This window comes from Arachis hypogaea, chromosome 14 (assembly GCF_003086295.3).
Source record: "Arachis hypogaea cultivar Tifrunner chromosome 14, arahy.Tifrunner.gnm2.J5K5, whole genome shotgun sequence".
NCBI classification, from domain to species: Eukaryota; Viridiplantae; Streptophyta; class Magnoliopsida; order Fabales; family Fabaceae; genus Arachis; species Arachis hypogaea.
This window is the reverse complement of record NC_092049.1, coordinates 45,889,767-45,961,855: the sequence shown is the minus strand read 5'-3', so window position 1 is coordinate 45,961,855 and position 72,089 is coordinate 45,889,767. Positions and strand designations below refer to the sequence as shown.

Genomic DNA, 72,089 nt, shown 5'->3' with positions numbered 1-72,089 from the left:
AGGAGGGTCAGAATCCAACAGCATCTGCAGTCCTTTCTCAGCCTTTGAATTAGATTTTTGCTCAGGTCCCTCAATTTCAGCCAAAAAATACCTGAAATTACAGAAAAAAACACAAACTCATAGTAAAGTCCAAAAATGTGATTTTTGCATAAAACTAATAAAAATATAATAAAAAGTAACTAAAACATATTAAAAACTACCTAAAAATAATGCCAAAAAGGGTATAAATTATCCGCTCATCGATTACCTTAACATCTCCTTTCATAGATGTCTCAGCAGATGAGTACAAATGTTGATTAGTGGCAACTATCTCCTTTCAATGGTCTTTCTCATGTGTATGGAACCACCAGCAGAGTGGTCCAAAGACATTATAGCCATGTCTAATAGTCCATAGTAGAAGATGTCTAACTGTACCCATTCTGAAAATATTTCAATGGGACATTTTCTTAGCATCCTCCTATACCTGCCCCAGGCATCATAAAGAGGTTCACTATCTCCTTGTTTGAAGCCTTGGATGTCCAGTCTCAACTAGGTTAGCTTCCTTGGAAGGAAGTATTGGTTTAAAAACTTGTCTACTAACTGTTTCTAAGTTTTCAAGCTAGATTTGGGCTGGTTATCTAACCACCTCTTTGCTTAGTCCTTTACAGCAAAGGAAAAGAGCAATAGTCTGTAGACATCTTGGTCTACTCCCTCATTGTGTACTATGTCAACAATCTTTAAGAAATCTGCCAGGAACTCAGTATGTTCTTCTTGTGGAAGTCTAGAGTACTGACAGTTTTGCTGCACTAGGAAAATGAGTTGAGGGTTTAGTTCAAAGCTACTTGCTCTGATGTGAGGTATGCTAATACTTGTTCCATAGAAATAAGCAGTGAGGTTTGTATAGGACCCCAGAGTTCTTCTGAACTCCTCATTTTCATTTGGGTTCTTGATGAAGAAAGGTAGAAGAAGAGAAAGAAGAATGAAGATAGAAGAAGTAAAAGAAGAAATAGAGGTAGAAAAGATAAACAAGAATTAAAATATTTTTTTGATTTTATTTTATTTATTTATTAATTTCAAAAATTAAGGTTAATTAATTACATAGAGTTAAAAATTTAACTATGAATTTCGAAAAAGAAGAGAGAGAAATGGAAAAAGGGTTTTTGAAAATTAGGAAAGAGAAGAATTAGTTAGGAAGTTTTGAAAAACAAGAGAGAGAAGATAAGTAACTAATTAGGAAAGATTTGAAAATAAGATAAGATAAAAGATTAGAAAAGTTTTGAATTTAAAATTTGAAATTTGAAAATTAAAATTTAAATTTTGAGTTTTGAAATTGAAATTTAAATTTTGAAATTTGAATTTTAAATTTTAAATTTTGAATTTTGAAAAAGTTAACAAGATAAGATAAAGAATTGAAAAAGATTTGAATTTTGAAAAGGTTTGAGTTTGAAATTTGAAATTTGAAATGTTGAATTTTGAAATTGAATTTAAAAATTTGAAATTGAAATAAGATAAGATAAGATTTTTGAATTTTGAATTTTGAACTTTTGAATTTTAAAGAAAGATAAAAAGATAAGATAAGATTTTGAAAAAGATAAGATTTTTGAAAAGATTTGAATTTTGAAATTTAAAACTAAGATAAGATAAGATAAAAATTTTGAAATTAAAATCTGAATTTTTTTTAATGAAATTTTCGAAAATTAACTAAAATAAACATAGAAAAGATATTTTTTATTTTTGAATTTAATGAAGAAAGAGAAAAACAACAGAAAGACACCAAACTTAAAATTTTTAGATCTAAAGGGACCTACTGCACGAAAATTAATAAGAAAAACACAAAGAGACACCAAACTTACAAATTTTAAGATCAAAACAAAAAGAAAAGCAAGAACACTTTGAAAATCAAGAAGAACACCAAGAACAAAACTCAAAGAATTCAAAGAACACAAGAACATGCAAAAGACACCAAACTTAAAATTTTTGAAAACTAAACACACAATTTTCAAAAAGTTAAAGAAAACACACAAGAAGACACCTGATGACATGTCATCATGTCGTATTTTTCTATGCTTTTTCATACAAGAAATTGATGATTAGTGCTTAAATATTGAATGCTTTTGTGCTTAAATGGTATATTTCTTTGATCTTTTGATTTTATAAATCTTGTAGGAAATAAGTGGAAAAAGAAGCAAAAAAAAGCACAAATTAAGCTCAAAAAGAGAAAAGAAGAATTTTGGGACACACTTTGAAGTTTGAGCATGCTTTGGAACCTTAGGCCACGCTTTTAAAAGCGTGGCCCATGACCATGAAGCCTTGGCATTAGTAACATGATACATTAGTATTAATATCTTATGCATGCATTACCATGAATTGATAATTAAAGCATGCATGCATGAAACATTTATTACTAATGCCAATTGGCAAATCAAGCTTTACGTTAATGCATTGGCATGACTAAGTAATATAATAAACTAAATTAAAGCATGCATGCATTTAATTATTAATGCCATCATGAACCATGCATTATTAACGCATTGGCATTATTAATTGAGAATGAATGAAATGAATGAACGAGTAATTGGCATTACTAATAAAGCCAATGAAAGCAAATTTAAAGCAAGGAAGCAACATTCATTAAGAAAGAGAGCGCTAGCGTTCATTAAACAATGAGCGTTCACTTTGGAAGTGAGCGCCAAGTTCACTTTCTAAACTTTTGCGTGAATTCAAGCTTGGGAGGCAAGCTCGGGAGGCAAGCTTGGGCCATCCCACGCACTAAGGGTGCTCAAGGTTTGAGCGTAGCGTTCACTAAGGGAACGCCCATGAGGAAGCGCTCAACTAAAGGAAGCGCTCAACCAAAGGAAGCCAAGCGCTCAAATTTGGAGCGCACGCTCAATAAGCGAGCACCAAGAGAGGAAGGATGCACCAAAGGAAGTACACCAAGAGAGAAGTGAACGCAACGTTTACTAAGTGCACTGAGCGCACCACTAGAAGTTGCAACTCTGGCCCAATTAATCCAAATTCAAGCCCATTGAAGCTCCAAAGCAAGCAAAGCCCATTGACATCACTCAAAGGCATAAGAAACAGTTAGATTAGGAATTTCATTTAAAATTGTAATTTGTTTCAATTTCATTTTTCATTTTGTAAGGCCTATATAAAGGGAGCAGTTTCATTTTCAAAGGAGAGCTCTGTTAGGCTGCTAGGCAGCAGTAGGAGTAGGAGTAGGAGTAGAATAGAAGGCTCTCTTTGATACACTTTTATTTTTCTGCACTCTCTACATTTCAATTACATTGAACTCAATTTATGCCATTTAAATTTCTGCAATCTTCTACTCCAATTTCCTTTTCTGCAACTTTTCAATTCTGTTCATGATCTAAGCCTGATTTACTCTTCCTGCAATTTAAATTTCCAGTGACTTGTTCTCAAGATCTCTTCGATTACTTGATTTACTGTTTTCTTTAAATTCCCTGCATCCAATTCCCTTTACATTTCATGCAATTTACTTTTCTTGCTCTTTAAGCTTCAGCTAACTTACATTCTGTACTTTACTTTCACTGCAATTTACTTTCAACACTTTATCTTCTCTGCAATTTACATCCAGCTGATTAATTCTCATTCAATTCAATACTGTTAGCTTGACTAAACTAATCACCTCACTAAAGTTTCTTGATCCATCAATTCCTGTGGGATCGACCTTACTCTTGTGAGTTATTACTACTTGATGCGACCCGGTATACTTGCTGGTGAGTTTGTGTGGAATCAAATTTTCACCCATCAAGTTTTTGGTGCCATTCCCGGGGATTGATATATATCAACAATGATTAAGTGTGCGAAAAGTCTAGATTAAGCATTTTCTTTATTTTTGTTCTTTTAATTTTCTATTTTAAGTTGAAACCAAGGTGTTTGTGTTTTTGCCTCACTAAGAAATTCTTCTCTATGACATGAATTTCAATTTTCATTGGTGATGTGTTTTACAAAATTCAAATGGAGTTCAACTCATCTTGTGATCAAACAAATTTTATGGGATATTACCCACCATCACCAATTGACTATTCTAATGGTGGCTGGGGATATCACCAAGAAATTACATGGGATATCAAGATGAGCCAGACAATCACATGGGATATTTCTCACCACCATAAAATGATTCAAGTCATTATTCTAATGGTGGCTGGGAGTATCAACAAGGAATAAAAGAGTATGAACACCTCCCAGAGCCACAAGATGACTCGTACTGCTTTAACAACCACTCATATTGTGACTGGGATGGGCAAAATAAAAGGGATCTTGATGATCCATACTTTGTTCATCAAGAAACATCATCACTGGAGTGTGCTTTCAATAAATTCATGCAAAATTGTCCCCCAATGCCATAAGATGATCCACACTGTGATGAATTCAACAATTCTTCAAGTTGTGCTTGGGAGGATCAAAACCAGAAAGCATTTGACAGTTCATACTCCACTTATCAAGAGCCATCATCACTTGAGCAAACCTTCAATTCATTCATGCGAAATTGCCCAACCTCACCTCACAGTTCCTCATTTGAAAATTCTTCATCACTTGATGATGCCTCAACACAAAGTTTCCTCCACGATCCATACCAACCACAAAATTCATTCCACAATTCACAAAATTCATTCCATGCCCCTCAAAAATCACCACAACACATCCATGCCCACAAAATTACTCTCAACCTTCATCCCTTGAGCTAGCATTTGAACAATACCTACAAACATCCATAGACTCTTGGAAAGAGCAAGAAACCCTCTGCAATAAGATGGATGGATATTTGGAGCAAGCAAGAAGAAATAAAGAATTGCTAAGCAAGGAAGATGAAGATCAATTAGTGGATGAAAAGGGAGAAGTGGAGAAGAAAGATGAAGAGGCCCCTGTGTCAAGCAAAATTTCAATGAGGAATGAGGTTGTCGAGATATATGAGCCTAGGATTTCATATCCACAAAGGCTAATGGAGGTGATAGAAAACCATGAGGACTCACTCCCAGAGAACTTAATGGAAGATCATGCAGAGGAAAGGGAGGAATTCTATCAGGGAAGTCCACACTCAATGGAAGCAAAGAAGTGCATAAAGGAAGGGCTCATAGAACCAGCAATTCAAAAGGCTCTTGATGAAGATGAAACTCCAATAATCACACAGCAACCACATATTGATATCCAAGAAGTGAAGCCAACTAACAAGAGTACCAATCATACCCCTGATCCAGCAAGCAAGCTCAAACAAGCCATTAATGAAAGGAAGCTTGCTGAGGAGAGACCAAGACACGGGACAATAGCTGAACCTTTTCCCCCCTTGAGGTCATTCCTCTTAACAAACTGGAAGAAGAGGAAGAAAGTGAAGAACAACATGTCAAGCTAATGACACTAAAAGAGTGCTTGTTGGGAGGCAACCCAACCTTAGGTAACATTTCATTTCTCTGCTTAGTTTATTTTCTTTCTTTGCTTTGTTTAAATTTCAATAAATTGGCATATGATTACATTCTAATTTTGGTGTTGCCCTGCAACAATTTGTTTTCAATCTTTCTGGATGATTGCATCAAACCAAAAATGAAAGTGTCACACTAAGATTCTACGTTTGGTGTGCCACTTATTTTCTATGCAATTTATTCAGCAACACCACTTGTCTGCATAATCATAATGCCTTTGTAGTGTTATCTTTCTTTTAGTTAGACAATTTTAGTTTTCTCTTTATTTTAGTCATTTCCTTGTTTTTAATGCTTTCTTTTATTAACTGTTTTTGTTAATACATCACCAAGAAATCCTTATTCATGACAGATTCTTCCCTTGGTAATTGTATTTAACATATAACAGTTGCCTTTGTTTTAGTTAAAATAAATTGACATATGGTTGCATTCTAAGTTTGGTGTTGCTATGCAACAAAAATTTGCTTCCAATCTTTACTGGTAACTTGCATCAATTCTAAGTGAAAGTGTCACACTAAGTTTGGTGTGCCACTTATCTTTTATGCCATGAATCATGCACACCCCACTTGTTTTTGCAATCACAATGTCTCTGTTTCCTATGTCTTCATGGTTATTTTTCAGTTTGCTTGCTTAAACACATGTGCTACGAACATTTCATTGTGTAAGACATTCATGGTCCATCTTAGATCCCATCACCATTGTTCTAATTGTTGCTTGAGGATGAGCAAGCATTCTGAGTTTGGCATGGGAAGAGGAAGAATAGAGAAAAAAGGACAACAACAATGAAGATGAACTACAAGGTGGTAAAGTTTCTTTTTCTCTTATTTGCTTCTAGTACTTTAAAGAGCATGATTGTATTTATCTTCTCTGTATGCATGTTGGTATGAATAAGCATAGCTTGAATTTTGATTTGTAACATCATGCTGCGGCATTATGACTACCAACTTGAATTCTGTGAGTTCAAAAGTAATAAAGTATCATGATCATAAACAAACAAGGCATTAAAGAAGAACTTAGCATGAGCTTATGAGTATTGGGAGGCTAGTATGGTTAATTGTTGCTCAATTGCATTAGATTTTATTTAATTAAAGCTTTCATATAGGACATTTTATAAAATTTTTAAAATCATGAAAACCTTGAAGGAAGCAAATGCAAATAAGGCAAGAAAGAAAAAGGGAAAGGATGAGAAAGCTGAAGGCTCTGAGTACCAATGACAATTCATTTGTTAAGTACTTGTGGTGTTTATGTATCAAGAAAAAAGCTTAAAAACAAAACACTTAGAGTCAAGGCTAGGCACAAGTGCAAAAGCACTCCCTCAAAGCTTAAGGCTCTGAGCATCAATGATTAGAGAAAGTAAAGAAAAGAAACAAATGAGCTTAAAGAAGTCCTCTAATTAAATGCTTGTGGTGCTTGTGTATCAAGTGGTAATACTTGAAAACAAAGCATTTAGAGTCGTAGCTTTGTTATCAACTCATGGGGCAAAGCACCCAAAAGGAGAAGCTAATAAGAGAATCAAAAGCTTGTTTCAAGGAAGAAATATAAGGAAAAGATTTCATAAATTGAGCTAGATAGAAGCATCAATCATTTACATTTCTTTTGTGATTGTGGCATGCATAAAAAAAACTAGCCAACCATGAACATTGAGTTGCTATTCTTCTTATCTTGTATTGTCAATCTTTATTGCATGATTCTTTTCTTGCTTGGGGACAAGCAAGGTTTGAGTTTGGTGTTGTGATGACATGTCATCATGTCGTATTTTTCTATGTTTTTTCATATAAGAAATTGATGTTTAGTGCTTAAATATTGAATGTTTTTGCGCTTAAATGGTATATTTCTTTGATCTTTTGATTTTATAAATCTTGTAGGAAATAAGTGAAAAAAGAAGCAAAAAAAGCACAAATTAAGCTCAAAAAGAGAAAAGAAGAATTTTGGGACACACTTTGAAGTTTGAGTACGCTTTGGAACCTTAGGCCACGCTTTTAAAAGCATGGCCCATGACCATGAAGCCTTGGCATTAGTAACATGATACATTAGTATTATTATCTTATGCATGCATTACCATGAATTGATAATTAAAGCATGCATGCATGAACCATTTATTACTAATGCCAATTGGCAAATCAAGCATTACGTTAATGCATTGGCATGACTAAGTAATATAATAAAGTAAATTAAAGCATGCATGCATTTCATTATTAATGCCATCATGAACCATGCATTATTAACGCATTGGCATTATTAATTGAGAATGAATGAAATGAATGAACGAGTAATTGGCATTACTAATAAAGCCAATGAAAGCAAAGTTAAAGCAAGGAAGCAACGTTCATTAAGCAAAAGAGTGCTAGCGTTCATTAAACAATGAGCGTTCACTTTGGAAGTGAGTGCCACGTTCACTTTCTGAACTTTTGCGTGAATTCAAGCTTGGGAGGCAAGCTCGGGCCATCCCACGCACTAAGGGCGCTCAAGGTTTGAGTGTAGCGTTCACTAAGGGAATGCCCATGAGGAAGCGCTCAACCAAAGGAAGCCAAGTGCTCAAATTTGGAGCGCAGCGCTCAATAAGCGAGCACCAAGAGAGGAAGGACGCACCAAAGGAAGCACACCAAGGGAGAAGTGAACGCAACGTTTACTAAGTGCATTGAGCACTCCACTGGAAGTTGTAACTCTGGCCCAATTAATCCCAACTCAAGCCCATTGAAGCTCCAAAGCAAGCAAAGCCCATTAACATCACTCAAAGGCACAAGAAATAGTTAGATTAGGAATTTCATTTAAAATTGTAATTTGTTTCAATTTCATTTTTCATTTTGTAAGGCCTATATAAAGGCAGCAATTTCATTTTCAAAGGAGAGCTCTGTTAGGCTGCTTGGCAGCAGTAAGAGTAGGTGTAGTAGTAGAATAGAAGACTCTCTTAGATACAGTTTTATTTTTCTGCACTCTCTACATTTCAATTACATTGAACTCAGTTTATGCCATTTAAATTTCTACAATCTTTTACTCCAATTTCCTTTTCTGCAACTTTTCAATTCTGTTCATGATCTAAGCCTGATTTACTCTTCCTGCAATTTAAATTTCCAGTCACTTGTTCTCAAGATCTCTTCGATTGCTTAATTTACTGCTTTCTTTAAATTCCCTGCACACAATTCCCTTTACATTTCATGCAATTTACTTTTCTTGCTCTTTAAGCTTCAACTAACTTACATTCTGCACTTTACTTTCACTGCAATTTACTTTCTGCACTTTATCTTCTCTGCAATTTACATTCAGCTGATTAATTCTCATTCAATTCAATACTATTAGCTTGATTAAACTAATCACCTCACTAAAGTTGCTTGATCCATCAATCCCTGTGGGATCGAGCTCACTCTTGTGAGTTATTACTACTTGATGCGACCCGGTACCCTTGCTGGTGAGTTTGTGTGGAATCAAATTTTCACCCATCATGTTTTTGGCGCCATTGTCGGGGATTGGTATAGATCGACAATGATTAAGTGGGTGAGAAGTCTAGATTAAGCTTTTTCTTTGTTTTTTGAACATTTTGAACGCAATCAAAAGATACTAATTTTGAACATTTTTTTTTGAAAAATGACTTAAAGATTTCGAAAATTTTGACAAGAACAAAAACAAAAGACTCAAACTAAGAACAAAGATTGAACAAAGAAAATAAATTTTTTTTTTTGAAAAAGGTTTTTGATTTTTGAAAAAAAAAAGAAAAAAATAAAAGACCCTTAAAAAAATTAAAGATAATACCTGATCTAAGGAACAAGATAATCCGTCAGTTGTCCAAACTCGAACAATCCCCAGCAACGATGCCAAAAATATGGTACACGAATCCACACGCTTCGTACAGCTTAACCAGCAAGTGCACTGGGTCATCCAAGTAATACTTGAGCGAGTCAGGGTCGATCCCACGAGGATTGTGGCTTGAAAAAAGCTATGGTTATCTTGCAGGTCTTAGTCAGGCAGATAGAAGAGTGATTGGTTTGAATTTGGTTAAAATCATAAACAGAATGAAAAATCGTAATCAGAACTCAGAAGTCGTGTAAACTATGATAAAAAGGTGGTTAAGGCTTGGAGATGCTTTGTCCTTCTGGATTAACTCTGGTATTACTGTCTTCTTGTATTGTGAATGATTTCTTCTATGGCAGGCTGTATGTGATCAATGCCGTCTGGCCGCAGTCGTCAATCTCCTCCAGATCTGAACCTCAGGGTTAGTGCGGATCCATTATGATTGAGGGTGAAGCTCCTGCAGTCCATTCTCCTTAATGATCCTACTCAAAACGCTACAGACAAGGTTGAATCTTCCGGATCAGAGAATTCTGTGCCTTTGGATTCTAGCCTCTACCACAGAGACCCTAATCTCCCCATACCTCGACTAAACTGGTGTCTCGAGAAGTCTAATAAACTACTATTTTATGGTTTATCTTGCATTTTATTGAGTGGTTTCATCAAGTCTTCACCCACTTATTCATACTAATTGCATGATATTATAATTCCTTCCTAGTTTTGTTCTATGGTTGAAAACTTGCTTCCCAGAGATCTTTAATTTATGCATTTTAATTCTCCTTTATACCATTCGATGTCGTGATCCGTGTGTTAAGTGTTTCAGGCTTTATAGGGTAGAAATGGCTTAGAAAATGGAGAGGAAGCTTGCAAAAATGGAAGGAACACAAGAAACTAAGGAGATGACCAGCGAATACTGGAGTGCGCAGAAGGGTGACGCGAGCGCGCGGAATAGAGAAAATTGTATCGACGCGTGCGCGTGCTTGATGCGTACGTGTGGGTTGGAGTCTGCACGAATGACGCGATCGTGTGGACGACGCGTACGCATGACAAGAAAAATTGCTGAATGACGCGAACGCGTGACTGACGCGTACGCGTGACCTGCGCAAACTGCAGAATTAACAGAAAATGCTGGGGGCAATTTTGGGCCGTGTTTTAACCCAATTTTCGGCCCAGAAACATAGAATAAGGCCAGGGAACATGCAGAGACTCAACACAGATTAGATTCACATTGATACACATTCACATATTCACATTAGGATAGTTTTTAGGTTTTTAGATCTGAATTTAGAGATGATTACTCTTCCTCTAGGCTCTCTTTACATTCCCAGTTTATTGCTTTTGCTTTTGGATATTGAAGAGTCATTACCTCCGTCGAAAATAGTATTCTAGTTTGTTTCCTTACTTACTCTTTTCTTTATTCTATATTCTTAATTCTTGTTTAAGTAGTAATTGGATTATTTTCATGGATCGTTAATGCAAAGGATTACTTTTACTTTTAATTAATTTAATTTAATTTATCATGTCTTCTTATATTTTTATGAGCGTTATATTCATGTCAATGGAGTAGATTCCATACTTGACATGGAGGTTGATTAAAAGGAGACACTTGAGTTGGAAGGCTTAAGTGCTGATTAAATTGGAAGTTGTTGGCTAGTTCTGTATTTACTAGCGCTAGACCTTCCCAGGGGTGAGGACTAAGATTTGCAAATAAGAGTTAGCTCAATCACTTGACTTTTCTTTATTTAGTAAGGGTTAAGTAAGTGAAAAGAACAACCTTTTTAATACTACACTTATGAGATCCCAACAAGGATAGAACTTCCAATTAATCATTCCCCCAGTCAAGGCTTTTTATTTAGAATATTAATAATAATTCTTAGTTTTTATTGCTTTAATTTATAATTATTTAATTGCTCATTATTCAACTCTCAAAACTCTCTTGGAAATTCCTAATTAATAAAATAGCATCCTTTCTTGCAACTCATTGGGAAACGACCTGGGACTCATACTCCCAGTATTTTTATTCTAAATTTTTGTGACACCTTTCTAAATTGGTGAGGTAGATTTTAGCTGGTTAAGAGCTATACTTGCATTGCTGCTCTCTTATTTAAAATCTCTTAATTGGCCAAACTTCTTCCACGCACCAGTTTTTGGCACCATTGCCAGGGAATTGCAATTGTGTGCTAAATTATTAATTAGTGTACATATTTTTATTTTCATTTTTTTTTGTTTTATTACCATGAGCTATATGTTTCTTTCATCGAATGATGCGTTCACTGCCTGATCCGAGCATAGCCGCATTTGATCCTGAAATTGAAAGAACTATTTCACGTATTAGGCGAGCTCGACGTCGGTTAGCCTTTGAGGGTGGTGAAGTGATTGTTATCGATTCACCAGTCTCATCTGAGGGCGAATCTGAGCCGCCATCCGAGAGCGAAACAAGCTCCTTTACTACTGATTCAGTTAATTCATGTGCAGATAGAATGGCAGCACCTAGGAGGATTACTCTCCAGGAAGCTGGAGCCCCAGATTTTACAATGCAGCCGCATCAAGTTCATCATCCAACTCTGGCTGCAGATTTTGAACTGAAGACTGTACTAATCAACTTGATGCCCAAGTTTCATGGCTTACCTGCTCAGAAGCCCATTAAGCACCTTAGGGATTTTAAGACAGCCTGTTCTACTATTAGGCGTCAGGGTGCGGATGAAACTTCTATTCTGTTAACTGCCTTCCCGTTTTCTCTTGAGGGAAAGGCAAGGGAGTGGTACTACTCCCAACCTGAAGTGACTGTTACCAATTGGGATACGCTCAGGAGAGAATTTTTGGAAAAATACTTTCCAGCTGAAGTTACAGACAGACTAAGGAAATAAATTTCATGCATTGTTCAAGGTGAATCAGAAACTCTCTATGAGTACTGGGAGCGTTTTAAGAACTTTCTAGATGCATGCCCCCATCACATGATTGACAGGCTAGTGTTGATCAGCTATTTCACTCAAGGGAAGAAGCCTCGGGATAAAACTACACTGGACGGTGCTAGTAATGGTTCTTTGAAGAAGTACAAGACCGCATATAAAGCATGGCAACGAATCAGCGACTTAGCTGAGTCCATGATAAACCCATATTTCATGAGTTCTTTTGTGCTTAATTTGAGTGATTTATACAATCCTTCACCTACTTATTCACATTAATTGCATGGTTTTACTTTCCCTTCCTTATTATGTCATATTGTGAAAAACATGTTTCCTAAGCTTTAAAATCAATTAATTTAATTACCTTTATTTCCATTCGATGCCGTGATTAGTGTGTTGAGTAGTTTCAGATTTTCTAAGGCAGAATGACTTAAAGGACGGAAAAGGAAACATACAAAAATGGATGGAGAAAGCAAAACGGAGCTTTAAGGAAATTGGTATCCACGCGATCGCATGGATGACGCGATCGCATGGATGACGCGATCGCGTGCCAAGCACGAATCAGCAGCGACGCGGCCGCATGACTGACGCGACCGCGCGCCTTAAGCAGAACGCACATGACGCGGTCGCATGACTGGCGCGACCGCGTGGAAAGGAAAAGCTCCAGATGACGCGACCGCGTGACCCACGCGGACGCGTGACAGAGGCCACGTATCAGAATTTACAGAATACGCCCCCAGCAAATTCTGAAGCCCTTTTTGGCCCAGATCCAAGTACAGATAGCATAGACCAGAGGTTATAAAGTGTGAGAATGCACCCATTCAAGGGAGCTCGCATATTTTTACTTTTCAATGATTTAGATTTAGTTGAGAGGGAGATCTTCTCTCTCTCTCTTTTAGGATTTAGGATTTCTTCTTGTTTTAAGAGTAACTCTGGATCCCAGGTTTAATGTTCTTTTATTTTTAGTTTTATTTATTCCAACATTTGAATTGATTATTATACTTTGATTTACGAATTATTCCATGTTACAGACAGTTATTTGAATTAATGATAATTGAGGTATTTTCAGTTTATGATTGTTCTCTTTGATTTAAGTCACCATTGCTTCCTATCTAAGGATATTTTTATTATTCTATCAATTTTACTTTTTCCCCTTTTGGTTCTGGTTAAGGATTCAGTAACTCAATAGTTATTAAACTCAACATAATTGATAATCGTTATCTTGCTAATTGAGCTGAACTTAAATAATCCCAACCTTTTCTTAGGAAATAAATAGGATTCAAAGGCCAGATTAATTAGTCCATTGACTTTCCTTTGCCCTAGTAAAGGTTGACCAAGTGGAGTTTAGATTCAACTTTCATTCTAGTAGAGAGAGATAACTACGTTGGACCTCCAACTTCTCTTACCTTGCCAAAAGTCTGCTTTACAGTATTTATTTATTTTAATTGCCACTTGCTTTACTTGTCATTTAAATTACTTGTTTCTCATCTTCTAAACCCCGATTACAACCTTTATAGCCAATAATAAGAACATACTTCCTCGCAGTTCCTTGAGAAGACGACCCAAGGCTTGAATACTCGGTTAACAATTTTTAAAGGGGTTTGTTACTTGTGACACCCAAAACGTTTGTACGAAGGGATTTTTGTCGGTTTAGAGACTATATCTACAACGCGACTGTTTTTATGACATTCTTTACTGGCAAAAGTCCTCTCGTCAAAATGGCGCCGTTGCCGGAGAACTGCTAACGTGTGCCTTATTATTGGTTATTGTAAATATTTTTTTTTGCTTGTTTATTTATTTTTGTTTTTCCTTTTTATCTTTTTTTGCTACTATGAACTCTCACCCTTCTCGCTTTGAGTTTGGTTCTAATATTGTTAAAGGAAATAGAAGTTACAGCAGGAATGTGCATCAAGGTTAGACCAATCAAGGATGGATGGAACTAAGAGGATCTAATAAACCCTTTTGGCAGCAACACTCTCCGAGATATCCTGGACAAAGACCATTCTACCATGCATACCCAGTTGAAAGACATAGTGGACAACCTTGTAACTACCAACAAGCCCCACCCCGTGCATATGAACCATCCTTTCAACATAACCTCGAACCACCACACTCACAAGCTTTTCTTCACCATTCGCCATCATATGATCCTTCCTTACCCCAATACCAATCCAATCATTCCCAATCATCACCACTTTCCTTTGTATCATGTCCAAGTCCGGCAAACCGCGAAGCAGAGGATCGCCTAAAAGAAACAGTAATTAAATTTCAAACAACCATTCAACAACTGGAGCAAGCACTAATTCAATGGGCCACTAGGCGCTCAAATATACAAGGATCAACCACAGCTCCATGTGGACAACCCGATGAAGAGCGTAGCATGAAAGAAATACTAGAAACTCCAGTGGACAAGACAAAGAATGAATTCGTACTAGAACAAGTGGAAGAAGCTGTCATTGTTCAAGAAGAAGAGTTGGTTGAAGATCTAGGAGATGCTGAACTTCCTTGGGAATCCAAAATTGAGGAAAACTCCGTCCAAGATGCTACAGTTAATGCTAAGGAGGCTACCGTACAATCTCCAAGGCAAGTCGTTTACGAAGAATCAGACGGAATAACCCAAGAAGCAATTTTCCTTGATGATGATAGTCACAAGTCTAGTTCTCCTAGTGATGAATTTGCGTCCGCAAGTGAATTCTCTGAAATCGAAGAATCTTCCCCAAGTGATTATGAGGATGATGCGGAGGTAGATTTCTCTCAACCTCCAATCTATGACTCAAGTGATGAGGAAGACACCAAAGACTTTGACCAGGACACAGATACAATTGAAGATCTTTGCAAAGAAGTGGAAGAATTCACAGAAGAGCACAAGGAAACGAAACTTGCAGAACCACCAAAAACACCTATCCCAAGGCCATTACCACCTAATACAAGCTTCAAGTGGGTACAATCCTTAACTTATAATTTTACTTATTCACTTGAATATGGTTTGCTCAAAACAGATGGCCAACATAGAGCTCTCTGCGGCTTTAAGAGTAAGAGGGAATTGGCTCGTACTCAGAGCTGGTGCACCAGGTTCAATAAGGTTCCACGCTTCACCTCGAAGTACACGGATTGGTATCATGCTCAATTGCATGAATCACAGAGAACGTTTGGTCGCCACGGTGAGATTCTACTTTTTAACCCGCCCGAATGGAAACTTACAAATCAAAACGGAGGCGGATCTAAAAACACAGCTTCGGATCATGGATTATATTCTGACATTCGTCATCCCGGGAGGCTAAATATCGGTCTGAAGTTGCTCAGAAGCTTTACATGCCTAGTTTGGGACCCCGGAGGCTATTGGCATTCCAAGCACTGGTGGAAATTTTTGGACGAATTTAAACATAAGCCACCATAACAGGATACTCTTCCAATGTCCAACTTAAGGACTTTAACTAAAAGTGCTAGGTGGGAGACAACCCACCATGGTATGGTCGCTTCTTTCTCAATCTATTTCTTGTTTATTGTTTTCAATTTACCTTTTTTTTTATTTTAACATTAACCTAGAATCATGCATAGCATTCATGTTAATCACTGCATCCTGCATTTTTCAGTAAAAAAAAAAGGAGCACGACGCGACCGCATGCCCCATGCGATCGCGTCATATTGCGAAAAACACCACCCATGCGACCGCGTGACCCACGCGGCCGCGTGATATATATATATCGGCGTAAGGATCCAACGAACAGAAAGTTGGGCTGAAATCGTGCGGCTCTTGTGTGTTTCACACAAATTAGCCCACGCGATCGCATGCCCCATGCGATCGCGTCACTTACCCAATACTAATCCCACGCGACCGCGTGAGCGACGCGATCGCGTCGCATGGATTGCATATCACCCCAAAAGGAGACAGAGAGTTCCGCTGAAACGGCGTTGGAGTCGTGTGTTTAGCACGAATTCCAGCGACGCGATCGCGCGACCCACGCGATCGCGTCACCCCGCCACCTTCTTCCCTGTTCCACCCTTTCCGCTTACCAGGTTCCGCAACACACAACCCTTTTTATCCGTTCATCACTTTTCTGTATTTTTTTCCGTTTATGTTCATGATTAGGATAGCTAGACTTGCATGTTGTAGTGGATTTTTAGGTTGTTAGGTAGCTTAGGCTATGGTTAGTGGATCTAGGTCTGTTTACTTGCACTGTTCTTGCTTCTGTTTTATCCTATGTGCAAATCTGTTGCTGCTATAATCATGATTCATATGCTGCTTTCTTGTATGTTGCTACTGTTTACATTGAATTTTTATGTTTATTTTATATCTATGTACATGCAGCTTGATTTTTTAATTCATATGAACTGATATGATTGCTGTTCATTTTCCGGGACAATCCAATTTTAGCCGGAATACTGCCCAAATTTTTTGAAAATTGTTTTCATTCTTTCTTTGGTTTGGCAACTCTGTTTTACTCTGCTTCCCCCAAACTATTTCATGAATGCTAGGGCCACTTTCTTATCCTCCTTGATTTCCTGGTTCATAACCTGCCTTTGTGATTCACTGATTCCAATTTCTGATTTCTTTATTTCTATTCGAATCAACATCACCCTGTTTTCTTTATTCGACTATGAGTACTTCTATTCTTACCTGTGAATCCTTGTTATATGGAATTTTTTCTATGCCACTTACTTTTCTAACTCACTAATTTTAATTTACTAATTTCTTTTTACCATACTAACCCTCTTGATCTCTTTTCTGATTACTCTTACTTCTTCTAACTTTCTCACTATGGCATATTGATTTTTTTCTCTTTCCATTTAACATTAATTCAATCACATTTTAATTACTCATTTTCCTTTTTCTATTTCTCCCTTACCATGTTGAGTTTCCTTTGTTTAAATTTCCTATTTGCTTTCCTATTTTATCCATTTCCTGGTTTTCTGTTTTTCAGGATGTCTGCCTCACAAAGGAAAGGTAAAGGCAAGGCTACTGGCAAGCGCAAGAGAGGAGCTTCCTCCCAGTCCATCATTGCTCTAATGCACGATTCCTCATGGCGGGAGAAGAACTTCACACAGCAGGAAAAAGCTGACCAGCTGCTCCCTTCGATTGATCCTATAAAATTTGCAAACCGGTACTGTGAGCTGAAGTACCCAACTTTTGCAAACTCCAGAAATCTATACCTGGAACGTACCTTGAATATTCCAGAAGCCCTCCAGCAATACATCACTGAGCAAATCAAGCAAAAGGGCTGGTTTTTTCTGGAGAGACCACTGACAGAGGTCAATGCATCTTGGGTACGAGAATTTTATTGCAACTACTACCTTACTACCCTAGATGCAGTGAACCTGAGGGAAAGCAAATTCTGGTCACTGAGGAGGCCATAAAGACCATTCTCCAGCTCCCAGCCAAGTCCGATCAGCCAGATGGTTATGCACAGGCTGAGGAGGACATGGGCCAGATGCGGTTTGATTGGGATGCTGTGAAGGCACGGATAGCTCTCGACCCTGCTGTTCCTTGGGAGATGGGTCAGGACACCACTATGCCTAGTGGGATCAAGAGAGTGTACCTGAATGATGAGGCTCGACTATGGCATCAGATCTTGAGCAACTATGTGATGCCGAGTACTCATGAGACTGAGATCCCGGCTGCCATGATCACCCTCCTCTGGTGTGTGCTGGAGGGTAAGGACCTGTACTTGCCTCGTTTTATCCGGCATTTTATGGCCAGGGTCCATGTCCGAGGCACCCTCCCCTTTCCTTATCTGGTTACACGGCTAGGCCGTCAGGCTGATATGCCTTGGGAGGATGCCGATGAGTGACCACCAACAGCGGACTGCAGGAAGATCATCCCTCACAGCAGGAACTTCCTTGCTTTGGGCTACAGACCACCATCTGTCACTGCTACTGATGAGACAGCCCCTCCGTCTGCTGGACCCTCTTCATCCACAGCTGCCCCAGCTGCCCCTGCTGCCACCACTGCACCTCCACCCGCCTCTGAGCCGGTTTATCGCCTCGTGCACCGTCTATTCCGCCAGCTTGATCAGATAGAGCGCCGTAACAGGCGCTGGTATGAGACATTGGAGCGCCGCAGCAGGCGACGCTATTCCCATCTGAAGCTGATGATCAGACAGGGCGCCGACATTCCCTCCGAGCCCGACACACCATCAGAGCCATCAGAGGAGGAGGAGGATGAGCACGAAGAGGAGCCTCATTCCCAGGCGGAGACTCATCAGCAAGCAGGCACAGAGCACGCTACACCAGAGTAGGAGGCCCCACATCAGCTTGAGGCTGCAGATCTGGAGATCCCGATCCAGTCAGTCCCCCCTCTATAGCAGCCAGACTCTCAGCCCACCACTGCCACAGAGACCCCAGCTACCATCCCTACCAGTGATGACACTCCTTCACACCCGGCTTGATTGAGCATCGGGGACGATGCTTCATTTTAAGTGTGGGGAGGTCGCCATCTCTAGCGTTTATTTTGGTGAACTACTACATACTTTTTCTTTTATTTTGGATATTTTTCTGTATTTTTTTCTTTTTCTTTTATTGTTATTTTCTGAGTACTTATACATTTCTACTTGTGTATTTTACTCTATTTTTTGCATTTTGCATTTTTTGTTCATATTTTAGTTATTTAGTTTAGTTTGCAATTCTGATTTATTAGTGGATTAATTAGTATAGTTTACCCTTTTTAGCATAAGATAGTATAGTTTAAATTAAAAAAAAATAAAAAGGAGGTAAGCTAGGAAATTGAACATATCAGATTTAAATCCACAAAACTTATATATAGCATTACATGATGTAGTTAAACTGACAACATTTCATCAAGGAGGAACATTAAAACTTTAAAAGCTACCCTAAATAATTTTTTTTATGAGAATAATGGGAATTTTTAACTAAACCTGCATACAATATATAAATGATATATGATGCTTGAGTTAGAGAACACACAGCCTGTGAGTATGGTTGCATTCAAACCATAATTTCATTTCTGTGTGTTACATTTCTTTTTATTCTGATGTTCTTTCCTTTGCTTTAATCTATATGTCTAATTATAGAATATAGAATAAATACATACCAAGAGAATGATTGAGGCCATCATTTGATTTTAGCTCACTCACCCCAAATTAGCCTACCATTTACATCACCCTTGTTAGCCCCCTTGAGCCTTTTAAAACCCCTTTATTCTATTTAGCCAAATTACTAGCCTTAAGCAGAAAAACAAAAGAAAATCCCAAGTGAATCCTTGGTTAGCTTAAGATAGAAAATCATGAATAGAGTTAAATGTGGGAAACTGATGAGCGGATATTTTATACGCTTTTTGGGGTTAATTTCATATAGTTTTTAGTATATTCTAGTTAGTTTTTAGTTTATTTCCATTAGATTTTAGGAAAAATTCATATTTCTAGACTTTACTATGAGTTGTGTGTTTTTCTGTAATTTCAGGTATTTTTCTGGCTGAAATTGAGGGAGCTGAGCAAAAATCTGATTCAGGCAGAAAAAGGACTGCTGATGCTGTTGGATTCTGACCTCCCTGCACTCAAAGTGGATTTTCTGGAGCTACAGAACTCGAATTGGCGCGCTTCCAATTGCGTTGGAAAGTAGACATCTAGGGCTTTCCAGCAATATATAATAGTCCATACTTTGCTCAAGGATAGATGACGTAAACTGGTGTTCAACGCCAGTTCTCTGCCCAATTCTGGCGTCCAGCGCCAGAAAAGGATTAAAAGTTGGAGTTCAACGCCAGAAATGGGTCCAAACCTGGCGTTGAACGCGCAAAATGGCCTTATGCACGTGAATTGCTTAAGTCTCAGCCCCAGCACACACCAAGTGGGCCCCAGAAGTGGATCTCTGCACCATCTATCATAGTTTACTCATCTTTTGTAAACATAGGTTACTAGTTTAGTATTTAAACAACTTTTAAAGACTTATTTTTGTATTTCATGACATTTTAGACCTAAACTTTGTACTCTTTGACGGCATGAGTCTCTAAACTCCATTGTTGGGGGTGAGGAGCTCTGCTGTGTCTCAATGAATTAATGCAAGTATTTCTGTTTTCTATTCAAACATGCGTGTTCCTATCTAAGATATCCATTCGTGCCTAACTATGGAGAAGGTGATGATCAGTGACACTCATCACCTTTCTCAATCCACGAACGTGTGTCTGACAATCACCTCCGTTCTACATCAGATTGAATGAATATCTCTTAAATTCCTTAATCAGAATCTCCGTGGTATAAGCTAGATTGATGGCGGCATTCATGAGAATCTGAAAAGTCTAAACCTTGTCTGTGGTATTCCGAGTAGGATTCAGGGATTCAATGACTGTGACGAGCTTCAAACTCGCGAGTGCTGGGCGTAGTGACAGACGTAAAAGGAGGGTGAATCCTATTCCAGCATGATCGGGAACCTCAGATGATTAGCCATGGTGTGACAGAGCATTTGGACCATTTTCACAAGAGGAGGGGATGTAACCATTGACAACGGTGATGCCCCAACACACAGCTTGCCATAGAAGGATGTGCGTGCGTGAATCAGAGGACAAAGGAAAGCAGAGATTCAGAAGACAAAGCATCTCCAAAACCCCAACATATTCTCCATTACTGCATAACAAGTAACCTTTAACCCATGCTCTCTTGTTTATTCGCAATTCAACTGATAAATACAATTGACTTCCTGACTAAGAATTGCAAGATAACCATAGATTGCTTCAAACCAACAATCTCCGTGGGATTCGATCCTTACTCACGTAAGGTATTACTTGGATGACCCAGTGCACTTGCTGGTTAGTGGTACGAGTGGTGAAAAGTGTGATTCACAATTCGTGCACCAGAAACCTTTTGGGAACATGGATGATAGAACCAAAAAGGTAGAGAAATTAAAAGAAATAAAATAAAATTTGGGAAGCATGCTCATGAGAAAATCTAAGTGATTCAACTACCATGTGCATTAAAAAAAAAGAGAATTATTTTTCAGCATCTAAATAAAAGGGGACACAAAAGAAATTCCCCAATGAAAAGAATGCACATGGGATAAAAAATTTAAAAAGTGAAACATGAGCATGTAACAATAAGTGGGAAATATGGGAAAATAGGTAAAGAAATTTTTTACTAAATATGTATGTTAGGTGAGATCTTAGTCTAATTAAGGATTCAGTTATTTGCTCACTTGACCTTATACACAGATCCTTACCTTTACCTTGACCCCATTACAACCTCAATTAAGACCTCATGACTTTTTGGTATGACTATATTCTATAATTGTTGATTGGTTAGATGAAGAACAAAGCTATAGAAATTAAGAATAAAAAGAAAAATAGAGTGAATAAACCCAATAAACACTGAGTGACTAGAGAGTAAACACAAAATCCAGTGAGGGTTCAATAACTCATCAACATATATCTGTACTTAATTTACTAATTGTTTTGCAAGTTTGTACAATGTTTTCTTTCCCATCACCTTTGCTAAAATGCTTTATTATTTAAGGGTTGGCTATATATATACATGACTCCTTGAGAATGTGAATTAACTTGGCTACATGTAGGCTTTATATATGAGTGGAGGAATTAGAATTGCATGACTCATTAGGTAGATGCATTTAGCATAGGTTGCATTTCATAACATTCCATCACTTTAACCTTAATTATTTACCTTGGATTTAGCATGAGGACATGCTAGTGTTTAAGTGTGGGGAGGTTGATAAACCCATATTTCATGAGTTCTTTTGTGCTTAATTTGAGTGATTTATACAATCCTTCACCTACTTATTCACATTAATTGCATGATTTTACTTTCCCTTCCTTATTATGTCATATTGTGAAAAACATGTTTCCTAAGCTTTAAAATCAATTAATTTAATTACCTTTATTTCCATTCGATGTCGTGATTAGTATGTTGAGTAGTTTCAGATTTTCTAAGGTAGAATGACTTAAAGGATGGAAAAGGAAACATACAAAAATGGAAGGAGAAAGCAAAACGGAGCTTTAAGGAAATTGGTATCCACGCGATCGCATGGATGATGCGATCGCGTGCCGAGCACGAATCAGCAGCGACGCGGCCGCATGACTGATGCAACCGCGCGCCTTAAGCAGAATGCACATGACGCGGTCGCATGACTGACGCGACCGCGTGAAAAGGAAAAGCTCCAGATGACGCGACTGCGTGACCCACGCGGACGCGCGACAGAGGCCACGTATCAGAATTTACAGAATACGCCCCCAGCGAATTCTGAAGCCCTTTTTGGCCCAGATCCAAGTACAGACAGCATAGACCAGAGGTTATAAAGTGTGGGAATGCACCCATTCAAGGGAGCTCACATATTTTTACTTTTCAATGATTTAGATTTAGTTGAGAGGGAGATCTTCTCTCTCTCTCTTTTAGGATTTAGGATTTCTTCTTGTTTTAAGAGTAACTCTGGATCTCAGGTTTAATGTTCTTTTATTTTTAGTTTTATTTATTCCAACATTTGAATTGATTATTATACTTTGATTTACGAATTATTCCATGTTACAGACAGTTATTTGAATTAATGATAATTGAGGTATTTTCAGTTTATGATTGTTCTCTCTGATTTAAGTCACCATTGCTTCCTATCTAAGGATATTTTTATTATTCTATCAATTTTACTTTTTCCCCTTTTGGTTCTGGTTAAGGATTCAGTAACTCAACAGTTATTAAACCCAACATAATTGATAATCGTTATCTTGCTAATTGAGCTGAACTTAAATAATCCCAACCTTTTCTTAGGAAATAAATAGGATTCAAAGGCCAGATTAATTAGTCCATTGACTTTTCTTTGCCCTAGTAAAGGTTGACCAAGTGGAGTTTAGATTCAACTTTCATTCTAGTAGAGAGAGATAACTACGTTGGACCTCCAACTTCTCTTACCTTGCTAAAAGTCTGCTTTACAGTATTTATTTATTTTAATTGCCACTTGCTTTACTTGTCATTTAAATTACTTGTTTCTCATCTTCTAAACCCTGATTACAACCTTTATAGCCAATAATAAGAACATACTTCCTCGCAGTTCCTTGAGAAGACGACCCGAGGTTTGAATACTCGGTTAACAATTTTTAAAGGGGTTTGTTACTTGTGACACCCAAAACATTTGTACGAAGGGATTTTTGTCGGTTTAGAGACTATATCTACAACGCGACTGTTTTTATGACATTCTTTACTGGCAAAAGTCCTCTCGTCAGTCCACCAGGAATCACAGGCACAGGAGTAGCCACTCGAAATCTGTTACAGAGGTTTCCTCTAGCACTGAGACTACTGCTCTTACACAGAGTATATGTGAAATGACCAACCTACTGAAGAAATTACAGTTGAATCAACAATAACAAGCTCAGCCTTCCCCACCACAGCAAAGCCAACAGTTAGTCCCCCAAAGAGTATGTGGCATATGTGCTGATTATAGTCATCATACTGATGAATGCCCGTAGCTCCAACAAGAAGACAATACTGTGGCAGCCACTTGTAACTTCTGTGACCGCCCAAATCAAGGATACAATCAACAAGGCAGCAACAACAACCAAGGTGGGAACTATAATCAAGGATGGCAGGACAACTCCAACCAAAGTTGGAGAGATAATTCCAACCTTGGCTGGAGAGACAACTATAACAGAGGAAGCAAAGGCAACCAAGGAAACCACAGGTTGAATAACAACAACAGACAGCATAATCAGAACCAACCTTACAGAGCTCCTCACTTAAGACAATCACAAGGACCCCAGCAAAACCAACAACAAGTACCACAGATCACTTATCCTACTTCCTCATCAAATGACTAGATGCTTCATTCTCTTGTACAAGGACAACAAGACATGCAGACTACACTGAACTCTACTTTAAATGGTCTGAATGCCACTTTACAAGCTCTCGCCGCCCAGATAGATTCATTACCTACTTCCACTAACCAACTTTTAAACTCCAGTGGAATTCCTTCTCAATCCTTACCTAACCCCAAGGGTGGCATCAACGCCATCACTTTGAGGTCCGGAACTAAATTACAGGAGAGGAACCAAGAGGAGCCAAGACCACAGGTACATGCCCCAGCTGAGGATGTAATAGAAGTGGAAGATGCTGAAGAGGAAGAGGAAGTACAAGACATTGTTGAAGAAGAACTAGCCCAGCAAAGGAATGAAGCACCAAAGGATGCAGAAGCTGCAAGTGGCGCCATTCTTATCCCATTTCCGCATCTTACAAGGAAATCCAGAAAGCAGATGGAACTTGATCCCAAAATGGTAGAAATTTTCAAAAAGGTTGAGGTAACCGTTCCCCTTTTTGATGTTATTCAGCAAGTACTTAAATATGCAAAGTTTCTGAAAGATTTATGCATACATAAAGATAAAATTAATGAATTAGAAACTATTCCTTTAGGTAGTTCTATATCCGCTTTAATGGGAGGTATACCTGAAAAATGTAGTGATCTAGGTCCATGCATGGTTAACTGTACCATTGGAGGTGTAATATTTTCTGACTGCATGTGTGACTTAGGAGCGTGTGTTAGTATAATGCCATTGTCTATATATGATACTTTAAGGCTCCCTTCTTTAAAAAGGTCGGCAGCTCGATTTGTGTTAGCAGATAAAAGCATTATTACAATAGTTGGAATTGCTGAAGATGTATTAGTGATCATTAAGGGGCTCACATTTTCCATTGGCTTCTATATCCTGGAAATGCCCCCTAATGACTCAAGAAGACCATCATCAATCCTGCTTGGAAGACCATTCCTAAAAACCTCGAAGTTCAAGCTGGACGCATTCTCAGGAACTTACTCCTTTGAGATAGATGGCAGAACAGTGAGTTTCAGTTTAAATGAAGCTATGAAGCACCCTCCGAAAGATCATTCTATCTTCCAGTGCGACATCATTGATGAAACTGTAGCTGAAGTTCACCAAGATGAAATAGAAGAGAAGCACATAGAGCAAGGTCCAAGCGTGGGGACACCCTCTGAACATGATGAAGACACCTTACCATTACCACTAGCCCCGGATGATCCAGAACCTAGCCAAGAGCAGAAATTGGAATTGAAGCCCCTTCCTCCACACCTCAAGTATGCTTACCTTGAGGATAATCAGAAATTCCCAGTCATCATTGCAAGGGAACTCACTTCACAGCAGGAGGAGCAACTGCTTAGTATGCTGAAAAAGCACAAGAAAGCAATTGGGTGGAGCTTGGCAGATATAGTAGGCATCAGCCCTCAAGTTTGTGAGCACAGAATATATTTAGAAGAGGAATCAAAACCCGTCCGTTAACCCCAAAGAAGAATGAATTCCACCATCTTAGAAGTTGTCAAGAAAGAAGTGACCAGGCTACTTGAAGCAGATATCATTTACCCCATCTCAGACAGTGAATGGGTCAGTCCAGTACAGGTGGTGCCCAAGAAGTCTAGAGTCACAACAATAAAGAATGAGCATGGAGAGCTCCTGACAACTGGAGTGCAAAATTCATGGAGGGTTTGCATTGACTATAGGAGTCTCAAACGAGCTACTCGCAAGGATCATTACCCCTTGCTATTTACTGATCAGATTCTTGATCGCCTGTCAGGTAAATCCCATTATTGCTTTTTAGATGGTTATACATGATATTTTTAAATTCATATAGCTCCTGAAGATTAGGAGAAGGCCACTTTTACATGTCCCTTTGGAACGTATGCATACAAAATGATGCCTTTTGGCTTATGTAATGCACCGGCTAGTTTCCAAAGATGCATGATGAGTATCATTTCAGATCTTATTGAGAACTGTATGGAAGTATTTATGGATGATTTTAGCGTATATAGTGATTCATTTGACCTTTGCTTGGATAGTTTAACTAGAGTATTAGATAGATGTGTTAGTTCAAATCTTGTATTGAATTTTAAAAAGTGTCACTTTATGGTAAAACAAGGGATTGTTCTAGGACATGTTATCTCTAAAACTGGTATTTCAGTAGATCCAGCAAAGGTAGATGTCATTTCTAGTTTACCATATCTCTCCTCCGTAAGGGAAGTTCGTTCGTTCCTAGGCCATGCAGGTTTTTACAGGAGATTCATTAAGAACTTCAGTAAGGTAGCATTACCTTTATATACTGTTAGCCGTAGATTATGTTTTTAAATGGGTGGAAGCAATTTCTACCCGTACTGATGATGCTAACACTATTGTTTCCTTTGTTAGAAACCATATTATCTGTCGCTTTGGATCACCACGAGCAATCGTGAGCGATCAAGGCACTCACTTTTGTAACAGAAGACTAACAGGATCACTGAAGAAGCATGGGATAGTTCACAAGGTAGCAACCGCTTATCATCCCCAGACCAATGAACAAGCAGAAGTGTCTAACAGAGAAATTAAACACATTTTGGAGAAGATAGTAAAGCCCCATAGGAAAAACTGGAGTGCCAGGCTACAAGATGCACTATGGGCATATAGAACAGCGTATAAGACACCCATTGGGATGAGCCCAATCTGCTTGGTATACGGAAAGGCTTGCCACCTTCCAGTAGATGTAGAACACAAGGCTTTCTGGGCTGTAAGGGAATGCAATATGAATTTTGAAGAATCTGGTGCTGAAAGAAAGCTGCAACTAGCAGAATTGGAGAATCTTTGCCTAGAAGCATATGACAACTCCAAACGATACAAATAGAAGATGAAGGTTGTCCATGACAAGCACATAAAAAGGAGAGAATTCAGACCAGGGGAGTTAGTTCTTCTTTATAACTCCAGACTGAGACTTATGCCAGGCAAATTGAGATCAAGATGGGAAGGTCCCTATAGAGTAGAGAAGACAGAGTCATGCAGAGTTTTTCACCTGCGTCATCCTTCTAGCTCCAAATTCATGAAGGTCAATGGACATCGCCTGAAGATTTATCATGGTGAGAAGATGAAGAATCACAAAGAACAAGAAGGTTTTCCTCTTGGAATACCCACCAACAGAAGCAGAATGAGCCTGAAGACGTCCAACTTAAGGACGTAAAAGCAAAGTGCTAGGTGGGAGACAACCCACCATGGTATGATCGTTCAGTTTCAGTATTAGTTTTATTTTACTTTATTCTATTTTTATTTTTATTAATGACTCTTCTCAAAAACTCTGCATATAGCTGCATATAGCCTGCATTTGTATTTGCATACTGCATAAAAAAAATAAATAAAAAATGCATGCGACGCGCAAGTGTCGCTGACGAGTCCACGTCATTGGTGTATTCGCACAAGGAAGAAAAGAAGCAAAGAGTCATGCGGAAGCGTGGCTGGAGGCGTGCCTTAGGCACAACCATGCCCACGCGAACGCGTCGCTGACGCGTCCCCGTCATTTTGAAAAATAGCCTCCCACGCGTGCGCATCACCCATACGCACACGTGACCCTGCAAAATCAACGTAAAAAGGTGTATGGCAGAGAGTTATGATGAAGTGGGGCTGGAATGGTGCTGGAAGCACAAGCCCTATCACGCGAACGCGTGCCCCACGCGGCCGCGTCATTTTACAAAATCAGGCCATTCACGCGTGCGCGTCACCCACGCGCACGCATCTCCCAGAATTTTGGCAAAATACGTAGAAAACAGAGAGTTGTGCGTACGTGAGGCTGCACTCGTGCCAATAGCACAAATCAGGTCACGCGATCGCGTGACCCACGTATCCAAGTCACCTGAACTTATCACACACCACGCGATCGCGTGCCCCACGCGTCCGCGTCAACTGCGACGCACAGCTTATCTAGATCAGCGCCTGTTATCTTATCTTTTCTTCCCCAAATCCAAATCTTTTCTTTCCCTTCTTATTTCTTTCTTATCTCTCCTTCCTTCTTTATTCTTTCTCACTTTTTACCTTCTCCTCCCTTATTTTTCACTTTCATTGTTAAGGTTCTTTTCTTTTTTCTTTACTTTTTACTTTTCCTTTATTATTTTTTATGTTTTCTTCTTCTTTTTCTTTTCACTTTCATTATCTATATTTTCTTTTTCTTTATTTTTCTTTTATTTTATTCCTTTAATTGGTGTTAGAAATTTAATTGGGTGATTATTTTCTTTTACATTTTGCTTGTGGATTATTGTGGAATTGTTTGAAAATTAATATTACTTCTTAAAGGGTTGCTTGCATGTTCAATTTAATACTTTTAATAACATATTTACCATGCATGCTATGTGTTTGTGAAAAAGCCCATATGGTATTGTGCATTATTTTAAAATTATTCTATTCTACTATTCTAATGCCTATTTTCACAAAACCCCTTTTATATTTTATTGATTAAATATAATTGTCAATACAAACAGATTGTTAGTTTGAAAGAGTAGATAATCTAACTTGGACATTTAATGCTTGATTTATGCTACGCATGCCCTTGCCGGCATGCCAATAAACATCTTGCATTTAATTGCCATCACATGCACTTGCTATATTTCCATTGATGAACTTTTCACATATAGTCATGACCATGTGTTAACGACATCCCTCTTTACCATGCATTGATTATCACCTATACTATCCTCCTCCTTGCTCGAACCCTTAGCTTTACATGTACTTACTTTTTCCCTTTTTCAGGATGGCCACCAAAAAGGGTAAAGAGAAAGCTACTCCAAAACCACCAGCAAAGAAAGGAACAAAAAGAGCACTAGTGTCAGAGCTATCTTCAACAACAGTAAAGCCATCAACAAAGCGAATCAAGAGGATCAGTAAGGTCGATGAAAAAGAGAAAGCCTTTCCAGTAAAGGACACTGCGTTGTTCACTAACTGCTACTGTGAGCAGATGTTCCCCATCCTGGCTGAGAGAAACTATAACAATGAGTATCTACTCATCCTCCCGACCAACATTGTTGAATTTGTTGAGCCGCGAATTGAATGAAGACATTGTGGATTCCTACGGAGACAGTCACGGCAGGTTAATCTTTCATGGGTAGTTGAATTCTACTCCAATTTTCACATGCCAACCATGTAGTCTGTCTATGTCCGTCAGAAGCAAATTCCCATAACAGAAGAGGCCATTCAACGAGCTTTAGATCTTCCCCCTGCTCCAGAAAGATTGGACGCATTCCAAGAAGCCTAATTCAAATGCCAGACATACCAATTTGACTGGGACGCCGTTCTCAGAATTATAGCACAACGTGGCAGCGGATGGATCTATTGATACCATTGTACTCGACCAAAAAGCATATTTGCTTCCGCACTCACCTTGGAGGCTCGAGTATGGGCACAGATTATGTCACATTACGTCTTTCTGAGCACTCATGAGTCCTCCTTCACCGTAGACATGGTTGTTCTACTCTGGTGTATCCTTACAGACCAGCACCTCAATTTACCAAGACACATTCGGCATGCTATGGGACATGTACAGATCGCAGGCAACCTACCTTTTCTCGCCTTGGTTTCAGATCTAGTCTCAACAGCCAGATTATCCTACAGAGCTGGGGACACCAATGCCATAATTCCAAGGGATGATCAGATAGTCCCTAACGAGAAATATATCAGACCTCCAGCAACCACTGCTAGCCGGCCTACAGAACCGGCCAAAGATATTCCTTCTCTTTCCATATCACAAGCACCTTCAACAAACCAACTGCTCCATCAGATACTTAAGAGGCTAGACCAGCACGACCGGAAATGAAAGCAAAGGGAGCACCGTAACAAGCGCCGATTTACATACCTCAAGGAGCTGCTTATTGGTAACCGCCCACCTGAAGAAGAACCAGACACCCCGGACTCCACTTCATTTACCAATACAGGGAGCTATGACGGTCCCGATTGTGGAGATATTGCTACCAGTCCCCCGTTGTTCCTGACTGATGGCACCGAGGACGGTGCCAAGCTTTAAGTGTGGGGAGGTCGGTCAGTACCTGACCTCCGGAGGTAATTTCTCTTTTCTTAACAACAATAGACTAGGATATTTATTTAACTTTTCTTTTGTTTAGGATAGGATATACTGCATAGTAATAGGTTATTTGCATGCATGTTCTATTTGGTTAGAAAATAATAAGTTTCTTTATAAAACCCTATTTTTAAAAATTTTTACTAATTTAAATCAAAACTTTTGTGTTAAACTTGTTTGGAAGTTGTAATTAGAACATAATTAAAAGCTAGAACACACAACCTGTGAGACTTGAGCTTAATGACATGGTTACATTATTTAACCATAAAATTTTATTCTTGTGTGTTTGTTTCTCTATGATTGTAATCTATATTTTGTTCCATCCTATATGTCCAATATTTAATGTGTTATATGCATGCATATGATTGAGGCCATTATTTTATTAACTCACTTATCCCAAATAGCTTACCCTTTCAATCACCTTTGTTAGCCAATTTGAGCCTTTTAATCCCATTTATTCTATATTTTACCACATCATTAGCCTTAAGCGGAAAAACAAGTAATACCCCAAATTGAATCTTTAGTTAGCTTAAGATAGAGATTTGTGTGTCAATCAAGTGTGGGAAAACTGTGGGAACATGGGTTAATAAGGAAATGTGTTATGTTTTTGATTTGATAAAACATTGGAAATTTGGGTACCTACTCATGTGAAACTAGAAGAATTATAAATCCATGTGCATTGATAAGCTATGTTTATGTTTCTATTTTATTTTTAAAAAAAAAATCCAAAAATATTTAAGCAATTAAGTAATTAAATAAATCAATAAGGGGACAAAATTACCCCAATACTAAGTTAAGTTTAATGAAAAATCAATGCATGTGTGATACAAGTTAAGAGAAAAGTTGATGCATGAGTATGTAATACAAAAGTGGGAAAATTTTGGGTAGCTAGACATGATTTAAGAAGAATATAGAGTATGTATGTTAGGTGATAGCTTAGGTTGATCAAGGATTCAATTTATAGCTCACTTAGCCATATATATACCCTCAGCTTTACCTTGGTCCCATTACAACCTTGAAAAGACCTCATGATGTTTGCATTGGTACATTAAATACTTGTTGATTGGTTAGGTGAAGAACATGGTTTAGAAAGCATGATTAGAGAAGAATAGAGTGAATTACCCTATACACTAGAGTGACCAGAGTGCATATACATCATCAGTAAGGGTTCAATGCTTAATTCTATGTTCCCTGCTTTAATGAGCTGTCTTTCTACAAGTTTACTTGTTTTTACTGTATAATTTGAATTAGTGGAATTTGATTTATTTTTGTCTTGAAGAACTTATTTATTTTTAACCAAGTAGGCAAAATCATTTAAGCATATAGTTGCATACATAGGTTGCATTGCATTGCACGAGTCTTGCTTTTCTCTACTCATTTATTTTATCTCCTTAAGCTAAGCATGAGGACATGCTAATGTTTAAGTGTGGGGAGGTTGATAAACCACTATTTTATGCTTCATTTTGTGTTTTATTGAGTGGTTTCATCAAGTCTTCACCCACTTATTCATACTAATTGCATGATATTATAATTCCTTCCTAGTTTTGTTCTATGGTTGAAAACTTGCTTTCCAGAGATCCTTAATTTATGTATTTTAATTCTTCTTTATACCATTCGATGCCGTGATCTGTGTGTTAAGTGTCTCAGGCTTTATAGGGCAGGAATAGCTTAGAAAATGGAGAGGAAGCTTGCAAAAATGGAAGGAACACAAGAAACTAAGGAGATGACCAGCAAACACTGACGCGCGCGCATGGGTGACGCGAGCGCGCGGAATGGAGAAAATTGCATCGACGCGTGTGCGTGCCTGACGCGTACGCGTGGGTTGGAGTTTGCACAAATGACGCGAACGCATGGACGACGCGTACGCGTGACAAGGAAAATCGCTGAATGACACGAACGCATGACTGACGTGTACGCATGACCTGCGCGATCTGCAGAATTAACAAAAATGCTGGGGGGATTTTAGGCTGCATTTTAACCCAGTTTTTGGCCCAAAAACACAGAATAAAGCCAGGGAACATGCAGAGACTCGACACAGATTAGATTCACATCGATACACATTCACATATTCACATTAGGATAGTTTTTAGGTTTTTAGATCTGAATTTAGAGAGGATTACTCTTCCTTTAGGCTCTCTTTACATTCCTAGTTTATTGCTTTTGCTTTTGGATATTGAAGAGTCATTATGTATTTATTCCATATTCTTAATTCTTGTTTAAGTAGCAATTGGATTATTTTCATGGATTGTTAATGCAAAGGATTACTTTTACTTTTAATTAATTTAATTTAATTTATCATGTCTTCTTATATTTTTATGAGCGTTATATTCATGTCAATGGAGTAGATTCCATACTTGACATGAGGGTTGATTAAAAGGAGACACTTGAGTTGGAAGGCTTAAGTGCTGATTAAATTGGAAGTTGTTGGCTAGTTCTGTATTTACTAACGCTAGACCTTCCCAAGGGAGAGGACTAGGATTTGCGAATAAGAGTTAGCTCAATCACTTGACATTCCTTTATTTAGTAAGGGTTAACTAAGTGAAAACAACAACCTTTTTAATACTACACTTAGAGACCGCAACAAGGATAGAACTTCCAATTAATCATTCCCCCAGTCAAGGCTTTTTATTTAGAATATTAATAATCATTCTTAGTTTTTTATTGCTTTAATTTACAATTATTTAATTGCTCATTATTCAACTCTCAAAACTCTCTTGGAAATTCCTAATTAATAAAATAGCATCCTTTCTTGCAACTCGTTGGGAGACGACCCCGGACTCATACTCCCAGTATTTTTATTCTAAATTTTTGTGAGACCTTTCTAAATTGGTGAGGCGGATTTTAGCTGGTTAAGAGCTATACTTGCAACGCTGCTCTCTTATTTAAAATCTCTTAATTGGCCTAACTTCTGTCACGCACCAAAGTCTCTAATGAAGTCGTGGATTAGTCATCTAAGAGATGTATAATCAAGCTGGCGGTTCGATGTTTTCCAATCATGTATTCACACGAACCCAAGAAGAACACGGGTGGTTGTCAGGCACGCGGTCTTAGTATGAAGAATGGAGCTGATTGTCATAGATCATCCCGTTCATCAAGTTGAAGAAAGAATATACATCTTAGAATTGAATCAAACACGGATTGAAGAGAAATAGTAATATTTTTATTAATTCATAGAACTTAGCAGGGCTCTTCCCCTCAACCTAGGAGGTTTAGAAACTCATACTGATATGAAAACACAATGATACACGAAATTATGGCATTAAAGTCTGTAAGATTATGTAAAATATCCCTTAAATACTAAACTAATGACTAAGGATTACATAAGAAAGGATAAAACAATCTTTTAGTGCTAAGATCCACTTTTGGGGCCCACTTGGTGAGTGTTTGGGCTGAGCTCTGATGAGATCCACGTGCTAGGAGGCCTCTAGGGTGTTGAACACTGGCTAGGGGGTCCTCTTTAGGCGTTTGGGTACTGGTCTCCTCCTTTGGGCGTTCGACGCTTGGAATGGGTAGGAGGCTGCGTTGGACGCCAGTTTTGGGCCTTCTAGTATGAAGCAAAGTATAAATTATTATACATTACTGGAAAGCTCTAAAAGCCAGCTTTTCATAGCTGTTGATAATGCTCCATTTGGACTTCTGTACCTCAAAAAAAGTTCTTCCGAGTGCAAGAAGGTCAGATTTGGACAGTATCTGCAGTGCTTTCCCTATCTCTGAATTAGACTTTTGCTCCAGCTCCTCAATTTTAGCCAGAAAATACCTAAAATTGCTCAAAAATACACAAACTCAAAGTAGAATCCAAAAATGTGAATTTAACACTAAAACCTATAAAAACTTAATAAAAATTAAATAAAACATGCTAAAAATTATATGAAAATGATGCCAAAAAGCATATAAAATATCCGCTCATCAGTTAGCAAAGATAAATAACGCAATTGGTGCAAGCAATAGGAAGTACATTATAAGCAAGCTGATTGTGGCGTCTCCAACTCCACATGACTGTAGTCTCCAACGCCAAGGATTGCTAGCTTACAAGACCTTCATTTTGGTGCAATAAATGGCATCTTCAATGCCTAAGAAAGTGGAGTCTCCATTGCCATATTTAGCATATTCTAAGGCCTCCAAATTGAGGTTGAAAATGGTGCCTCCAATGCCTAAGATAGTGGAGTCTCCAATGCCAATATTCACCACACCCAGGAAGATCCATTGTGGTGTCTCCAATGCCTTCTCCATCATCAAATTGGTGGCGTCTCCAATGCCCCCTTCATCATTATTTTGTGGTGCCTCCAACGCCAATCTTGCACCTCTAAGTATGGCATCTCCAATGCCCAATCCTACTCCCAAGTATGGCATCTCCAACGCCACTCCTTCCTCCCCAAGTATGGCATCTCAAAGACCACTTCTCCCTTCTTGAAATGGGTGTCTCCAACGCCAAAGAGAAGCACCTCTAGGGACTTGAAAATTTGGCATCAATCTTGGAAGGAGGTGGTGTCTCCAATGCCATAAGGAGGAGAAAAATAAGATGCGTTGCTCATGGGAGACGCCTTTGAAATTATGTCCTTTAAGCAATGTATGAAGCCTCATCTACCAACCTTAAGCCACACTTTTTGGGACCACGGTTTTAGCTTCAATTTGGTCCTTGGTTAAGCTTATGGCACACTATATATTAATACTTGAAGTGACATACCATTGACTACTTCTAATGCTCATCAAGCCCAACTGATGAAGCCCACAACAATCATAATAATTCATAAGACTCAAGATCCAATTGAAGCAATGAAGAGCAAAGAGGAAGCAAGTTAGGAAGTTGGATTTTGTTGTAATTTGAATTTAATTTTTGAATTTGAATTTAGGATAGTGAGACTAGAGTATAAAAGCTCCAATTATTTCTTTGTTTGGCGGATCCGTCACATTTCAATTTCATTAGCTCACTTTCTTCTTTTCTTACTTTTTATATCCATTGAAGAATTCTCTAAGCTATGAATAGCTAAATCCTTCTTTGTGAATGAAAGGAGTTCTATCATCTCTAATGGAATGATTTCCCTTCTTGTCTACCTTTTATTCATGTTATATTGATTCTTTGGGAAGAATTTTTGGTTCTTCATAACAAAGATGCAAATCTATCGCAAGATAGTTTGGATCTAATTTGTATTTCATGATTGCTTGGAAGAGTGAATCGTAGAAATCAAAGCTTGAAAATCCTTCCTCTCAATTCTTAGAATCTTAGATTTGAATTTGATATGTGTCATTGAATCAAATCTTATCTAAATCTTGAGAATTGTGTGGCTTTAAATCAGAGAATATGCTTCATCTCTTCTAATGAACAATTGATCAAGGAATTGGTAATTGCTTAGGTTAAGAAAAATTAAATTACCAAGGAATTGGGATTAAATTACCTAAGATTACCTGAGATCTATAATTACATGAATGAGGTAGAGGTGAGTTTCATTAATTCTAACGATTTGATATCTCTGGTCCTTCACAATATTTTTCATCTTAGTCTCTCACTTTACTTATCATCTCTTAACTTTAATTCATCATTTAATTTCTAATTCCTTTATGGTAGTTCAAGTGAGATAACTCTCCCGAGAATCACAAGAACGCATGTAGAATAAGGGTCATACTCCCGTTCCACCCAAATTCATAAGATTAAGAATGAAAATAATCCTTAGAATTGAAATAAAATATTAATTAAAATAGAAGAATAATAGTTCTAATCCATAGAAATAAAGAAAGCCCCTAACCTTAACCAAGAGGTTTAGTTGCTCATGACTTACAGAGAAAATAGGGTTCTGAAAACGTGCGGGAGGGAAAAGATCTGAATCACAAGTGATCTTTTCCATTTTATACTAACCTAATTTGAAATAGAAATAAAATAAAATAATAAATCCTAAGACTATAAGATATTGTTTGTAAATAAAAATTACAAAAAGAAAATAAAATAAAACTAATAAATGCTAAATCCATTTGAGAAGCCCAAAGAGAGGTGATTCAGACTATTGCTAGCATTAAACGCTAGTAATGGGCGTTTAACACCCTAAGGGGAGTAGTGGCGTGGATTTTTGCATTCCTTGCGGGCGCTAAAAGCCAGTTGGGCATTTAGCGCCCAGGGGGGTGTTGCCAGCTTTCTTCCTTTTTCTTCCATTCACCTGAAATCATAAAAATACTAAAACAACTCAAAGTAGCATCCAAATGGGATTTTTGCATTAAAATGAAGTAAAACTAAATAAAATCTAACTAAAAACAATTATAAAATGCTAAAAAAAAGGGTACAAGATGCTCACACATCACAACACCAAACTTAAACTGTTGCTTGTTCTCAAGCAACCAAAAAAATATAGGACCAAAAAGTGAAAATGTCTGAGACTTGAGTTGTCATTTAAGCTCAAGTCTAGTTACTGAATAGGGCTTATGGCACTCTAACTCTGAATAGGTTTGGCATCTCGCTATCCTTTGAAGCCCAGAAATATTAGTATCTTTCAGAACTAGAACTCAGATGATATTATAGATTCTCTTCTTTAGGCTCTAATTGATTCTTGAACACAGCTCCTTTTCTTTGGTGCTTTGCACCTTGAGCCTAGCTGTGACTCTAAGTCTTTTGTTTTCAAGCTTAATTTGAAACAAGAACACCACAAGTACTTAACTGGGAACTCCTTGAGTTCGAATTTCTCTTTCTTTTTCTCCCAGATAGTGGCGCTCAGAGCCTTAGGCATACTCTATAACAGTAATGGGTCACGACTTTAAGTGTTCAGTCTCAAGGGTTACTTGACACCTTCACACCACAAGCATATAGTTAGGAAAAACTACTCTTTTGAGCTTTAGATGAGTTTTTTGACCTTCCTAACCATTGATTCTCAAAGCCTTCACTACAAAAAAAAGAGTTTAAAATGACATTGATATTACGACAGCTTTAAAGACCCGCCGTAATATCTGGACATTATGGCATTTTTGGTTGCTGCCATAATTAACTTTGTATTTGGTGGCGGTTCTGGTGATTATGGTGGTTTTGAACCGCTGTTTTCACACGTATATAAAATAAAAAAACTACAATCCCTAGTTCATTAAACGAAACACATAATACGGCGCTCTCGATCTCCCTTCTCTCTCTCATTCGTCTCTTCCATGTAAAGAAGCTCTCCAACAACGTCGTTTTTCCTTCTAAGGCTTCTCCTCTCTCCACCGGTTACGATCTCTCTAGGTACCTCTCCCTCTCAAGTTAAACTGAAATAGTTACTCTGTTAGAGAAGCCAGAACCGAAACTAAAATTACTGATTTCTTCGTTTTTGTTCGGGTTATGGTTTCAAAATTATTTTTGTTGCTGATTTTTTGGGGATTTTTGTTTCTCTGCAGCTCCGTGATCGGGTCTTGTGTTGAAGCATTCAATTGATGTTGGTGTGGGGGTGATTGACGTGCGATTACAAAAGACCGGTTGCGGTGATATTGTTCAACCAGTCGACGATCTCAAATCTCGGATCTTCGATCTTCCTTCCTCACATCTGCCGTCGACACTGCTTGCAAAGCCGACGAGGTTATTTTCGTAACCTTACCCCGTCCTCTCTCTCTCTCCCTGATCTCAGATCTAGTGCCAATATCTTTAGCAGCTTCTGCTCTATGTGATTTGCGGTTGAGGTAGCATGGTGATTGCCTGGTTGAGTGATTGGTGACGGGGTATTTAAAGTGATTACTCATAAAAATTACTAGACAAGTATTATGTAAAAGTATAATTATCTTTGATTTTTCAACATATATTTTTTGAATTCATAATTTTAACTAATAAAATTCTTAGTTATATGATTGTTTTTTTTTCTTGTAACAAATAATTTTAACTAACGAGGACGTGTTTGGGATAGAAGAATCTCTGAGGGAATTGGAACAGCTAGCTGGCACTGCTGGCTTAATGGTTGTTAGCTCTACCTACCATAAGTATGTTCTAAGTTCTAAGTTCTAACTGCTTTGTAATTTATTTGTTTTTCTTGGTTTGGTTTGCCTTCAATTTGAAACATAGCAAAGTTCAACACAAAGGTCGACTTCCCAATGCATTGAAGGTGAGAGTCATGTTTATGTTGCTTGAGAGGAGGGAAATCTTGGTCACTGAATTATTTATGGATTGTGAAGATTATAGAGGTTATTTAAAAAGCTGTATGGTAACTTAAAATAGTTGCATAACTTTATGTGTTATTATATTAGTATTTATTATTCAGTGGTCAAGATTCAAGATTTACTTATTTTGTTCTCACCAATGACCAGCCTTCCAACTTGATATGTTCGATCTGATTTTGTATCTAATTCTATTCTCTGTGCTTACGCTGCGAAAATTCTTTGGGAATAGAGTGCAGGCATTGTAGTTATCTTCTGCGTGCATGATAAACTAGTAACTGAGTCTCTTTGATTCCATTTGTTTTCAACTACCTGAAGACCACTTCTTATATATGATCGAAGCTATATTTAGTATATGACAGGAGCTATTTTTAATCCTTCAGGTTGTTAGAGGGAGAAGTTACATGGAACAGCAATTGAAGGACTGAATAAAGAGGTATTGTTATAATTTATTTAGCGAAGGAATTTCTTGCTAATTTGTTGAGATTAACCATTGACTGTCGATGACCTCGATTGAAGATTTGCAGTGCTATTTATTCCCTTTATGTGTCTTGTTTAGTTGAAGGTGCCAGAGTGCTTCGGTGCTATTTATTCCCTTGATGTGTCTTGTTTAGTTGAAGGTGCCAGAGTTTAAGTAAGCCGGCCCATTCGAAAGGTGCCACTCTGTCGAGTTGCCCAAAAACACATTGAAGCCATTTTTGACGGGAGGCTGCATCTTTGTGTATGTTATCTGGTTCTGATACCTTAGATAAATGAAGCTCCAATTCATTTGGAATACAAGCTAAGGTTCTGTTTTCTGAAAGCACTTGGTTCTGGTTTTTAAGGATTGGGTATTTATATATGCATACATTATTCATACGTATGTACAGACATGTTTGTTATGCGGTTTCCGTGTGCTACTAAGATTAATCATTGTTATATAAAATACAAAGTTTAATTTATTACTCTTGAGTCTTCAGGTTCAAGTGATCAATTACATGATACAAATGCTTTATTTTAAGCTTATTATTACTATTAATCTATGTATCAATTTTCTTTGCTTCTATGCTTTATTTTGGCATCTGACTAAGATTGTTAGTATGTCTATGTCATCATGCATTCATGCTCATTATATCTAAATAATAATCATCCATCAGTATACATAGTATTGTTTATATATGTTATTGGCCAGCATCCATTTGGAATAAAGTCATTTATTTTATGCGAAATTCCATTATTAGTGTTGTTCATCATTTTCACTTTATGATCAATTAATGTTTCAATGTTTGTATTTTTACCTTAAATTGTGCCATCACAACTAATGCAATTACCGCTTACTGTTTTTTGAAGACCTTCTTATTACCTCAACATACTATTTAAAATTTCTATAAATTATAAAGGAGTCAGTTAGAGGTCAGTTAGGAAGCTATATATGTTTCTTATATCAGCATCAATTTGACCATTAGAATCAGACGTCAACTCCTCATTTTCCATCTTTTCGTTTTCACACTTTTGCCAAATTGTTTGCTTTAAGTTTATTTTAATTTCAATTATTAATTAGGATGCGACTATCTTTATTCATTTATTTTCCTTCTATATTTTGTAGGAAAAATTAATTTGCATATACACAACTACTTGAGAAAAAAAATTCACAAAGCTATTGTGACTGTCATAGAATTATCATTTGAAAGAGATAGTTATAATTTTTTTTTATATTTTATTTTAGAATACTATTTAAGCAAGTAAGTTTTTAATATCTAATTTGCATATACAAGAATAATTTTTTTTGCCTTTAGAATATATATATATATATATATATATATAGACTAAGAGAGAGAGAGAGAGATTTTTAATGAATAGATTTTTTAATATTCCTATTTGTAATCTTGATAATGAGAATTTGTTATTGACTTAGAATTTTTCTAAATAGAATTCCTTCATTTCAAGTATAGTCCAAACCAACAACTAACTCCCAATTAAATTTTAATTCAAAAGATGTCACAATCAATACAAAATAAACCGAGAGTATTTAAACTCCCGGATCGTTCTCCCTAGGAGTTGCAATGAAATGATCAATTATTGGCTATGGGGGAAAATGGGGGTTTGATGGCATGAGAGGCAAGAAATATAAATAGCAATGAATCAAATAAGCATGTAAGTAATTAAATGAAAGGCAAGTAAAAGCAATGAAAATGGAAATTAAATGGCAAAAAGAGATCTTGGCAAGAATTGGGGAATTAAGGGTTCCTATCCTAGTTATGGACCACAAATATGGTAATTGTGTAGAATTAATCCCAATTAGTCAATCCTAACATCGAGAATTAGTCAAAAGGGCATAATTGATCTCAATCCACAAGTCCTAGCCAACTCTATTAACAGAAGGCTTAGAGTTAGTGGAAACCAAATCAACTAACAATCCTAACACAATATGGAATGGACATCCACAACTCAAGTTCACCTAATTACCCAATTTCACAACCAAGAGTGTGAAAAACTAGGCAAAAATCCAACTAAGTATTTTATCAAATACTTGGAAGGCATAAAAAGAAAGCATGATAAAATAACAAGAAATAATAAATTCTACAACTACCAAGCAAGGAAAGTAAGATTAACAAATTAATTAAGAAATAAAGGAACATAAAACATAAATTGCATTAAATAGAAATCAAAATAACAAGAGTGCTCATGAACATAAAAAGTAACCAAAATGAAAAATTAACAAGATAAACTAAGGAAATTAAGACAATAGAACAAAGAAAGATAGAAGAAACTAGATGAAAACAAGAATTAAAAAGAGAAATTACAAAGAAACTAAGCTAAGAAACCCTAATTCTAGAGAGAAGGGAGAACTTCTCTCTCTAGAAAATGACCTACATGATACTAAACTATACCTAATTGCTCCCCCTTTTTCATATGGAATGATGACCCTTTGATATAGCACACAATCAGCTTCAGAAAGTCTCAAAACTGGGCTCTAGAGGCCCAGAAATCGCCCCCAAAGATTTGCATTAATGAGGTCACGTGCTGGCTGTGCGTACGCACACTTGCTAATCTTTCACTTGTGCGTGCGCACAGATTGTCGTCCGTGCGCACACACGCTGTTGTGCTTCTTGTGCGTACGCATAGTAGGTTGTGCGTACACACACTCCAGTGTGTGCTTCTCCTTTGTTTTCTTCATGTTTTCTCCCTATTACATGCTTCTCCTCCACTCTCATCAAGCCATTCCAACCTATTATACCTGAAATCACTCATCAAAACCATCAAAGCATCGAATGGAATGAAAGTGAGATAAAATTGATCAAATTAAGCACAAAATAGCATGTTTTCACAATTAAGCTCAATTTAGGGAGAGAACACAAAAGTATGCTATTTGGATGAATAAATGTGGATTTATATGATGAAATTCACTCAAATCAATCCAAAATTTATCATCAAATATGGATTCATCAATTCTCCCACACTTAAACAATAGCATGTCCTCATGCTAATCACAATCAAAGGAGAAGGATAAAAGGGCAAGCAATTTATTCAATGCAATTGCCTACATCCATGCAACTATGCTAAATGCTAGCTATCTATATTTATACCATGGTTCCCGATTGAATTCGGCAAAAGCAAACAATAGAACACCAATCTAAGGCAAGGAATTAATGCCATAAGATCAATGTCCAAAGATTCGATTTGAAATTTTCAAAAAATTAAATTCAACAACTTGCAAGAAAGCCAAGATAAAAGATGGAAACATAGAATTGAGCAATTGAACCCCTCATCGGATGTGTATACACTATAGTCGCTCAGTGTTTAGGACTTAATCACTCCATCCTCCCTTAATCATGTTTTCTAGGACTTGCTACTCATCTAACAATTAACAAATACTTGATGAATGAATGCAAATATCATGAGGACTTTGGAGGGTTGTAATGGGGCTAGGGTAAGGGTAGGATTAATATGGTTAAGTGGAATAGTAAATTGGATCTTTGATTAGCTCAAGTATCCCACCTAATCTTATATTAACTGGTGCACAAATCTCCGGCACTTCATATAGCTATATGGTGCGCGTGTACGCAAACCCCACACTGTTCGTACAGCAGCAGTACCAGCAAGTGCACTGGGTCGTCCAAGTAATACCTGAACAAGTCAGGGTCGATCCCACGAGGATTGTGGCTTGAAGCAAGCATTGTTGTCTTGCAGGTCTTAGTCAGGTGAATCAGAAGGTTTATGCTTGGAACTTTGTATAAGTACTTGTTAAATCAAACATTTGGATGTTAAGTTGAAATAAGGATAGGAATAGAGTTGAGAGTCGGAGTTGCTTTGTCTTTCTGAATGAACTCTGGTATTACTGTCTTCCTTACTTGTGAATGATCTTCTTCTATGGTAGGCTGTAAGTGATTGACACTGGTTTGAGCAGCTGCCAATACGCCTTTGGATCTAAACCCCATATTTAGTGTGGATCCATCTCTACTTGAGGGTGAAACGTGTAGTAGTCCATTCTCTTGGCGATCCTACTCAAAACGCCACAAACAAGGTCAAATCTTCCAGATCAGAGAATGCTACTTCATTGAATTTTAGCCTATACCACGGAGACCCTAATCTCCCCAGAGATCGACTTGAGAAGTCCCTAACAAAATCGTGGATTAACCGTCTGAGAGATGTATAAACATAGCTGTTGGCTCGTGCTTTTCTTCCAGGTACTTACACGAACCCAAGTAGACGTGAGTGTTTGTCAGGCATGTTCGTCTTAATGTGATGAACAGAGCTAATTTGTCAAATCATCCTGCTCACCATGATGAAGATCGGAATGTACATCTTAGAGATAGATCAAACACAGATCGAAGAAGAAACAGAAATACTTTTATTAATTCATAGGACTCAGCAGGGCTCCTCCCCTCAACCTAGGAGGTTTAGAAACTCATACTGAAGTAAAAACAATGGTAAAACGTGTATGGTGTATGCGAATGGTCATTATCCGTTTATGAAAAATACACTTTAAAAAGTAAACAGATGACTACTAAGGGTAAAACAGTCTATTTAGTGATAAAATCCACTTCTGAGGCCGACTTGGTGAGTTTTTTGGCTGAGCTTTGACAAGGTCCACATGCTATGAGGCTCCTCGAGTGGTGAATGCTAGCTAGGGGGTTCTCTCTGGGCCTTTGGACACTGGGCTCTGCTCTTTGCGCGCTGGACACCTGGAAGGGGCAGGAGGCTGGCGTTGGACGCCAGTTTTGGGCCTTCTAATCCGAAGCAAGGTATGAATTATTACATATTGCTGGAAAGCTCTGGAAGTCAGATTTCCATAGCCGTTGAAAGCGCTCCATTTGGACTTCTGTAGCTCTAGAAAAGCTCTTCCAAATGCAGGCAGGTCAGATTTGGACAGCATCTGCAGTGCTTTCTCTGTCTCTGAATCAGACTTCTGCTCCAGCTCCTCAATTTTAGACAGAAAATACTTGAAATTGTCCAAAAACATAAAAACTCATAGTAGAGTCCAACAATGTGAATTTAACACTAAAACCTATAAAACTTAATAAAAACTAAATAAAAACTTCTAAAAACTATATGAAAATGATGTCAAGAAGTGTATAAAATATTCGCTCATCACAACACCAAACTTAAACCGTTGCTTGTCCCCAAGCAACTAAAAACACAATAGGACAGAAAAGAAAATTTAGATACAATAAATTTCTAAGTTTCAAGTGAAGCTTAGTTACAATTAGATGAGCGGGACTTAGTAGTTTTTTGCTTCTGAATAGTTTTAGCATCTCACTATCTATTGAAACTCAGAGATGTTGGCATCCTTAGGAACTTAGAATCCAGATGATATTATTGACTCTCTTAGTTAAGCTTATTTTGATTCTTGTACACAGCTTCTGGTCTTAGCCGTGACCCTAAGCACTCTGTTTTCCAGTGTTACCAACGGATACATTCATGCCACAGACACTTTACCTGGGTGAACCTTTTCAGATTGTGACTCAGCTTTGCTAGAGTCCCAGATAAAGGTGTCCAGAGTTCTTAAGCACACTCTTTTGCTTTGGACCACGACTTTAACCGCTCAGTCTCAAGCTTTTCACTTGACACCTTCCCGCCACAAGCACATGGTTAGGGACAACTTGGTTTAGCCGCTTAGGCCAGGATTTTATTCCTTTGGGTCCTCCTAACCACTGATGCTCAAAGCCTTGGGTCCTTTTACCCTTGTCTTTTGGTTTAAAAGGTTACTGGCTTTTTCAATCTGCCCTCATTTTCCTACATTTTTGGGTAGTAATGGATTTTTCTTCTTTTTATTTTTTTCTTTTCGCCATTTTCTTTCTTTTTTCGCATGCATAGTAATTTTTTCCTTTTGCAACATGCTTTTTCTTTTGCTTTTTGCTGCTTTTTCTTACTTCAAGAATCAATTTTCAGATTTTTCAGATTATCAATAATATTTTTCCATTTTCCTTATTCTTTCAAGAGCCAACATTCATCAATTTCAACATCAAACATGCACTGTTTAATCATACATTCAGAAAATAAAAGCAAATGACACCACATCAAACTAATTGAACTAGTCTTATTTTAAAATTGAAATTCATGCATCTCTTAATTCTTTTCAGATAAAAAAAATTTCATTTAAGCAATGTGAGAGATATATGGAACATTTTACAACTTTTTAAGACATCAATGCAAATGACCATGCAACTAGGACAAAAAAATAGATAAACAGACAGAAAAAATAGAAAAATAACAGGAAAGGAGTAAAAGAGAATGAATCCACCTGAATGATGATAGCTACTCCTCCTCCTTGAGGATCCAATGTAATGCTTGATCTCTTCTATGTCACTCCTTTGTCTCTGTTGAGGCGTCTACACAAGTTTATGTGCATGCTCTCTAGTTTGCTCCATCATCTTCTTCTATACTTAAGAGTGGTAGAAGTCATAAAGCAAAGCTTTTGCAACACCAAAATTACGAGTTTTGCTCATCCTCGAGCAAATATGATCAATGGGGAAGAAGGTGGGGTAGGTGGAGCTTCTGTGGGACATCTTGGTCCTGTGAGGCTAGGGGATTCCAGATTCCTTGCTTCTCTGCACTGGCATTTGAATGCCCAGGGGCTGCTCCCTGGCTGGTGTTCAACGCCAGCAACGCTCCCCTCTTGGGGTGTTGAATTCCCAGGAGGGCTTCCTCGCTGGTGTTCAACTTTAACACTCCACTTGGAGTGTTCTATTTTCATTGCTGTGAAATCTGTCTCTTAGATGATGCACATTATCATGACTCTGACAATTGAAAGGAAAAACAAAAAAAAATAAATAGTTGAGTAAAGTTGGGTTGCCTCCCAACGAGCTCTCTTTAAAAGTCACTAGCTTGACCTTTATCTCCTTACGGAGGTGAGTATGGGCTCAAACTTTTGCCCCTGACAATGAATTTTCTTCCTCTCCTCTTATGAATGAGCTCTACATGCTTTAGAGATAGGACACGGCTCACTGTATGTGGTAGGACTGGATTCTTAGTGAAGACAACTCTCATGCCATGTGAGAGGCCTTCAATTGGGACTTTCTTGTCCCTCTAGCCTATAGGTACTTTATTTTTAGTACCTTTGTGGTTAGAGGTTGTTGAGGGCTACCCAACACCAAACTTAGAATTGATGTTTGGGGGATTTGTAGAGCTCTGCACAGAAAGAGAGGGTTTGCACACTAGGTGTTGCATTGTTATCTCTCTTTTAGAGGGAGAATTGAGATAAGGCATCTTGAATAAGAAGTGATCCTCCCCTAACTTTAGGGTTAGTTCTCCCTTAGCCACATCAATGATAGCATTAGCTGTGGCTAGGAAAGGTCTTCCAAGGATGACACAGTCATCCTCATCCTCTCCTATGTCCAAGACAATGAAGTTTGCAGGGATGTAGTGGTTTTCAACTTCAACCAAGACATCCTCCACTAAGCCATATGGCTTCTTCATGGTCTTTTCTGCTATCTCTAAAGAGACGTGTGCTTCAAATTCCTCCCGAGACAAGTCGATAGCTACAAGTTCCTCCCAAGACAAGTCGGTAGCAGCTACAAGTTCATCCCGAGACAAGTTGGCAGCTTCAAATTCTTCTGAGCCATCATCAGTTGCTCCAACTGTATCTGAGCATCCATCCGAACCTAAACGTAAACGTGGACATGAATTTAAGCATTATTGGACTATTTATGCCATAGGTATGTATAGATATTTTATTAGTATTTCTAGATGTATAGATGTTATAATATGTTATTATTATCAAATTAAGTTCATCAATTAACATGCTTCAACGTGAATTATGGAAGTTGCATCTTTCATATCATTTTTGTTATTTTTTTGCATCAACGTGAATAGGATTGAAAATAGAAATTGATTCTTGTGATACCCTTAGCTTTATTGGAATAGGGACAGGTCTGAATCCTAGGTCATAAAGCTTGAAGGGTGGACTAAAAAACAAAATGAAAACAAAACTTGAAATAGATAAAAATAGAAGTAGTAAAGTGAGTTTGATTAGCTAGTTATTGGCAGGCTGGTCTCTTGGAATTATTTTTCTAATGATTATATAGTTATTGTTGTCCACTTATGTTGCCTTATCTACTTATGTTGCTATCCAACATACAACGTGAATTTTATTTATTTTATTCTTTAGTCGCTCATTTACTCATTAATTTATACCCATTTGTCTACTTTAGATGAACACGAAGATAGTACATGCCTTCATTTATTAGTGAAGGATGTGCATAATTTTCTAGAAGGTTTGCGCATAGTTGTCAATTTTGATAAACATCTTGCAGTAATAGGAGAAGCAGCTGGACTCCCTATAGGAGTTTGTGGGCAATTGGCCACTGATTGTGTAGCATTTCCAATCAGTTTTTAAAAGTGGTCAGACAGCTTTTTCGAAAATCAATGGAATATTTTTCCTAGTAAGAAGATTACTCAAACTCTAAAGATTATTTCTTTGCCATTATTTAGTTATATTTTCTGGTTAATATATATTCTTTGTTATAATAATGAAGGCTCGATTTTGCTTCAAAGTGAGTGATAACTTGGCCAAACGATTTTCGCTCCAATCGCTTGGCAAAAAATGGTGGTAACATAGGATAAAGCTTTGGAATGATTTTTATGATCCGAGGTCGAGTAAAACGGAGATCATAAATAATGCACCAGAAGATATTGCTCCTTATCAATGGGCTTTATTCGTAAAATATCATTTGAAGCCTGAAACTCAGGTAAATACTTACTCTCCTAGTTAAACATTGTCCTTTTTTACAGCCTTTGGAATATATATATATATATATATATATATATATATATATATATATATATATATATATATATATATATTAGGCATTCCCACTAAAAAGCCTTATATAGTTTGCTGTTGTAAATAGGATATTGAATTCATATGGAATGTTGTGAAAAAGTTAATATATGAAGCAGATATTGTTGTTGCCTACTCTTATATTTTATTTTATATAGAGTTGATAATGAACTAGTGATAGCTTTGATAAATCTCAATTTTTTGGTTTATCTTGTGCTTAATTTAGGGGATTTTATCAACTTTTCCCATATTTATTCAATGAAATAGCATGGTTTTGTAATTCTCCTTAAATTTGTGCTTAAGTGTGAAAACATGCTTTTTAGGCCTTAAAATAGCTAAATTTAATTCACTTTAATTTCATTCGATGCCTTGATATATTTGTTAAGTGATTTTAGGTTTGGAGGGCAAAGATTGGATTGAATGAATGAAGAAAAAGCATGTAAAAATGGAGAACTCATGAAGAAATGAAGGAATCGCAACGCTGTCAATCCTGACCTCTTCGCACTCAATCGATCATAACTTGAGCTAGAGAGGTCCAAATGAGGCAGTTCCAGTTGCGTTGGAAAGCTAACATCCGGGGCTTCAAAATGTAATAAAATTTACCATAGTTGCCTGACGTTTAGGGATGCGTACATGATGCGTACACGTGGATAGATCAGCGTGACTCACTTAAGGCAAATCGTGGCTAGCAATTTCTGAAGCATTTTGGGCCCAATCTAACCCATTTCTGATGCTATTGAATCCAAGGATTAAGAGGGGATGAACCAAGTAGCCATAGTTTAGTTTTTACATCACGGTTTAGGTTAGAATTCTAGAGAGAGAAGCTCTCCCTTCTCTCTAGAATTTAGGGTAGTTTAGGTATAATTCTCTTAGATACAACTTTCAATTCTTGTTTTAATTTAGTTTTCCCTTTCAATTTCTTGTTGCTACATCTTACTCTTATAGTTTTACTTGTGATTTCTTATTTTGCCCTCTTTTATGTTGATGAACCATTGTTGGATCTTAATTTTCTTTAATGCAATTTTATGTTTCCATGCTCTTCTATATTTATCTTCATTACTATTGTTGATCTCTTGCTTATGATAGTTATGGGTTTTATTAATTCTTGCATTTTGTGATGTTTCCTTTTATTGTACTCTAGGTGTTTGATGAAATGTTTTCTTTAGTTTTTGAGTAGTTTTCTTTACTCTTGGCCTAGGCTAAGGGAATTGAGTGACCTTGAGTCATTGGGTCTCATTGAATTGGTGATTTGAGAACCCTTAGTGGTCAATTTGATAACCATTGCTACTAGCCTACTACTAAGTTAATTAGTGGCTAGGTTAGGACTTATGGATTGATGTTGATCAAGCCATTTGACATACTTCAAGCATAGAAGTACACTTAATGAGCTTGGTTCCTCATAATTGTCAATATATGGTTTGTTGACAAGGATGGTGATGTCAATTCATATGCTTAACCAAGAGTTGTTTGCCTTTTTTTATTGGTTCTTGTCATTTACTTTCTTGTTATTTACTTTTCTTGTTAACTACAAATCAAACCCCTTGTTCTTCATAGCCAATAATTGAGCATTTCATTGCAATTCCTTTTGAGACGACCCGAGGTTTAAATACTTCGGTTAATTCTTATTGGGGTTTGTACTTGTGACAACCTATATTTTTGCATGTGAGGATTCTTTGTTGGTTTACAACTATACTTGCAACGAGACTTCAATACTGAAACTCTAAACCATACAAGAATCCGAGCATCAAAATGGCGCCGTTGCCGGGGAATGGTTGCAATGTATGCCTTGATATTGGTTATGTGAATATGTGAATAGTATAGATAGTTTACTTGCTTTCAATACTTAGTTGTAGTTTAGATTTTTTTTGTACATGTACTATGACTCCCAAGTTTGATGACTCGGTCTCAACTGAATTCTAGCTTAGCCAAGTTTGACCCTGAGATTGAAAGAACTTTGTTACACACTTAGCAAGCTAGACGGCGGTTGGACTATATGGCTAGCACTTCGGCCTCTCTTGAGGAGCATACCGAATCACTAGACGGTACCGAGAGTAACTTGGAGTCCGCTACTTCTTATTATTCTGTTGGCACCACAAATACATCTTTGCATCCCACAAGTGAACCATACATGGCAGAGCCACGCCGGATCACTCTACATGAACAAGGGGCTCCGGACATCGTACTTCAACCTTTGCAAGCAAGGTATCCCAACCTTGATCCAAACTTTGATTTGAAGAATAGCTTGAAAAATCTACTTCCCAAGTATCATGGGCCACCGGGTCAAGACCCTATTCGACATCTGAGAGATTTTCAAGTTGCTTGTTCTACGGCTTGAAGACATGGAGCCGATGAGGTGGCTATTATGGTTTTTGACTTTCCCTTCTCTCTTGAGAGGCAAGCAAAAATGTGATTTTATTCGCAAACGGATGAGATTATGACCAATTGAGATTTCTTGAGAAGAAAGTTTCTAGACAAATTCTTTCTACCGGAGAAGACCGACTACATCCGGAAGGAGATCTCGGGTATAATGCAAAAGGACCAAGAGAGTTTGTATGAGTATTGGACTCGGTTCAGGAGGCTATTGGAATCTTGTCCACGCCATGGATTGGATACTCACTTGCTCATTAGTTACTTCACCGGAGGTCTTTGTGTGGAAGATAGAAGATTACTCACCGCTTCTAGTGGTGGTTCCCTTTCCAAAAACAAAGCGGCGGAAGAAGCTTGGAGCTTGATAAAATATGTTACCAAGGCTACACAACATGTAAGGGTAAGAAGCAATCCCCTCAAGGGTGTGGTGCAAGCACCACCTTCCGAGGCAAGCTTAACCAAGGTGCTCGGGGATATGACCACTATCCTTACGGAGATGCATAACGAGCAAAAGGCATTCTACTCTATCCAAGCCATCCGAGCCCCACCCCAAGTTGCTCAACTTGAAGGCCCTCCTAGAATTTGTGGTTTGTGCTCTAGCACCACACATTACACCGATCAATGTCACCAAATTCAAGAGGAGTACACCCTTGCCGTAGCCAATGTGAACTACAACAACCGTCCACCCTATCCCTCTCAAGGCCAAAACAACTACTCTCATGGCAATAATCACAATCAAGGGTGGAGGGATAATGCACAAGGGAGCAATCAAAATCAAAGATGGAATAACTCTTCTTCTCACTACAACAACAATCACCAATCCTCATCCCAATACCACCATAACAACAACAACTACCAAGCTAACCAAAATCATCACAACCAAAACCAAAATAACTACACCATGTACCAAGCACCACATCAAAGACAACACTCCAACCAAGCCTCCTCATCTTCCACCAACCAAGTTGATAAACTTAGAGCTACTATGGAAAAACAAGAGGAGAATAACAAGGCTCAATTCAATACCTTTAGTGCACAATATGGTAACATGAGTGCTCAATTAGCCAATCTCACTAACATGATTTCAAAGTTATCCATGTCCTCCTCAAACAACAACACCAACCAACCCTCAAGCTCTTCTAATCTTCCATGCCAACCCCTTCCAAATCCAAAGGGCGGTTTCAATGCCATTACTCTACGGTCAGGAACAACTTTAGAGGAGATACCTCCTAGGGTCATGGAAGACATTCATGAGGAAGAAGTGGTTGTTGAAGCTCCACATGAAGAAGAAGAGGTAGACAAAAGGCATGAGGAAGAAGAAGCAAGCCTTAAGGAACCCAAGAGGAAAGCTATAGTGGACGAATCCATTCCTATCCAATTCCCTTCCATGGTGAAGAAAGCAAAGAAGACTCCGGAGTTTGATTTAAATATGCTTCAAGTGTTTAAGAAGGTCGAGGTAACCATACCACTTCTTGATGCTATTCAACAAATTCCAAAGTATGCAAAATTTTTGAAGGACTTGTGTACACACAAGGATAGGATAGGAGAGTTGGAGACATTATCCTTGGATAGTTCCATTTCTTCCTTAATGAAGCCTATTCCAGAAAAATGTGGTGACTCTGGACCGTGTTTGGTGTCTTGTCGTATTGGTGGGCGGACTTTTCATGACTGTATGTGTGATCTAGGGGCTTACGTAAGCATCATGCCAATTTCTATCTTTGTGCGGTTAAACTTAGCTCCATTACAGAAGTCGGCGGCAAAATTTGCCTTAGCTGATAAGAGTGTGATCACTGTGATGGGAATAGTAGAAGATGTACTTGTGGCAATCAAGGACTTGGTATTTCCAGTTGACATCTACATTCTTGATATGCTCCTAACAGAGAATAGAAGCGCTTCCTCCATTCTACTTGGTAGACCCTTCCTAAATACCTCTAAATTCAAGTTAGATGCCTTCACTAGCACATATTCCTTTGAGGTCGAAGACAACACTATCAAGTTCAATTTGGAAGAAGCCATGAAACACCCTCCCGAAGAGCATTCTGTTCTCGGATGTGATGTAATCGATGAGGTGGTAGTGGAGGTACGAAGAGAAAACCACAACAAGTTGTGCTACCCCATTGTTGAAAAGACAGATGACCAAGAGGGTGAACAAGAGAAAGTTGTTGATAATGAACTCCAGGAGCTTGATGAAAAGGAACCTCAAATTAAGGCAAAGAGTTAATTGAAGCCTCTTCCATCTCATTTGAAGTATGCTTTCTTAGAGGACAACCAAAGGTTCCCGGTTATTATTGCTAGTGAACTTTCGAGTCAAGAAGAAGAAAAGCTCCTAGATGTCCTGAGAAAGTACAAGAAAGTAATTGGTTGGAGCTTGGCTGACATTATGGGGATTAATCCCGCAAGTATATGCATCGTATCTTTCTCTAGGAGGGAGCTCGGCCGGTGAGACAACCGCAAAGAAGGCTCAACCCCACCATCCTTGACGTGGTGAAGAAGGAGGTCACTAGGCTACTTGATGCGGGTATCATTATCCGATTTCTGACAGTGAGTGGGTGAGCCCGGTCCAGGTTGTTCCCAAGAAATCGGGCATCACTGCAGTTAAGAAGGATGATGGTGAAGTGGTCACCAAGAGAGTACAAAATGCTTGGCGGGTGTGCATCGATTATAGAAGGTTGAATGCCGCTACAAGGAAGGACCACTATCCTCTGTCCTTTATTGACCAGATGTTGGACCGACTGGCAGGTAAATCCCATTATTGCTTTCTTGATGGCTTTACTGGTTACTTCCAGATTCACATTGCTCCTAAGGATCGGGAAAAGACCACATTCACTTGTCCCTTTGGCACCTTTGCTTACAAAAGGATGCCATTTGGGCTATGCAATGCACCTGCTACTTTTCCGCAGTGTATGATCAGTGTCTTTTCCGATCTGATGGAGAATTGTCTGGAAGTCTTTATGGATGACTTTAGTGTTTATGGAACTTCATTTGATAGTTGCTTAGAGAACTTGGCCAAAGTCTTAGCTAGGTGTGTTGACACTAACCTTGTCTTAAATTTTGAAAAATATCACTTCATGGTGAGACAAGGTATAGTGTTAGGACATGTAGTATCTAATGAAGGCATTTTTGTAGACCCGGCCAAGGTCGATGTTATCACCAATTTACCTCACCCCTCATCTGTGAGGGAGGTCCGTTCTTTTTTGGGGCATGCAGGATTTTACAGGCGCTTTATCAAGGATTTCAGCAAGTTTGCTTTGCCATTGTCGCACCTGCTCCAAAAAGATGTGGACTTTGAGTTTGACAGTGCATGTGTGAGTGCGTTTGAGGAGTTAAGGAGAGTTCTTACCATGGCACTGATTGTGCGAGGCCCCAACTAGATGCAGCCATTCGAGATAATGTGCGACGCGTCAAACCATGCTGTAGGTGCCGTGTTTGCACAGCGCGATGGTAAACTCCCTTATATCATTGCTTATTCTTCAAAAACATTGGATGCGGCACAATCCAACTATACCACTACAGAAAAAGAACTCTTAGCTATTGTTCATGCTTAGATAAATTCATATCTTATTTCCTATGGTCCAAAATAGTGGTATACACGGATCATGCAGCTTTAAAGTATTTATTAACAAAGAATGAGTCGAAACCTAGGCTCATACGTTGGATCTTGCTCTTGCAAGAGTTCGACATTGAGATTAGGGATCGAAGTGGGTCTCAAAATTTGGTTGCGGATCATTTGAGCCAGCTTGAGAATCTTAAATATGACCCATTTCCGATTGATGACTCATTCCCCTTGGATAGTTTGCATATTGTATCGGATAGCTTTCCTTGGTTTGCACCAATGGCGAACTACTTGGTTGCTAAGATCTTCCCTCCTAACTTTTCTAAACATTAAAGGTACAAATTGAGGAGTGATTCCAAATACTACATTTGGGATGACCCTCACTTGTGGAAGAGGGGAGTAGACCAAGTAATTCGAAGATGTGTCCTGGAATCTAAAATCCAACCCATTCTTGAAGCTTGCCATTCATCCGAGTGTGGCGGCCACTTTGGCCCACAACGGACGGCTAAAAAAGTGTTGGATTGTGGATTCTGGTGGCCAACCTTATTCAAGGATGCTAACCGATTCTGTGTCGTGCCACCAGTACCAGAAGTAGGGAAATACGTCCCAATAGGATGAAATACCTCAACAACCGATGTTGTTCTGTGAGATATTTGATGTATGGGGCATAGACTTGATGGGACCATTTCCCAACTCAAGTGGGTATCTATATATTCTGTTGGCTGTTGACTACGTATCAAAGTGGGTAGAAGCGATACCTACCCGCCTTGATAACACTAATACCGTGACTTTTTTCATTAGAAATAACATTGTATGCCCCTATGGGTCACCGCGAGCAATCGTGAGTGACCAAGGTTCCCACTTTTGCAATAGGAAAGTAGAGGCACTGCTCAAGCGCTATGGGGTATTGCATAAGGTTACAACTGCTTATCACCCCCCAAACCAACGAACAAACGGAAGTGTTTACACGGGAGATTAAGCAAATTTTGGAGAAAGTGGTGAATCCACAAAGGAAGGATTGGAGCTTTCAGTTGGGAGATGCACTATGGGCATATAGGACGGCCTACAAGACTCCGTTGGGGATGAGTCCCTTCTGGATTGTCTATGGCAAGGCATGCCACTTTCCGGTGGAGATTGAGCATAAAGCCTATTGGGCGGTTAAGCAGTATAACATGGATTTCACCAAGGCGGGTGTGGCCAAAAAATTGCAACTAGAAGAGTTTGAGTGTCTTAGGAACGAAGCATATGAGAATGCTCGAATCTACAAGGAAAAGACTAAGGCATTTCATGATCACCACATATGAAGGAAGGATTTTCAAGAAGGTGACGAAGTTCTGCTCTACAACTCGAGGCTTAGATTCATGCCTGGCAAGCTCCGTTCAAGATGGGAAGGACCCTTCAAGGTGAAGGAGGTAAAGCCTTATGGAGTGGTGGAATTGTTTGACCCTAGAAGCGATACAAATTTCAAGGTGAATGGACATAGAGTGAAGAAGTACCATGGCTACAAGTCTCCAAAGGAGCTAGAGGTGTTCCTGCTTGCGGATGCACCTAGAGGAGGAGAAGCTTAAGCAACTGACCGTCCAACTTAAGGACATTAAAGAAAAGTGCTTGGTGGGAGACACCCCACCGTGGTAAAATCTTCCTTGTGTACACCTTCTTGCTTCTACCTTTAGATTCTTGTGAATTTTGTGATTTCTTGGTGTTGTTGAGTTGCTTAGGTATGCTAGCTTTGTTGATTTTGTTGAATTGTTAGGATATTCATATAGATTTTATTACTCTTGGTATGGATGAATTGATAAGGTTAGAGGAAATGCTTTATTTTGAGTAGTGCATGAATTTATAAGTGTTTTCTTGACTATTTAGCTTGAACACCTACCAGGAATGTGTTAAAATACCTTTCTCTATGTTGTATGAAAAAAAAGGGGGATGCACGTGTAAGCGTGTAGGACGCGCGCGCGCCGGTTGCATTTTTGAGGGTCTGAGCATCTGACCCAAGAGTTGCGCGGCCAATGCGCAATCAATGCGCGAAATGCGCAGAAGCCTATTCACGCGTACGCGTGAAGCGCGCCCGCGCGTCCCCTGCCCCCAACCTTTTCCACGCGTACGCGCACATGAGACTGTTTTTAGGGCACCCTACGAATTTGAAAAAAAAAAATTTCTGTTGAACTTGCTTGAAGAATTTATTTTGGAACATGGTTTTTGAGCTAAGAACACAAGCATGTGAGTTTTGAGCCTAATTGTGTGGTTACATCTTATAACCACTTATTTTCATTCTTGTGTGTACTGTTCTCTCTATGATTGTAATATTCACAAAATTCCAGTTCTCTTATAACCAACTACTATGTTCACCCAAAAATTCTGCTCCATATAGTTTCCAATTATCACAAGTTATCCTTATACTTTTAGAGTTATTTTATCTCAAAATTCAGATTTCATGAAAAGGTCAATTTAATAATCAAACCTCAATCTTTTAACAATTCTCAAACATAATCCTAATTAATCACGAATCAACATTAACAACTACCAAAACCAATTCCAACCAATCACAAGTCAATTTCACAGCCATTCCGATACATCAAATAACTAAAAACAACAAGTACTTACTCTCAATAACCAGAATACAGCCACACAACTAAACTAATTTAGTATAATCACATAGAATCATAATTTTTCAATAATTTCATTAAAATCAGAAAAAATCAATATCAATTACAGCTTCAAACACTCACAATAACAAAACCCAAAGACATTCACAGCCATAACCTGAACAATACTCCAATTGAAGCACTAAAACAACATCAACCTTAATCCAAATTTCACAACCTCAAACCAAACTTATTCCACCAATTAATCTCTCATAACAACAAAACCAGTCACATTCACAGCAATAATCCAAACTCAATTCATCAATTATACATACGACATCTTTTCAATAATTAACTCAGTATATTTTAATTTAATAAATTACACTAAATTAATCATTATTAACAACCACATCTAATTCCAGTCACAGCTTAGAATAATAACAACAACTAACAAATTTCAAATGCATTTCAAGTCATTCATATCAACTAAATAATTTTTAACCAGCATTAACCATTTGCACTTATCCAATTAACTTTATAGGCATTCTAGAATTTAAACCATTAAATTTTTAAAAATAAATCCCTTACCTCGATGTCAAAACTCATGAAAATCGCCAAACACAGCAGCTCCGTTAGCAGTTCCAACATTCATTTTGTTTCCTGGGCAGCAACCAAAGTGGTTCTAGGCAGCTCCAATATTGTTTCCTAGTGGCGGAGGACTCCGGTAACTACAAAACCTGAAGCAGAGGCTGAACAGAGCAGCACAGAGTAGTATAGAGTAAGAGTAGCAGCAGTTTGGCATCTCCGATCGACGGCAGCAGCATTATTTCCAATCTGTAACAGCCCAGACCACCCGCTAGCACGATATTGTCCGCTTTGGCACACAAGGCCTCACGGTTTTGCCTTTGACGATAGGGATGCTAGCCGAAGCCCCCCACACTCACTCGTCAAAACGCGTCATGCTAGGGAGAGGTATCCACACCCTTATAAGGCATGCTTCGTTCCCCTCTCCAACCGATGTGGGCCTTACAATCCACCCCCCTAAGGGAGTCCAGTGCCCTCGCTGGCACATCGATCCGGGTTCTGGCTTTGATACCATCTGTAACAGCCCAGACCACCCGCTAGCACGATATTGTCCGCTTTGGCACACAAGGCCTCACGGTTTTGCCTTCGACGATAGGGATGCTTGCCGAAGCCCCCCACACTCACTCGTCAAAACGCGTCATGCTAGGGAGAGGTATCCCCACCCTTATAAGGCATGCTTCGTTCCCCTCTCCAACCGATAAAGCCCCACATCGGTTGGAGAGGGGAACGAAGCATGCCTTATAAGGGTGGGGATACCTCTCCCTAGCATGACGCGTTTTGACGAGTGAGTGTGGGGGGCTTCGGCAAGCATCCCTATCGTCGAAGGCAAAACCGTGAGGCCTTGTGTGCCAAAGCGGACAATATCGTGCTAGCGGGTGGTCTGGGCTGTTACAGATGGTGATTGTAAGGCCCACATCGGTTGGAGAGGGGAACGAAGCATGCCTTATAAAGGTGTGGATACCTCTTCCTAGCATGACGCGTTTTGACGAGTGAGTGTGGGGGGCTTCGGCTAATATCCCTATCGTCAAAGGCAAAACCATAAGGCCTTGTGTGCCAAAGCGGACAATATCGTGCTAGCGGGTGGTCTGGACTGTTACACGATCACTCTTCACTCTCGTAGTAGTAACCACGGTGGCAACAAAATAGAGAGTTCAAGTTCAATAGAGTCGGAAATTGAAATGAGTTCAATAGAATTGGAACTACAGATAGCTTACAATAAAATAATGGAGCAGCAACAACAGGGTTTCCGGGTAGCTCCAGTGGCGGTAATGGCTGAGCCAACGTAAACAGTAGCAGAAACAGGGGCTGAGTAAAGGACAATGGTTCCAACCTTCGTGAACTCTCTCTCTCACCGTAAATGGGCTTTCTGACAGCAACGGCTTCTGATCACAGCACGACAACCTGGCGCAGTGAAGATCCTTTCTTCCTCTTCTCTGCATGTATTCCGTGATGTTGGTGACAGTAGCATCCAGCGAACCCTCCTCCTCTAGCAGCAGATCCTTCAACGGCACCAAGGCACGACGGCGACGGGAGGCACAGCGACGCCTTCTTCCTCCCGCTCTTGTCTCGGGCTCGTCTCCCTCCTCTGGTTCGTTCCGTGACGGCATGGCTTCGACGGCGTGGCTTCGATAGCGATGCTCTCTACAGCTCAACGAACGGCTGACAGGAGGCGCTGCAGCGCGGGCAAGGCTGGGCGACGCTGGTGATGCTGGCGTGGGATCCTTGCGTGCGACAGTCCGGCGGTCACGGCGGCGGTGGGGCAGTAGCTCTTCCCTCTCTCTTTCCTCTCTGTTTCGCCACTGTGTGTGAATATTACGTTGAATGAAGGTGAGGGTGAGGCTACGGCTGTGTAGGGTTAGAAATTGGGGAAATTAGGGTTCTGAATTAATATTGGGAATTAGGGTTAGAAATTAGGATTTTATCAAGGAGTATGGATAGATTTGAATAGATATTTTGATAAAATTGGAGGGTAGAGTAATTTTAAAACCAAATATACTCTCTTAAAAATATCTAAGAATATTATTTATCAACATATTGCTAAGGTCAATTAATTATTTCTAGTTTAAATGATAAAATAAGCATATTAATCATATTTTTATAAAATATAGTTTAAAATCAATATTAATTATTCAAATTAAATGATATAACTTTTTATTATTTTTCTATTATCAAAACTCTAATTTCAATTTGTGTAGAATAACTAATTATAATAAAAATTGTACTTAAACATTAATTAACTTAAACTTAAAGTATTTATAAAAATCAAACTAATAATTTCTAATAAATTAATCTCTAAGAGTACAAATTAATAAAATAGAACATAATTCATTCATAATAAAAATTACTTAAATTGAATGGTACAATTCTTTCTTATTTTTCAATTACTAAAATTATAATTTCAATCATATCAAATATCAAATAAAGATTATATAAAAATTCTAATTAGTTTAAACTTCAATTATTATGAAACTCTATTTAATTACCTTTAGTAAAATAATTTTCTTAAAATAAAATTATCATCAAATAAAATAAATCACAAATAACTAATTATTTAATTTTCAAAAACTAGGGTTGTTACATTATACCCGCCTTAGAAAAATTTTCGCCATCAAAAATTGCTAGAATAAAATAAATTCAAAATTAAATCAAAGAAAACAGACTATATGGACAAAAGTTTAGACATTGTCAAGGATGAAAATTCAAAGAGTTACGTAAGCAATTAGATTTATAGGCAAGCAAAGGTATACAAGAATGATAAAGTATGGTTAGGAAACAATCAAATCACATTCTAAGGAGGAAATTCAAACCAAAGAATTCTAATGAAAGCAACGAAGAAAAAGATGGCATGAGTTTACGTGGCGCAAATAAATATTATACGTCAAAATGAAGCTAACTTCATAACTTCTAACGCTCCCAAACCCCGTGAATCGCATTACCTATTACTTCTATTTTGTCTATGATAACTTGTTAGTGTTGCCATGTACATAAATCATTAATATTAAGTTGGCCAGACCTAATACCATAAGGTATGCAATGGTAAACTAACAGCGTTAATCATCAGACAGTCATGCATATAAAACTCAAATTCTTGTTATCAAAACAAGTCATAAAGCATGACAGACACTCAGAGTAAGCAATGAAGCATAGTCAGCCCATTCCCAAGGCTCTAACAGGAACGAACTAGTCTGATACCATTTGTAATGACCCAACTTCCAGTACGTCATGATCGTACCAAAAGTAAGGAGTTACTAACCTATTTCTTTTATTAACTATTTAATATTGAGCCTTTAGTTCGATATCGCGTTTCTATTTTATAGAAAATTCTAGAAAAAATTTTTTTGATTATCAAAATCATATATCAAACATTTCAAAGTAATAATAATCATATAATTATTAATAATAATATCTGTCATACAAAAAATTTCAAATAAAACTCAGATACAAATCCTATCCCTCTGTATAAAATAAAAATCTTAAGCAATAAGGGCGAGGAAACTCTATGAAAGCAAATTAACTCATACACTTAACTCATAAATAAATTCTATATTCGCCCGCAGCTTCAAACTGTGTCTTTGAACCTGTGTCACTGAAAGGATGGAAGATTTTGGGGTGAGAACAAACCACACGTTCTTAGTAGAGAATGGAAATGCCGTAAAAGTAATGATTAACATGCAAATAATTAACTTTGCTTAATAAACTATCTTTGTCAAACCCTTTGAAATCCTTTTTAATCTTACTTTAGATAAATAATTACTTTTTTTAAATTCCTAAACCCAAAACAGATCTCAATCACAAAATGTCATATTAAATATCTTTCAGCCACATAATTGATTCTCAATCACAACAAACAGTTATTAATCATCTCTATACATTCACAAACTACTAGCACAAGTAAGAAACTCAATTCAACACGCAAACAAATCACAATAAAACAAACCACACAATCACAGAGAAGTAATACAAGCAAACACAACCAAATGCAAATGCACAACCACTATGATGCATGTCTGTCCTAATCAGGCCATGAGCTCACATGTCAGTTTACACCCTGTAGCCTGACATTACCTAAGAACAAGTCCCAGATATGGCTTCCCTTTGTGTCCTTAGTGCATATGTGTCGGTGGTAAGAATACCACTCCTTCATGACTACCGGCAGTCGGTGCAAAGCCCGACCCCATAATATACGCACAAGGAAAAACAGTGATCCTCAGTTCGTGGGCGTCCCCGAGATCAATTCACAAACAAAACAATGATCCTCAGTTCGTAGGTTTCCCCGAGATCAACATACAACAACAAACATGATCCTCAGTTCGTGGGTTATACCCAAGATCAACATATAACAGTTAGTGGGTTATTCCCTTAATCAATGATTATCAATTCGTGGGTTTTCCCGTATTTAAAACAAACAACAATTTATAGGTTTCCCCGAAATCAATGATCATTCTGTTCGTGGGTACTTCCCGAATTTAACCAATTATCAACTCATGGGTTTTTCCCGTAGTTAAACAACTAAAAGTTAGTGGGGGTTTTCCCGCCTTTTATCACTTTTCATTATCCTTTCTAAAACTCAACAATCCATATATCAATTCCCCATTCTCTTTTCCCCTTTAAATTTTTAATAAATTTCCTTAAACCTTTCTTAATTCCTCAGGCATTTATCTATAAAAAATCTTAATCATCAAATCATTTCATAATTTCTACTTTAGCAATATTAACTCGAACCAACTTTAAAACTATTCTCCAGTTTAATTCTCTATCAAAAGACTCAAGAAAATCATATTTCTCTTTACTATCCCAAGTCAAATGTTATAATATAAATTCACATATTTCTAAAAGGTAATCCTTTACTTTAAGGCCAAATCATAATTTTTTTTTCTATATTGAATCAAACTCAAAACATAATTTATTTCTTAAATAACTTAAGTTCGAAACATAGGCCTTTCCTTGGTAAATCGAACTCAAAATATTATAATTCTTTTCTTAACTAAATAAAACTCAAATAATATAAGTTTCCTAGTTCAAATCTTTTAAAATAGCTTCTCAAATAAAACCTCAGATTTTATAAAATTTCGGCAGCACCTCCCCTAAAACTCGGACTTAACCACCTTTACGGGTTCCCTCTATCTTAACATCTCATCAAACATTTCTCAACAATTATCATAGCAGATTCTCAATCAATCGGAAATTTAACAATCCACAATAATTAACAATTCAGCCATAATTCACAACACCCACATAATCCATCAGTCCAACTTCAATTTGATCAATTCATAAATTAATTTAACCAAAGGACTAACAGTTTTTCACTTTCCAAATACCCAAAATACATTATCTCCTAACTTAAACAAAATCTTAGCAATATTGACACCAAAACACATAGAGTATGTAATATTCACAAAATTCCAGTTCTCTTATAACCAACTACTATGTTCACCCAAAAATTCTGCTCCATATAGTTTCCAATTATCACAAGTTATCCTTATACTTTTAGAGTTATTTTATCTCTAAATTCATATTTCATGAAAAGGTCAATTTAATAATCAAACCTCAATCTTTTAACAATTCTCAAACTTAATCCTAATTAATTATGAATCAACATTAACAACTACCAAAACCATTTCCAACCAATCACAAGTCAATTTCACAGCCATTCTGATACATCAGATAACTAAAAACAACAACAAGCACTTACTCTCAATAACCAGAATACAGCCACACAACTCAACTAATTCAGTATAATCACATAGAATCATAATTTTTCAACAATTCCATCAAAATCAGAAAAAATCAATATCAATTACAGCTTCAAACACTCACAATAACAAAACCCAAAGACATTCACAGCCATAACCTGAACAATACTCCAATTGAAGCACTAAAACAACATAAAACTTAATCCAAATTTCACAACCTCAAACCAAACTTATTCCACCAATTAATCTCTCACAACAACAAAACTAGTCACATTCACAGCAATAATCCAAACTCAATTCATCAATTATACATACGACAGCTTTTCAATAATTAACTCAGTATATTTTAATTTAATAAATTACACTAAATTAATCATTATTCACAACCACATCTAATTCCAGTCACAGCTCAGAATAATCACAACAACTAACAAATTTCAAATGCATTTCAAGTCATTCATATAAACTAAATAATTTTTAACCATCATTAACCATTTGCACTTATCCAATTAACTTTATAGGCATTCTACAATTTAAACCGTTAAATTTTTAAAAATAAATCCCCTATCTCAATGTCGAAACTCATGAAAATCGCCAAACACAGCAGCTCCGTTAGCAGTTCCAACACACATTTTGCTTCCTGGGCAGCAACCAAAATGGTTCTAGGCAGCTCCAATATTGTTTCCTAGTGGCGGAGGGCTCCGGTAACTACGAAACCTGAAGCAGAGGCTGAACAGAGCAGCACAGAGTAGTATAGAGTAAGAGCAGCAACAGTTTGGCATCTCCGATCGACGGCAGCAGCATTATTTCTGATCACTCTTTACTCTCGCAGTAGTACCACGGTGGCAACAAAATAGAGAATTCAAGTTCAATGAAGTCGAAAATTGAAATGAGTTCAATAGAATTGGAACTACAGATAGCTTACAATAAAATAACAAAGCAGCAACAATAGGATTTCTGGGCAGCTCCAGTGGCGGTATTGGCTGAGCCAACGTAAACAGTAGCAGAAACAGGGGCTGAGCAAAGGACAATGGTTCCAATCTTCGTGAACTCTCTCTCTCACCGCAGATGGGCTTTCTAACGGCAACGGCTTCTGATCATAGCACGACAACCTGGCGCGGTGAAGATCCTTTCTTCCTCTACTCTGCGTGTATTCTGCGATGTTGGTGACAGTAGCATCCAGCGAACCCTCCTCCTCCAGCGGCGGCTCCTTCAACGGCACCAAGGCACGATGGCGACGGGAGGCAAGGCGACGCCTTCTTCCTCCCGCTCTTGGCTCGGGCTCGTCTCCCTCCTCTGGTTCCTTCCACGACGGCATGGCTTCGATGGCGTGGCTTCGACGGCGATGTGCTCCACAGCTCCACGAACAGTTGACAAGAGGCGCTGCAGTGCAGGCAAGGCTGGACGACGCTGGCGATGGTGGCGTGGGATCCTTGCGTGCGACAGTCCGACGGTCACGGTGGCGGTGGGGCAGCAGCTCTTCCCTCTCTCTTTCCTCTCTGTTTCGCTGCTATGTGTGAATGTTACATTAAAGGAAGGTGATGGTGAGGCTACGACTGTGTAGGGTTAGGAATTGAGGAAATTAGGGTTCTGAATTAATTTTGGGAATTAGGGTTAGAACTTAAGATTTTATAAAGGAATATGGATAGATTTGAATAGATATTTTGATAAAATTGGAGGGTAGAGTAATTTTAATACCAAATATACTCTCTTAAAAATATCTAAGAATATTGTTTATCAACATATTTCTAAGTTCAATTAATTATTTCTAGTTTAAATTATAAAATAAGCATATTAATCTTATTTTTATAAAATATAGTTTAAAATCAATATTAATTATTCAAATTAAATGATATAACTTTTTGTTATTTTTCTATTATCAAAACTCTAATTTCAATTTGTGTAGAATAACTAATTATAATAAAAATTGTACTTGAACATTAATTAACTTAAACTTAAAGTATTTATAAAAATCAAACTAATCATTTCTAATAAATTAATCTCTAAGAGTACAATTAATAAAATAGAACATAATTCATTCTTAATAAAAATTACTTAAATTGAATGGTACAATTCTTTCTTATTTTTCAATTACTAAAATTATAATTTCAATCATATCAAATATCCAATAAAGATTATATAAAAATTCTAATTAGTTTAAACTTTAATTATTATGAAACTCTATTTAATTACCTTTAGTAAAATAATTTTCTTAAAATAAAATTATCATCAAATAAAATAAATCTCAAATAACTAATTATTTAATTTTCATAAACTAGGGTTGTTACATACTTCAATCATAGAAGTACACAATGAGCTTGGTTCCTCATAATTGTCAATATATGGTTTGTTGACAAGGATGGTGATCTCAATTCCTATGCTTAGCCAAGAGTTGTTTGCCTTTCTTTATTGGTTCTTGTCATTTACTTTCTTGTTATTTACTTTTCTTGTTAACTACAAATCAAACCTCTTGTTCTTCATAGCCAATAATTGAGCATTTCATTGTAATTCCTTGTGAGACGACCCGAGGTTTAAATACTTCGGTTAATTCTTATTGGGGTTTGTACTTGTGACAACCAATATTTTTGCATGTGAGGATTCTTTGTTGGTTTAGAACTATACTTGCAACGAGACTTCAATAGTGAAACTCTAAACCGTACAAAAATCTGAGCATCAAGCTTCTCATGCAGTAGTGCTGCACCCTTTTTCTCTCTTGAAACCATTATTATTGTTATTATTATTATTATTTTTATTATTATTATTATTATTATTATTATTATTTTTATTATTATTATTATTATTATTATTATTGTTTTGGCTCTCTTTTTATAAGATTTGTTATATGTTGAATGCATGTTTGCCTCTATTTAATTGTGTCCAAATTTAACTTGCAGAATCTTTGTAAGAGGAATCAAGAAATTCGACAAAAATAAATAATTCCTCATACTTCAGGTGCTAAATCAATTGCAAGAAGAAGAGCTAAATTGGTAATCAATTAATGCATGCCCCTTGCTGTTAATGTTATTCATGGTAGCATTGTTAAGATGCAGGATTTGGACATAATTATATTTTTCTACATAATTATATATACATGATTGAGGCTGCTAACTTTTTATTGAGTCTTTGTACTTTTCTTGAATTTTAGACGGAAGAGGCAGGAAAAGAAGTTAGTAGCGTTCAAATGTGGGACATCACTCACAAGAAAATAGATGGAAGTTATGTTAATAAAAAGGCTAAAGAAATAGCAGTTAGACTAAAGTGCAATAAGTAACTTGTTTGTATTTCTTTTTCTTTCTTTTTTATAAGATAATACTATTTTTTATTCTTTCTCTTTCTTTTTATATATGTAGGAGAAGATTGAAGCACATAGCAGCCAACAAGCGATGGAATCAACTGTTAATTCTCCTCTTGATGCTCTTGGAGTGGTTCTTGGGAAAGAGCACCATGGTCGTGTTCGAGGTTTAGGCATGGGAGCTGTTCCAACAGTTGCTTTAAAGAACAACACTACAAGGATTAGTCGGATGAATTTAGGTTCTTTAAATGATGCTGGCACATCATCTACTTATGGTCCAAATGTGCAAGAAGAGTTGGATACCATTAAAGCGCAACTGCAAGCACTAGTCTCTTATATTGCTTCTACGGAAGGATGTAAAATTCCAATACAATTGGCTGGAATGTTCCCTACTCAATAAGTTTCACAGGTACAAATACAATTATCCTTTTTTTTTCCTTTTCTTTATCTCCTTCAGTTTTTTTCTTAGGTTCATAGTAAGGAAATCCTTCCTCAATTTATTAATGGAATGTTGTTTGATTAGGAAGTTATAATCCTATAGCTACCAAGCCTTGTTTAATTAGTACATAGTGTCCAAAAATCATGCAAACCATCAACCTCTAAAACCTTTCTTATTAATTCTGATTAAAGATTTTCTTATCTTCCCTCTGCTTCTTAGTTCTTTCTATTGATTAGATAATGTTGTAGTACACTAGTACAATAATGAAATATTGTGCTGAGCGCTTCCATATTAGCTCAATTAATTCATAAATAATTGAAGAAAAAAGGAAATAGAATGGACCTTTTTAGTTTGTGGCTGTGAGAAATCCTTTGATAGATTAGTTCTGTTGTTAATAAATTCTGTTTTTAATAAGAAAATTTTCAATAGCATTAGTGGTAGGTGGAATGGTAGTGAACTTTATAGGAAGAAATGAAATTCTATATTAAAATATATATCAATATATGCCTTTTTCTTGTATTTCTTGTGCTCATAATAATTATATTTTTGTTGTAGGGATTGGATCAAGAGAGTGAGATTCCATCACCAAAAGAGTTAAGAAGTAGGTCTTCTGGAGCAAGCAACAAGGAAGCATGACCTTGCATGATAAAGATTTTATGTATTAAGGATTATATGTTAAGACGTATCATTGAAAAATGTTACTTTGATACTTTGTTTTTTGATTATGACATTTCAATTATGACTTAGATTATGACTTTTGGATCATGTATGAATTAAAAATCATCTTATGATATTTGATTTATGGCTATGCCTTTTGGTTATTACGAGACTTTTAAGTGAGTTTCGAAAATATCACTTTAAATTGGTGATTTCAATCTTATTTTAAAAAGCATAAAATTGTCATCATAATTAGGTACAAACGGTGATTAGAAACCCCCATTTTAAATGAAAATGATGCCATTATATGCTGGTAAAAACGGCGGTTAAAAACTGCCATTTTAAACACAACAGATGCCATTATTTCCTAGTTAAAAATGGTAAAATAGCGGTTATAATGGTAAAACGACGGTTAGAAATTGCCATTTTAAACAGAAATGATATCACTACATCATGGTAAAAACGGCGGTTATAGCCGCCATTTTAAACAATTCAAAAATCGCCATTTTACCCGGAAATAATGGCGGTTATAAATAGTCATTTTAACCGTCAAAAAATGGTCGTATGATGCCGGAAATAATGGCCGTATAAAAACCACCGTAATAACCAGAATGGGGCCCAGAATACCGGCATTTCTTGGAGGCGCCGTTTTTGGTAATAATGGCGGTTGGAACCGCCGTAATTTCAAAAAAAAAACATCATTTTAACCCTTTTTTTTTAGTGCTTGGACCTTTTCTTTTGATTTTTCTTTTCCTTTCAATTCTTTTTTGCTGTTTATTTTGCTTCAAGAATCAATATTTTTCTTAATTGAGGGAATCAATAATACTTCTCTAAGTTTCTGTTCCTCAAGAACCAATATCCTTAACTCCAAAATCAAATATGCACAGTTAATTCATATATTCAGAATTAAAGATAGTGCCATCACATCAAAGTAACTAAAATACTATATATATATATATATATATATATATATATATATATATATATATATATATATATAACTCAAAATCTCGCATTTTATTATTTCTTTTCTTTTTAATATTTTATTTAAGCTTAGTGAGCAATACACGAGACATCTTCAAAAGGCAGACATAAAGTACTGAAATAACAACTTAACTCGAAAGCAAGGAAATCCTACTTGTGATCCTATAACGCATAATAGAAAACATGAAATAGAATAAAATACTAGAGAATAAAATAATATAAGGGAAAGGAAAGTAAAACTCAACCACCTCAGTCATAGTGGTTGCTGCTCCCTTTGGGATGTCCCTTCTGGTGCTTTAGTTCCTCTAGCTCACGCCCATGTTTCTGTTGTTCCTCTGACAGCTTGTGGAGCATGGTGGACTGGCTCTTGTGCTCCTGTTTCAGCTGATCCATAGTGGATATCAACTGTCTGATGGATACTGCCAGCTGAGTCTAGTACTCGCACTGAGGGAGATTCTGTCCTTGAGGCCATTTGGCTGCTTCTTCTGAGGAGGGGGAACCGGCTTCTGAAATGGTTCTTGCCTAAGTTCCTGAATGTACTCCATGCTCTTCTTAGTGATTGGGGTGTCCACTGCAATAAGGATATCTATATCAATCTACACATTGGCCACCTCACATAAGCGGGAGATGAGGTAAGGGAAGGCTAATCTGGAGAGTGTTGAGGTCTTTATTGTGATGTTGTATGTCTCTAGAGGTATCACTTGATGAACTTCCACCTCATTGCCAAGCATAATACAGTGGATCATTACAGCTCGCCTCACAGTGACCTCGGATCGGTTACTAGTAGGGAGGATGGAGCGTTGAATAAACTCCAGCCATCCTCTAGCAACTAGCTTTATATCATTCCTCCTCAGTTGGTATGACCAGCCCTTGGCATCCTTCTTCCACTGTGTTCTGGGTAATCATATATTCGTGAGGACTTGATCCAGCCTCTGATCATCCATGACTTTCCTATCATAGGAGTGAGGGTCATCTATGGATAGGGGCAGCTAAAGTATCTCCCTCACTCTTCCCATTCCAAACTTCAGGATCTTCCCTAAACTCGGGGTGCTCATTCTTGTGCTTGTCCATCAGCCACAGATTTGTATAGAACTCTCTGACCTTCAGAACTCCGACTTCAGTTACAGGGTTAGCCAGAACTTCCCAACCCCTACTTCTAATCTGTTCCTGAATTTCAGGATACTTATCAGCTTTCAATTCAAACTTCACCTCCGGTATCACCTTTTTTTTCTCACAATCTTGTAGTAGTGCTCCTCATAAAGCTTAGTGTAGAACTGGTGGAGCTCATGTGGGATTGTGGAGGGAGCTTTTTCCTTCCTTTTCTTTGAAGAGTATTCTCCAACTTTGGGTCCCATAGAGAGTGTGAGGAGAGTGATCTGAAAAGCAGAGCACCCCAACACCAAACTTAAAACTTTTGCACGTCCTCGAGCAAAGAGAAGAGATGATAGAAAGATAGAATGGGAGATGAAAGGGAGAATGAGTAGTAGAATGAAGGGGTGAAGAGAGGTGAGAATTGAAGTGATATTTATAGGGGTCCGAAAAGTGATTTCGGTCATGAGGGGGTGGCAGAAGAAAAAATAGAGTGAATTTTTTATTAATGGTGAGATGATATGACAAGATATGAGTAGAATATGTGGAGATATGGCATGAAAATAATAGAGATGTAGAAAGAGTTTGATGGATGAGAATGAGTAGTGGAAGAGGAGTGAGGGGATAAAATAAAAAAGATGTGATATGAAAAGATATGTGCAAATTTTAAGAGATTTGGTAGGAATGTAACCCCTTGGTTGTGCTAAATGCCCTCCTTGGCGTTTAGCGTCTAAGGGGGGATGTCTCTGCCCCCTTGCTAGCATGAAACGCCACTGCTGGTGTTAAACGCTGATAATGAGAATTTATTGTGTTTCTCTAGAATTTCTCTTATAGAAATAAGAATTTCATTGTAAGCATAGCTCCAAACAAACAAATAATTCTCACATAAAAAAAAATTGAGTTGTCACAAGTACAAACCCCAATAAGTATTAACCGAAGTATTTAAACCTCGGGTCGTCTCACAAGGAATTGCAATGAAGTACTCAATTATTGGCTATGAAGATGCAAGGGGTTTGATTTTATAATTGGCAAGAAAAGTAAACAACAAGAAAGTAAATGATAAGGACAAATAAAATAAATGGGAAAGAACTCTTGGCTAGACATAGGTAATTGAGATCACCATCCTTGTCTACAAACCATGTATTGACAATTATTAGGAATCAAGCTCATTAAGTCTACTTCCAAAGGCCTTAAGTACGTAATATCTACTCCTAGGCTTGAAGTACGTCAAATGGCTTGATCAACATCAATCCATGAGTCCTAACCTAGCTACTAATTAACTTAGTAGTAGGCTAGAGTCAATGGTTATCAAATTGACCACTAAGGGTTCTCAAATCACCAATTCATTGAGACCCAATGACTCAAGGTCACCCAATCCCCTTAACCTAGGCCAAGAGTAAAGAAAACTACTCAAAAACTAGTGTACACATTTTATCAAACACCTAGAGTGCAATAAAAGTAAACATCACAAAATGCTAGAATTAATAAAATCCATGACTACCACAAGCATGAAATCAACAATAGCAATTAAGATGAACATAAAAAGGACATAGAAACATAAAATTTCATTAGAAGAAATCAAGATCCATAATGGTTCATCATCATAAAAGAGAGCAAAATAAGGAATTAACAAGAGCAACTAAGAAGATTAAGACAATAGAACACTAAAATATAAAGAGAATTGAAATCAAATTAAGAATTGAAAAAGAAAATTGAGAGAGATTAACCTAACTTTACCCTAATTTCTATCCTAAATCTAGAGAGGAGAGAGCTTCTCTCTCTAGAATTCTACCCTAAAACATGATGAAAATAAACTATGACTCCTTGGTTCATTCCCTCTTCAATCTTTGGGTTTAATAGCATTAGAAATGAGTTGGATTGGGCCCAAAATGCTTCAGAAATCGCTAGCCACGAGTTAGCTTTAGTGAGTCACATGCATCCTCCCACACGTATGTGTGATGCACGCGTATGCGTCCTTAGAAGCCGGGAAACTATGGCAAATTTTATATCATTTTGAATCTCCAGATGTTAGCTTTCCAACACAACTAGAACCGCCTCATTTGGACCTCTGTAGCTCAAGTTATGATCGATTGAGTGCGAAGAGGCTAGGATTGACAGCTTTGCGATTCCTTCATATCTTCATGAGTTCTCCCGCTTTGCATGCTTTTCCTTCATTCCTTCAATCCAATCTTTGCCTTCTAAACCTGAAATCACTTAACAAATATATCAAGGCATCGAATGGAATTAAAATGAATTAAATTTAGCTATTTTAAGGCCTAAAAAGCATGTTTTCACACTTAAGCACCAATTTAGGGAGAATTACAAGACCATGCTATTTTATTGAATAAATGTGAGAAAAGTTGATAAAATCCCCAAAATTAAGCACAAGATAAACCACAAAATTGGAATTTATCAAACCTCCCCACACTTAAACCAAGCATGTCCTCATGCTAAGAATAAAGAAGGACAAAAAAGGGGAATGAACATTTATTCAATGCAAATAAACTATATGCACCTATCTATATGAATGCAACTAAATGCAAAATGATTCTACCTACTTGGTTAAAAGTAAATCAATCCCCAAGAACACATATGCATATGTAGGGCTAAGTAGTATGATGATTCATGAATCCTACCAATTTGAATATCAAAATAATGTACAAATAGACTCGCAAGAAGAAAAGCTCATGAAAGCCGGGAACAAGGAATTGAGCATCGAACCCTCACCGGAAGTGTATCCACTCTATTCGCTCAAGTGTATAGGGTCAATCACTCAATTCTCTTCTACTCATGCTTTTCCATGATTTGATTTTCATCTAACAATCAACAATTATTCAATGCATGCATACATTCATCATGAGGACTTATTCATAGGTTGTAATGGGGCTAAGGTAAAGGTAGGGATGCGTATGGTCAAGTGAGCTTGAAATTTGGATCTTTGATCAACTTAAACTTCCTACCTAACCTATGACCACGTATACAATTTGAGTACTAACCTAACTACCTATTCTTCACTTTTTCACATACTCATGCATTCCCTTCAATTCACATTCCATATGCATTTTTAGTATTACTTTGCTTTGGGGCATTTTTGTCCCATTTTTACTGCTTTTTTCTCTCTCTCTCTCTCTCTATATATATATATATATATATATATATTTTCTATTTTTTTATTTTTATTTTTTTCTTTATTTTGTAAATTTTTTTTCTTTTTGCAATAAAGTATATACAAGAGTATCAATGCATATGGTTTAAACATAATTAATACATGAGTATGTACCCAATTCCCAAAATTTCCAACAAAAATAAAAATTACACTTTTACCTCAACCAATGTCCCAAGTTTCCCATACCCAAATGATAAACACTCTTACTAGCCTAAGCTAATCAAAGATCTAAATTAAGGGACATTTATTGTTTTTTACTTAGGGATAGTGATGTGCTAAAATTAAGAACAAAAGGGATTAATAAGCTCAAATTAGCTAACAATGGTTGCTGAAAGGTAGGCTATTTGGGTAAGTGAGCTATTTGAAATGATGGCCTCAATCATATAAATACATGTATACATGGAATAATGGACATATAG

General features: G+C 37.5%; 1 protein-coding gene and 1 non-coding gene across 2 annotated transcripts; one reads left to right on the top strand and one right to left on the bottom strand.

Moving 5' to 3' along the window:
- Window positions 1-12,049: 12,049 nt before the first annotated feature.
- Window positions 12,050-12,157, bottom strand: LOC112745153 (small nucleolar RNA R71). The gene has a single exon (XR_003173096.1). It is a non-coding gene; the product is annotated as a small nucleolar RNA R71 (small nucleolar RNA).
- Window positions 12,158-54,079: 41,922 nt separating this feature from the next.
- Window positions 54,080-54,484, top strand: LOC112742570 (uncharacterized). The gene has a single exon (XM_025791812.1). It carries the CDS (start codon window positions 54,080-54,082, stop codon window positions 54,482-54,484), a length of 405 nt encoding a protein of 134 aa, XP_025647597.1.
- Window positions 54,485-72,089: the final 17,605 nt, after the last annotated feature.

What these genes read in the sequence shown, in the direction of transcription:
- LOC112742570 (XM_025791812.1), top strand. Translation starts at nt 54,080, where the DNA reads ATGGGGTATTGCATAAGGTTACAACTGCTTATCACCCCCCAAACCAAC.